Source organism: Megalopta genalis, unplaced genomic scaffold, assembly GCF_051020955.1.
Source record: "Megalopta genalis isolate 19385.01 unplaced genomic scaffold, iyMegGena1_principal scaffold0031, whole genome shotgun sequence".
Taxonomy (NCBI): domain Eukaryota; kingdom Metazoa; phylum Arthropoda; class Insecta; order Hymenoptera; family Halictidae; genus Megalopta; species Megalopta genalis.
The window spans coordinates 801144-865776 of NW_027476100.1; positions in this window are offsets into that span (position 1 = coordinate 801144).

The following is a 64633-nucleotide window of genomic DNA, read 5'->3' on the forward strand; positions in this document are numbered from 1 at the left end:
TCTTGGTGTTCTTGTTGTTCTTGTTGTTCTTGTTGTTCTTGTGGTTCTCGTTGTTCTCGTTGTTCTCGTTGTTCTCGTTGTTCTCGTTGTTCTCGTTGTTCTCGTTGTTCTCGTTGTTCTTGTTGTTCTTGTTGTTCTTGTTGTTCTTGTTGTTCTTGTTGTCCTTGTTGTTCTTGTTGTTCTTGTTGTTCTTGTTGTTCTTGTTGTTCTTGTTGTTCTTGTTGTTCTTGTTGATCTTGTTGTTCTTGTTGTTCTTGTTGTTAATGTTGTTCTTGTTGTTCTTCTTGTTGTTGTTCTAGTTGTCCTTGTTGTTGTTGTTCTGGTTGTTCTTGTTGTTCTTGTTGTTCTTGTTGTTCCTGTTGTTCTTGTTGTTCTTGTTCTTGTTGTTCTTGTTGTTCTTGCTGGTCATGTTGTTCTTGATGTTCTTGTTGTTGTTGTTGTTGTTGTTGTCCTTGTTGTTCTTGTTGTTCTTGTTGTTCTTGTTGTTCTTGTTGTTCTTGTTGTTCTTGTTGTTCTTGTTGTTCTTGTTGTTCTTGTTGTTCTTGTTGTTCTTGTTGTTCTTGTTGTTCTTGTTGTTCTTGTTGTTCTTGTTGTTCTTGTTGTTCTTGTTGTTCTTGTTGTTCTTGTTGTTCTTGTTGTTCTTGTTGTTCTTGTTGTTCTTGTTGTTCTTGTTGTTCTTGTTGTTCTTGTTGTTCTTGTTGTTCTTGTTGTTCTTGTTGTTCTTGTTGTTCTTGTTGTTCTTGTTGTTCTTGTTGTTCTTGTTGTTCTTGTTGTTCTTGTTGTTCTTGTTGTTCTTGTTGTTCTTGTTGTTCTTGTTGTTCTTGTTGTTTTTGTTGTTCTTGTTGTTGTTGTTGTTGTTCTTGTTGTTGTTCTTGTTGTTCTTGTTCTTGTTGTTCTTGTTGTTCCGGTTGTTCTTGTTGTTCTTGTTGTTCTTGTTGCTCTTGTTGTTCTTGTTGTTCTTCTTGTTCTTCTTGTTCTTGTTGTTCTTGTTGTTGTTATTGTTGTTGTTGTTGTTGTTGTTCTTGTTGTTCTTGATGTTCTTGTTGTTCTTGTTGTTCTTGTTGTTCTTGTTGTTCTTGTTGTTCTTGTTGTTCTTGTTGTTCTTGTTGTTCTTGTTGTTCTTGTTGTTTTTGCTGTTCATGTTGTTCTTGTTGTTCTTCTTGTTGTTGTTCTAGTTGTCCTCGTTGTTGTTGTTGTCCTTGTTGTCCTTGTTGTTCTTGTTGTTCTTGTTGTTCTTGTTGATCTTGTTGTTGTTGTTGCTCTTGTTGCTCTTGTTGTTCTTGTTGTTGTTCTTGTTGTTCTTGTTTTTGTTGTGCTTGATGTTGTTGTTCTTGTCGTTGTGGTTCTTGTTGTTCGTGTTGTTGTTGTTGTTCTTGTTGTTCTTGTTGTTGTTGTTCATGTGGTTCTTGTTGTTGTTGCTCTTGCTGTTCTTGTTCTTGTTGTCCTTGTTGTTCTTTCTGTTCTTGTTGTTGTTGTTGTTGTTGTTGTTGTCCTTGCCGTTCTTGTTGTTCTTGTTGTTCTTGTTGTTCTTGTTGTTCTTGTTGCTCTTGTTGCTCTTGTTGATCTTGTTGTTCTTGTTGTTCTTGTTGTTCTTGTTGTTCTTGTTGCTCTTGTTGCTCTTGTTGATCTTGTTGTTCTTGTTGTTCTTGTCGTTCTTGTTGCTCTTGTTGCTTTTGTTGCTCTTGTTGCTGTTGTTGTTCTTGTTGTTCATGTTGTTGTTGTTCTTGTTGTTCTTGTTGTTCTTGTTGTTGCTCTCGCTGTTCTTGTTGCTCTTGTTGTTGTTATTGTTGTTGTTGTCCTTGTTGTTCTTGTTGTTCTTGTTGTTCTTGTTGTTCTTGTTGTTCTTGTTGTTCTTGTTGCTCTTGTTGTTCTTGTTGCTCTTGTTGTTCTTGTTGTTCTTGTTGTTCTTGTTGTTCTTGTTGTTCTTGTTTTTCTTGTTGTTCATGTTGCTGTTGTTCTTGTTGATCTTGACGTACTTGTTCTTGTTGTTCTTGTTGATCTTGTTGTACTTGTTCTTGTTGATCTTGTTGTTGTTCTTGTTGTTCTTGTTGTTTTTGCTGTTCATGTTGTTCTTGTTGTTCTTGTTGTTCTTGTTGTTCTTGTTGTTCTTGTTGTTCTTGTTGTTTTTGCTGTTCATGTTGTTCTTGTTGTTCTTGTTGTTCTTGTTGTTCTTGTTGTTCTTCTTGTTGTTGTTCTAGTTGTCCTTGTTGTTGTTGTTGTCCTTGTTGTTCTTGTTGTTGTTGTCCTTGTTGTTCTTGTTGTGCTTGTTGTTCTTGTTGCTCTTGTTGTTCTTGTTGCTCTTGTTGTTCTTGTTGTTGTTGTTCTTGTTGTTCTTGTTTTTGTTGTTCTTGTTGTTGTTGTTCTTGTCGTTGTGGTTCTTGTTGTTCCAGTTGTTGTTGTTGTTCTTGTTGTTCTTGTTGTTGTTGTTCATGTGGTTCTTGTTGTTGTTGCTCTTGCTGTTCTCGTTCTTGTTGTCCTTGTTGTTCTTTCTGTTCTTGTTGTTCTTGTTGCTCTTGTTGGTCTTGTTGCTCTTGTTGTTCTCGTTGTTCTTGTTGTTCTTGTTGTTCTTGTTGTTCTTGTTGTTCTTGTTGTTCTTGTTGTTCTTGTTGTTCTTGTTGTTCTTGTTGTTCTTGTTGTTCTTGTTGTTCTTGTTGTTCTTGTTGTTCTTGTTGTTCTTGTTGTTCTTGTTGTTCTTGTTGTTCTTGTTGCTCTTGTTGGTCTTGTTGCTCTTGTTGTTCTTGTTGTTCTTGTTGTTCTTGTTGTTCTTGTTATTCTTTTTGTCCTTGTTGTTCTTGCTGTTGTTGTTCCCGTTGTTCTTGTTGTTGTTGTTGTTGTTCTTGTTCTTGCTGTTCATGTTGTTGTGGTTCTGGTAGATGATGTTGTTCTTGTTCTTGTTGTTCTTGTTGCTCTTGTTGTTCTTGTTGTTCTTGTTGTTCTTGCTGTTGTTGTTCCTGTTGTTGTTGTTGTTGTTGTTCTTGCTGTTCTTGTTGCTCTTGTTGTTCTTGTTGTTCTTGTTGTTCTTGTTGTTCTTGTCGTTCCTGTTGTTGTTGTTGTTCTTGTTGTTCTTGTTGTTGTTGTTGTTCTCGTTTTTGTTGTTCTTCTTGTTGTTGTTGTTCTTGCTGTTCTTGTTCTTGTTGCTCTTGTTGTTCTTGATGTTCTTGTTGTTGTTGTTGTTGCTGTTGTTGTTGTTGTTGTTGTCCGTGTTGTTCTTGTTGTTCTTGTTGCTCTTGTTGTTCTTGTTGTTCTTGTTGTTCTTGTTGTTCTTGTTGTTCTTGTTGTTCTTGTTGTTCTTGTTGCTCTTGTTGTTCTTGTTGTTCTTGTTGTTCTTGTTGTTCTTGTTGTTCTTGTTGTTCTTGTTGTTCTTGTTGCTCTTGTTGTTCTTGTTGTTCTTGTTGTTCTTGGTGTTCTTGTTGTTCTTGTTGTTCTAGTTGTTGTTGTTGTTGTTGTTGTTCTCGTTGTTCTCGTTGTTCTCGTTGTTCTTGTTGTTCTTTTTGTTCTTGTTGTTCTTGTTGTTCTTGTTGTTCTTGTTGTTCTTGTTGTTCTTGTTGTTCTTGTTGTTCTTGTTGTTCTTGTTGTTCTTGTTGTTCTTGCTGTTCTTGTTCTTGTTGATCTTGCTGTTCTTGTTTTTCTTGTTGCTCTTGTTGCTCTTGTTGCTCTTGTTGCTCTTGTTGCTCTTGTTGCTGTTGTTGTTCTTGTTGTTCTGATTATTGATGTTCTTGTTGTTCATGTTGTTGTTGTTCTTGTTGTTCTTGTTGTTCTTGTTGTTCTTGTTGTTCTTGTTGTTCTTGTTGTTCTTGTTGTTCTTGTTGTTCTTGTTGTTCTTGTTGTTCTTGTTGTTCTTGTTGTTCTTGTTGTTCTTGGTGTTCTTGTTGTTCTTGTTGTTCTAGTTGTTGTTGTTGTTGTTGTTCTCGTTGTTCTCGTTGTTCTCGTTGTTCTTGTTGTTCTTTTTGTTCTTGTTGTTCTTGTTGTCCTTGTTGTTGTTGTTGCTGTTGTTGTTCTTGTTGTTCATGTTGTTGTTGTTCTGGTTGATGTTGTTGTTCTTGTTCTTGTTTTTCTTGTTTTTCTTGTTGTTCTTGTTGTTCTCGTTGTTCTCGTTGTTCTTGTTGTTCTTGTTGTTCTTGTTGTTCTTGTTGTTCTTGTTGTTCTTGTTGTTCTTGTTGTTCTTGTTGTTCTTGTTGTTCTTGTTGTTCTTGTTGTTCTTGTTGTTCTTGTTGTTCTTGTTGTTCTTGTTGTTCTTGTTGTTCTTGTTGTTCTTGTTGTTCTTGTTGTTCTTGTTGTTCTTGTTGTTCTTGTTGTTCTTGTTGTTCATGTTGTTCTTGTTGTTCTTCTAGTTGTTGTTCTAGTGGTCCTTGTTGTTGTTGTTCTGGTTGTTCTTGTTGTTCTTGTTGTTCTTGTTGTTCTTGTTGTTCTTGTTGTTCTTGTTGTTCTTGCTGTTCATGCTGTCTTGTTGTCCTTGTTGTTCTAGTTGTTCTTGCTGTTCTTGTTGTTCTTGTTGTTCTTGTTGTTGTTTTTCTAGTTGTTCTTGTTGTTGTTGTTCTGGTTGTTCTTGTTGTTCTTGCTGTTCCGGTTGTTCATGTTGTTGTTCTTCTTGTTGTTGTTGTTCTTATTTTTGTTGTTGTTTTTGTTGTTTTTCTTGCCGTTCTTGTTCTTGTTGTTCTTGTTGTTCTTGTTGTTCTTGTTGTTCTTGTTGTTCTTGTTGTTCTTGTTGCTCTTGTTGCTCTTGTTGATCTTGTTGTTCATGTTGCTCTTGTCGTTCTTGTTGCTCTTGTTGCTTTTGTTGCTCTTGTTGCTGTTGTTGTTCTTGTTGTTCTGGTTGTTGATGTTCTTGTTGTTCATGTTGTTGTTGATCTTGTTCTTGTTGTTCTTGTTGTTCTTGGTGTTCTTGTTGTTCTTGTTGTTCTTGTTGTTCTAGTTGTTGTTGTTGTTGTTCTTGTTGGTGTTCTTGTTGTTCTTCTTGTTGTTCTTGTTGTTCTTGTTCTCCTTCTTGTTGTTCTTGTTGTTCTTGTTGATCTTGTTGTTCTTGTTGTTCTTGGTGTTCTTGTTGTTCTTGTTGTTCTAGTTGTTGTTGTTGTTGTTCTTGTTGTTCTTGTTGTTCTTGTTGCTCTTGTTGCTCTTGTTGCTCTTGTTGCTCTTGTTGCTCTTGTTGCTCTTGTTGCTGTTGTTGCTGTTGTTGTTCTGGTTGTTGATGTTCTTGTTGTTTATGTTGTTGTTGTTCTTTTTGTTGTTGTTGTTGTTGTTGTTCTTGGTCTCGTTGTTCTCGTTGTTCTTGTTGTTCTTCTTGTTGTTGTTGTTCTTGTTGTTCTTGTTGTTCTTGTTGTTCTTGTTGTTCTTGTTGTTCTTGTTGTTCTTGTTGTTCTTGTTGTTCTTGTTGTTTTTGTTGTTAATGTTGCTCTTGTTGTTCTTGTTGTTGTTGTTCTTGTTGTTCTTGCTGGTCATGTTGTTCTTGTTGTTCTTGTTGTTGTTGTTGTTGTTGTTGTCCTTGTTGTTCTTGTTGTTCTTGTTGTTCTTGTTGTTCTTGTTGTTCTTGTTGTTCTTGTTGTTCCGGTTGTTCTTGTTGCTCTTGTTGTTCTTGTTGCTCTTGTTGTTCTTGTTGTTCTTCTTGTTCTTGTTGTTCTTGTTGTTGTTATTGTTGTTGTTGTTCTTGTTGTTCTTGTTGTTCTTGTTGTTCTCGTTGTTCTTGTTGTTCTTGTTGTTCTTGTTGTTCTTGCTGTTGTTCTTGTTGTTGTTGTCCTTGTTGTTCTTGTTGTTGTTGTCCTTGTTGTTCTTGTTGATCTTGTTGTTCCTGTTGCTCTTGTTGCTCTTGTTGTTCTTGTTGTTGATCTTGTTGTTCTTGTTTTTGTTGTTCTTGATGTTGTTGTTCTTGTCGTTGTGGTTCTTGTTGTTCCTGTTGTTGTTGTTGTTCTTGTTGTTGTTGTTCATGTGGTTCTTGTTGTTGTTGCTCTTGCTGTTCTTGTTCTTGTTGTCCTTGTTGTTCTTTCTGTTCTTCTTCTTGTTGTTGTTGTTGTTGTTGTCCTTGCCGTTCTTCTTGTTCTTGTTGTTCTTGTTGTTCTTGTTGCTCTTGTTGCTCTTGTTGGTCTTGTTGTTCTTTTTGTTCTTGTCGTTCTTGTTGCTCTTGTTGCTTTTGTTGCTCTTGTTGCTGTTGTTGTTCTTGTTGCTCATGTTGTTGTTGTTCTTGTTGTTCTTGTTGTTCTTGTTGTTGCTCTTGCTGTTCTTGTTGTTCTTGTTGTTGTTATTGTTGTTGTTGTCCTTGTTGTTCTTGTTGTTCTTGTTGTTCTTGCTGTTCTTGTTGTTCTTGTTGTTCATGTTGTTATTGTTGTTCTTGTTGTTCTTGTTGTTCTTGTTGTTCTTGTTGTTCTTGTTGTTCTTGTTGTTCTTGTTGCTCTTGTTGTTCTTGTTGTTCTTGTTTTTCTTGTTGTTCATGTTGCTGTTGTTCTTGTTGATCTTGTTGTACTTGTTCTTGTTGTTCTTGTTGATCTTGTTGTACTTGTTCTTGTTGATCTTGTTGTACTTGTTCTTGTTGTTCTTGTTGATCTTGTTGTACTTGTTCTTGTTGATCTTGTTGTTGTTCTTGTTGTTCTTGTTGTTCTTGTTGTTCTTGTTGTTCTTGTTGTTCTTGTTGTTCTTGTTGTTGTTCTTGTTGTTCTTGTTGTTCTTGTTCTTGTTGTTCTTGTTGTTCCGGTTGTTCTTGTTGCTCTTGTTGTTCTTGTTGCTCTTGTTGTTCTTGTTGTTCTTCTTGTTCTTCTTGTTCTTCTTGTTCTTCTTGTTCTTGTTGTTCTTATTGTTGTTGTTGTTGTTCTTGTTGTTCTTGTTGTTCTTGTTGTTCTCGTTGTTCTTGTTGTTCTTGTTGTTCTTGTTGTTCTTGTTGTTGTTGTCCTTGTTGTTCTTGTTGTTCTTGTTGTTCTTGTTGTTCTTGTTGTTCTTGTTGTTCTTGTTGTTGTTCTTGTTGTTCTTGTTCTTATTGTTCTTGTTGTTCTTGTTGTTCTTGTTGTTCTTGTTGTTCTTGTTGTTCTTGTTGTTCTTGTTGTTCTTGTTGTTCTTGTTGTTCTTGTTGTTCTTGTTGTTCTTGTTGTTCTTGTTGTTCTTGTTGTTCTTGTTGTTCTTGTTGTTCTTGTTGTTCTTGTTGTTCTTGTTTTTGTTGTTCTTGTTGTTGTTGTTGTTCTTCCTGTTCTTGTTCTTGTTGTTCTTGTTGTTCTTGTTGTTCTTGTTGTTCTTGTTGTTCTTGTTGTTCTTGTTGTTCTTGTTGTTCTTGTTGTTCTTGTTGTTCTTGTTGTTCTTGTTGTTCTTGTTGTTCTTGTTGTTCTTGTTGTTCTTGTTGTTCTTGTTGTTCTTGTTGTTCTTGTTGTTGCTGTTGTTGTTCTTGCTGTTCTTGTTCTTGTTGTTCTTGTGGTTCTTGTTGTTCTTGTTGTTCTTGTTGATCTTGTTGTTCTCGTTGTTCTTGTTGCTCTTGTTGCTCTTGTTGCTCTTGTTGCTCTTGTTGCTCTTGTTGCTCTTGTTGCTCTTCTTGCTCTTGTTGCTCTTGTTGCTCTTGTTGCTGTTGTTGTTCTGGTTGTTGATGTTCTTGTTGTTCATGTTGTTGTTGTTCTTTTTGTTGTTGTTGTTGTTGTTGTTGTTCTTGGTCTTGTTGTTCTTGTTGTTCTTGATGTTCTTGTTGTTCTTGTTGTTCTTGGTGTTCTTGCTGTTCTTGTTGTTCTAGTTGTTGTTGTTGTTGTTGTTCTCGTTGTTCTCGTTGTTCTCGTTGTTCTCGTTGTTCTTGTTGTTCTTTTTGTTCTTGTTGTTCTTGTTGTCCTTGTTGTTGTTGTTGCTGTTGTTGTTCTTGTTGTTCATGTTGTTGTTGTTCTGGTTGATGTTGTTGTTGTTGTTCTTGCTGTTCTTGTTGTTGTTGTTCTTGCTGTTCTTGTTCTTGTTGCTCTTGTTGTTCTTGTTGTTCTTGTTGTTCTTGTTGTTGTTGTTGTTGTTGTTCTTGCTGTTCTTGTTCTTGTTGTTCTTGTGGTTCTTGTTGTTCTTGTTGTTCTTGTTGATCTTGTTGTTCTTGTTGTTCTTGTTGCTCTTGTTGCTCTTGTTGCTCTTGTTGCTCTTGTTGCTCTTGTTGCTCTTGTTGCTCTTGTTGCTGTTGTTGTTCTGGTTGTTGATGTTCTTGTTGATCATGTTGTTGTTGTTCTTTTTGTTCTTGTTGTTGTTGTTGTTCTTGGTTTTGTTGTTCTTGTTGTTCTTGATGTTCTTGTTGTTCTTGTTGTTCTTGGTGTTCTTGCTGTTCTTGTTGTTCTAGTTGCTGTTGTTGTTGTTGTTCTCGATGTTCTCGTTGTTCTCGTTGTTCTCGTTGTTCTTGTTGTTCTTTTTGTTCTTGTTGTTCTTGTTGTCCTTGTTGTTGTTGTTGCTGTTGTTGTTCTTGTTGTTCATGTTGTTGTTGTTCTGGTTGATGATGTCGTTGTTGTTCTTGCTGTTCTTGTTGTTGTTGTTCTTGCTGTTCTTGTTCTTGTTGCTCTTGTTGTTCTTGATGTTCTTGTTGTTCTTGTTGTTCTTGCTGTTCTTTCTGTTCATGTTGTTCTTGTTGTTGTTGTTCTTGTTGTCGTTCGTGTTGTTCTTGCTGTTGTTCTTGTTGTTGTTGTCCTTGTTGTTCTTGTTGTTGTTGTTGTTCTTGTTGTTCTTGTTGTTCTTGTTGTTCTTGTTGTTGTTGTTGTTCTTGTTGTTGTTCGTGTTGTTCTTGTTGTTGTTCTTGTTTTTGTTGTTCTTGTTGTTGTTGTTGTTCTTCCTGTTCTTGCTCTTGTTGTTCTTGTTGTTCGTGTTGTTCTTGTTGTTCTTGTTGTTCTTGCTGTTCTTTCTGTTCATGTTGTTCTTGTTGTTCTTGTTGTTGTTGTTGTTGTTGTCCTTGTTGTTCTTGTTGTTCTTGTTGTTCTTGTTGTTCTTGTTGTTCTTGTTGTTCTTGTTGTTCTTGTTGTTCTTGTTGTTCTTGTTGTTCTTGTTGTTCTTGTTGTTCTTGTTGTTCTTGTTGTTCTTGCTGTTCTTGCTGTTCATGTTGTTCTTGTTGTTCTTGTTGTTGTTGTTGTTGTTGTCCTTGTTGTTCTTGTTGTTCTTGTTGTTCTTGTTGTTCTTGTTGTTCTTGTTGTTCTTGTTGTTCTTGTTGTTCTTGTTGTTCTTGTTGTTCTTGTTGTTCTTGTTGTTCTTGTTGTTCTTGTTGTTCTTGTTGTTCTTGTTGTTCTTGTTGTTCTTGTTGTTGTTCTTGCTGTTCTTGTTCTTGTTGTTCTTGTGGTTCTTGTTGTTCTTGTTGTTCTTGTTGATCTTGTTGTTCTTGTTGTTCTTGTTGCTCTTGTTGCTCTTGTTGCTCTTGTTGCTCTTGTTGCTCTTGTTGCTCTTGTTGCTCTTGTTGCTGTTGTTGCTGTTGTTGTTCTGGTTGTTGATGTTCATGTTGTTCATGTTGTTGTTGTTCTTTTTGTTCTTGTTGTTGTTCTTCTTGGTCTTGTTGTTCTTGTTGTTCTTGATGTTCTTGTTGTTCTTGTTGTTCTTGGTGTTCTTGTTGTTCTTGTTGTTCTTGTTGTTCTTGCTGTTCTTGCTGTTCATGTTGTTGTGGTTCTGGTAGATGATGTTGTTCTTGTTCTTGTTGTTCTTGTTGCTCTTGTTGTTCTTGTTGTTCTTGTTGTTCTTGCTGTTGTTGTTCCTGTTGTTCTTGTTGTTGTTGTTGTTGTTGTTGTTCTTGCTGTTCTTGTTGCTCTTGTTGTTCTTGTTGCTCTTGTTGTTCTTGTTGTTCTTGTCGTTCCTGTTGTTGTTGTTGTTCTTGTTGTTCTTGTTGTTGTTGTTGTTCTTGTTTTTGTTGTTCTTCTTCTTGTTGTTGTTGTTCTTGCTGTTCTTGTTCTTGTTGCTCTTGTTGTTCTTGATGTTCTTGTTGTTGTTGTTGTTGCTGTTGTTGTTGTTGTTGTTGTCCTTGTTGTTCTTGTTGTTCTTGTTGCTCTTGTTGTTCTTGTTGTTCTTGTTGTTCTTGTTGTTCTTGTTGTTCTTGTTGTTCTTGTTGTTCTTGTTGTTCTTGTTGTTCTTGTTGTTCTTGTTGTTCTTGTTGTTCTTGTTTTTCTTGTTGTTCTTGTTGTTCTTGTTGTTCTTGCTGTTCTTGTTCTTGTTGTTCTTGTTGTTCTTGTTGTTCTTGTTGTTCTTGTTGTTCTTGCTGTTCTTGCTGTTCATGTTGTTCTTGTTGTTCTTGTTGTTGTTGTTGTTGTTGTTGTCCTTGTTGTTCATGTTGTTGTTGTTCTGGTTGATGATGTTGTTGTTGTTCTTGCTGTTCTTGTTGTTGTTGTTCTTGCTGTTCTTGTTCTTGTTGCTCTTGTTGTTCTTGTTGTTCTTGTTGTTCTTGTTGTTCTTGCTGTTCTTTCTGTTCATGTTGTTCTTGTTGTCGTTCGTGTTGTTCTTGCTGTTGTTCTTGTTGTTGTTGTCCTTGTTGTTCTTGTTGTTGTTGTCCTTGTTGTTCTTGTTGATCTTGTTGTTCTTGTTGCTCTTGTTGCTCTTGTTGTTCTTGTTGTTGATCTTGTTGTTCTTGTTTTTGTTGTTCTTGATGTTGTTGTTCTTGTCGTTGTGGTTCTTGTTGTTCCTGTTGTTGTTGTTGTTCTTGTTGTTCTTGTTGTTGTTGTTCATGTGGTTCTTGTTGTTGTTGCTCTTGCTGTTCTTGTTCTTGTTGTCCTTGTTGTTCTTTCTGTTCTTCTTGTTGTTGTTGTTGTTGTTGTTGTTGTTGTCCTTGCCGTTCTTCTTGTTCTTGTTGTTCTTGTTGTTCTTGTTGTTCTTGTTGTTCTTGTTGTTCTTGTTGTTCTTGTTGTTCTTGTTGTTCTTGTTGTTCTTGCTGTTCTTGTTGTTCTTGTTGTTCTTGTTGTTCTTGTTGTTCTTGTTGTTCTTGTTGTTCTTGTTGTTCTTGTTGTTCTTGTTGTTCTTGTTGTTCTTGTTGTTCTTGTTGTTGTTGTTGTTCTTGTTGTTGTTCGTGTTGTTCTTGTTGTTGTTCTTGTTTTTGTTGTTCTTGTTGTTGTTGTTGTTCTTCCTGTTCTTGCTCTTGTTGTTCTTGTTGTTCTTGTTGTTCTTGTTGTTCTTGTTGTTCTTTCTGTTCATGTTGTTCTTGTTGTTCTTGTTGTTGTTGTTGTTGTTGTCCTTGTTGTTCTTGTTGTTCTTGTTGTTCTTGTTGTTCTTGTTGTTCTTGTTGTTCTTGTTGTACTTGTTGTTCTTGTTGTTCTTGTTGTTCTTGTTGTTCTTGTTGTTCTTGTTGTTCTTGTTGTTCTTGTTGTTCTTGTTGTTCTTGCTGTTCTTGCTGTTCATGTTGTTCTTGTTGTTCTTGTTGTTGTTGTTGTTGTTGTCCTTGTTGTTCTTGTTGTTCTTGTTGTTCTTGTTGTTCTTGTTGTTCTTGTTGTTCTTGTTGTTCTTGTTGTTCTTGTTGTTCTTGTTGTTCTTGTTGTTCTTGTTGTTCTTGTTGTTCTTGTTGTTCTTGTTGTTCTTGTTGTTCTTGTTGTTCTTGTTGTTCTTGTTGTTCTTGTTGTTCTTGTTGTTGTTCTTGCTGTTCTTGTTCTTGTTGTTCTTGTGGTTCTTGTTGTTCTTGTTGTTCTTGTTGATCTTGTTGTTCTTGTTGTTCTTGTTGCTCTTGTTGCTCTTGTTGCTCTTGTTGCTCTTGTTGCTCTTGTTGCTCTTGTTGCTCTTGTTGCTGTTGTTGTTCTGGTTGTTGATGTTCATGTTGTTCATGTTATTGTTATTCTTTTTGTTCTTGTTGTTGTTGTTGTTCTTGGTCTTGTTGTTCTTGTTGTTCTTGATGTTCTTGTTGTTCTTGTTGTTCTTGTTGTTCTTGTTGTTCTTGTTGTTCTTGTTGTTCTTGCTGTTCTTGCTGTTCATGTTGTTGTTGTTGTTGTTGTCCTTGTTGTTCTTGTTGTTCTTGTTGTTCTTGTTGTTCTTGTTGTTCTTGTTGTTCTTGCTGTTCTTGTTCTTGTTGTTCTTGTTGTTCTTGTTGTTCTTGTTGTTCTTGCTGTTCTTGCTGTTCATGTTGTTCTTGTTGTTCTTGTTGTTGTTGTTGTTGTTGTCCTTGTTGTTCTTGTTGTTCTTGTTGTTCTTGTTGTTCTTGTTGTTCTTGTTGTTCTTGTTGCTCTTGTTGCTCTTGTTGCTCTTGTTGCTCTTGTTGCTCTTGTTGCTCTTGTTGCTGTTGTTGCTGTTGTTGTTCTGGTTGTTGATGTTCTTGTTGTTTATGTTGTTGTTGTTCTTTTTGTTGTTGTTGTTGTTGTTGTTCTTGGTCTCGTTGTTCTCGTTGTTCTTGTTGTTCTTCTTGTTGTTGTTGTTCTTGTTGTTCTTGTTGTTCTTGTTGTTCTTGTTGTTCTTGTTGTTCTTGTTGTTCTTGTTGTTCTTGTTGTTCTTGTTGTTCTTGTTGTTCTTGTTGTTCTTGTTGTTCTTGTTGTTCTTGTTGTTCTTGTTGTTATTGTTGCTCTTGTTGCTCTTGTTGTTCTTGTTGTTCTTCTTGTTCTTGTTATTCTTTTTGTCCTTGTTGTTCTTGCTGTTGTTGTTCCCGTTGTTCTTGTTGTTGTTGTTGTTGTTCTTGTTCTTGTTGTTCATGTTGTTGTGGTTCTGGTAGATGTTGTTGTTCTTGTGATTGTTGTTCTTGTTGCTCATGTTTTTCTTGTTGTTCTTGTTGTTCTTGCTGTTGTTGTTCCTGTTGTTCTTGTTGTTGTTGTTGTTGTTGTTGTTGTTCTTGCTGTTCTTGTTGTTGTTGTTCTTGCTGTTCTTGTTCTTGTTGCTCTTGTTGTTCTTGTTGTTCTTGTTGTTCTTGTTGTTCTTGTTGTTCTTGTTGTTCTTGTTGTTCTTGTTGTTCTTGTTGTTGTTGTTGTTCTTGTTGTTCTTGTTGTTCTTGTTGTTCTTGTTGTTCTTGTTGTTCTTGTTGTTGTTGTTGTTCTTGTTGTTGTTCGTGTTGTTCTTGTTGTTGTTCTTGTTTTTGTTGTTCTTGTTGTTGTTGTTGTTCTTCCTGTTCTTGTTCTTGTTGTTCTTGTTGTTCTTGTTGTTCTTGTTGTTCTTGTTGTTCTTGTTGTTCTTGTTGTTCTTGTTGTTCTTGCTGTTCTTTCTGTTCATGTTGTTCTTGTTGTTCTTGTTGTTGTTGTTGTTGTCCTTGTTGTTCTTGGTGTTCTTGTTGTTCTTGTTGTTCTTGTTGTTCTAGTTGTTGTTGTTGTTGTTGTTCTTGTTGTTCTGGTAGTTGATGTTCTTGTTGTTCATGTTGTTGTTGTTCTTGATGTTCTTGTTGTTCTTGTTGATCTTGTTGTTCTTGTTGTTCTTGGTGTTCTTGTTGTTCTTGTTGTTCTAGTTGTTGTTGTTGTTGTTGTTCTTGTTGTTCTTGTTGTTCTTGTTGCTCTTGTTGCTCTTGTTGCTCTTGTTGCTCTTGTTGCTCTTGTTGCTCTTGTTGCTCTTGTTGCTCTTGTTGCTCTTGTTGCTCTTGTTGCTGTTGTTGTCCTGGTTGTTGATGTTCTTGTTGTTCATGTTGTTGTTGTTCTTTTTGTTGTTGTTGTTGTTGTTCTTGGTCTTGTTGATCTTGTTGTTCTTGACGTTCTTGTTGTTCTTGTTGTTCTTGTTGTTCTAGTTGTTGTTGTTGTTGTTGTTGTTGTTGTTGTTCTCGTTGTTCTCGTTGTTCTCGTTGTTCTTGTTGTTCTTTTTGTTCTTGTTGTTCTTGTTGTCCTTGTTGTTGTTGTTGCTGTTGTTGTTCTTGTTGTTCATGTTGTTGTTGTTCTGGTTGATGTTGTTGTTCTTGTTCTTGTTTTTCTTGTTTTTCTTGTTGTTCTTGTTGTTCTTGTTGTTCTTGTTGTTCTTGTTGCTCTTGTTGTTCTTGTTGTTCTTCTTGTTCTTGTTATTCTTTTTGTCCTTGTTGCTCTTGCTGTTGTTGTTCCCGTTGTTCTTGTTGTTGTTGTTCTTGCTGTTCTTGTTGTAGTTGTTGTTTTTGTTGATCTTGTTGTTCTTGTTGTTCTTGTTGTTCTTGTTGTTCTTGTTGTTCTTGATGTTCTTGTTGTTCTTGTTGTTCTTGTTGTTCTTGTTGTTGTTCTCGTTGATCTCGTTGTTCTCGTTGTTCTCGTTGTTCTTGTTGTTCTTTTTGTTCTTGTTGTTCTTGTTGTCCTTGTTGTTGTTGTTGCTGTTGTTGTTCTTGTTGTTCATGTTGTTGTTGTTCTGGTTGATGTTGTTGTTCTTGTTCTTGTTTTCCTTGTTGTTCTTGTTGTTCTTGTTGTTCTTGTTGTTCTTGTTGTTCTTGTTGTTCTTGTTGTTCTTGTTGTTATTGTTGCTCTTGTTGCTCTTGTTGCTCTTGTTGTTCTTGTTGTTCTTCTTGTTCTTGTTATTCTTTTTGTCCTTGTTGTTCTTGCTGTTGTTGTTCCCGTTGTTCTTGTTGTTGTTGTTCTTGTTGTTGTTGTTGTTGTTCTTGTTCTTGTTGTTCATGTTGTTGTGGTTCTGGTAGATGTTGTTGTTCTTGTGATTGTTGTTCTTGTTGCTCATGTTTTTCTTGTTGTTCTTGTTGTTCTTGCTGTTGTTGTTCCTGTTGTTCTTGTTGTTGTTGTTGTTGTTGTTGTTCTTGCTGTTCTTGTTGTTGTTGTTCTTGCTGTTCTTGTTCTTGTTGCTCTTGTTGTTCTTGTTGTTCTTGTTGTTCTTGTTGTTCTTGTTGTTCTTGTTGTTCTTGTTGTTCTTGTTGTTCTTGTTGTTCTTGTTCTTGTTGTTGTTGTCGTTCTTGTTGTTGTTCGTGTTGTTCTTGTTGTTGTTCTTGTTTTTGTTGTTCTTGTTGTTGTTGTTGTTCTTCCTGTTCTTGTTCTTGTTGTTCTTGTTGTTCTTGTTGTTCTTGTTGTTCTTGTTGTTCTTGTTGTTCTTGCTGTTCTTTCTGTTCATGTTGTTCTTGTTGTTCTTGTTGTTGTTGTTGTTGTCCTTGTTGTTCTTGGTGTTCTTGTTGTTCTTGTTGTTCTAGTTGTTGTTGTTGTTGTTGTTCTTGTTGTTCTGGTAGTTGATGTTCTTGTTGTTCATGTTGTTGTTGTTCTTGATGTTCTTGTTGTTCTTGTTGATCTTGTTGTTCTTGTTGTTCTTGGTGTTCTTGTTGTTCTTGTTGTTCTAGTTGTTGTTGTTGTTGTTGTTCTTGTTGTTCTTGTTGTTCTTGTTGCTCTTGTTGCTCTTGTTGCTCTTGTTGCTCTTGTTGCTCTTGTTGCTCTTGTTGCTCTTGTTGCTCTTGTTGTTCTTGTTGTTCTTCTTGTTCTTGTTATTCTTTTTGTCCTTGTTGCTCTTGCTGTTGTTGTTCCCGTTGTTCTTGTTGTTGTTGTTCTTGCTGTTCTTGTTGTAGTTGTTGTTTTTGTTGATCTTGTTGTTCTTGTTGTTCTTGTTGTTCTTGTTGTTCTTGATGTTCTTGTTGCTCTTGTTGTTCTTGTTGTTCTTGTTGTTCTTGTTGTTCTTGTTGTTCTTGTTGTTTTTGTTGATCTTGTTGTTCTTGTTGTTCTTGTTGTTCCGGTTGTTCATGTTGTTGTTCTTGTTGTTGTTGTTCTTCTTATTTTTGTTGTTTTTCTTGCTGTTCTTGTTCTTGTTGTTCTTGTTGTTCTTGTTGTTCTTGTTATTCTTGTTGTTCTTGTTGCTCTTGTTGCTCTTGTTGATCTTGTTGTTCTTGTTGTTCTTGTCGTTCTTGTTGCTCTTGTTGCTTTTGTTGCTCTTATTGCTGTTGTTGTTCTTGTTGTTCTGGTTGTTGATGTTCTTGTTGTTCACGTTGTTGTTGATCTTGTTGTTCTTGGTGTTCTTGTTGTTCTTGTTGTTCTAGTTGTTGTTGTTGTTGTTCTTGTTGGTGTTCTTGTTGTTCTTCTTGTTGTTCTTGTTGTTCTTGTTCTCCTTCTTGTTGTTCTTGTTGTTCTTGTTGATCTTGTTGTTCTTGTTGTTCTTGGTGTTCTTGTTGCTCTTGTTGCTCTTGTTGCTGTTGTTGCTGTTGTTGTTCTGGTTGTTGATGTTCTTGTTGTTTATGTTGTTGTTGTTCTTTTTGTTGTTGTTGTTGTTGTTGTTGTTCTTGGTCTTGTTGTTCTTGTTGTTCTTGATGATCTTGTTGTTCTTGTTGTTCTTGTTGTTCTTGTTGTCCTTGTTGTTCTTGTTGTTCTTGTTGTTCTAGTTGTTGTTGTTGTTGTTGTTGTTGTTGTTCTTGTTGTTGTTCTCGTTGTTCTCGTTGTTCTCGTTGTTCTCGTTGTTCTTGTTGTTCTTTTTGTTCTTGTTGTTCTTGTTGTCCTTGTTGCTGTTGTTGCTGTTGTTGTTCTTGTTGTTCATGTTGTTGTTGTTCTGGTTGATGTTGTTGTTCTTGTTCTTGTTTTTCTTGTTGTTCTTGTTGTTCTTGTTGTTCTTGTTGCTCTTGTTGCTCTTGTTCTTCTTGTTGTTCTTCTTGTTCTTGTTATTCTTTTTGTCCTTGTTGTTCTTGCTGTTCTTTCTGTTCATGTTGTTCTTGTTGTTCTTGTTGTTCTTGTTGTTCTTGCTGTTCTTTCTGTTCATGTTGTTCTTGTTGTTCGTGTTGTTCTTGTTGTTGTTCTTGTTTGTGTTGTTCTTCTTGTTGTTGTTGTTCTTCCTGTTCTTGTTCTTGTTGTTCTTGTTGTTCTTGTTGTTCTTGTTGTTCTTGCTGTTCTTTCTGTTCATGTTGTTCTTGTTGTTCTTGTTGTTGTTGTTGTTGTCCTTGTTGTTCTTGTTGTTCATGTTGTTCTTGTTGTTCTTTTTGTTCTTGTTGTTCTTGTTGTCCTTGTTGTTGTTGTTGCTGTTGTTGTTCTTGTTGTTCATGTTGTTGTTGTTCTGGTTGATGTTGTTGTTCTTGTTCTTGTTTTTCTTGTTGTTCTTGTTGTTCTTGTTGTTCTTGTTGCTCTTGTTGCTCTTGTTCTTCTTGTTGTTCTTCTTGTTCTTGTTATTCTTTTTGTCCTTGTTGTTCTTGCTGTTGTTGTTCACGTTGTTCTTGTTGTTGTTGTTCTTGTTGTTGTTGTTGTTGTTCTTGTTCTTGCTGTTCATGTTGTTGTGGTTCTGGTAGATGTTGTTGTTCTGGTTCTTGTTGTTCTTGATGCTCTTGTTGTTCTTGTTGTGCTTGTTGTTCTTGTTGTTCTTGTTGCTCTTGTTGTTCTTGTTGTTGTTGTTGTTCTTGTTGTTGTTCGTGTTGTTCTTGTTGTTGTTCTTGTTGTTGTTCGTGTTGTTCTTGTTGTTGTTCTTGTTTTTGTTGTTCTTGTTGTTGTTGTTGTTCTTCCTGTTTTTGTTCTTGTTGTTCTTGTTGTTCTTGTTGTTCTTGTTGTTCTTGTTGTTCTTGCTGTTCTTTCTGTTCATGTTGTTCTTGTTGTTCTTGTTGTTGTTGTTGTTGTCCTTGTTGTTCTTGTTGTTCTTGTTGTTCTTGTTGTTCTTGTTGTTCTTGTTGTTCTTGTTGTTCTTGTTGTTCTTGTTGTTGTTGTTGTTCTTGTTGTTGTTGTTGTTGTTCTTGGTCTTGTTGATCTTGTTGTTCTTGTCGTTCTTGTTGTTCTTGTTGTTCTTGGTGTTCTTGTTGTTCTTGTTGTTCTTGTTGTTCTTGTTGTTCTTGTTGTTCTTGTTGTTTTTGTTGATCTTGTTGTTCTTGTTGTTCTTGTTGTTCTTGTTGTTCTTGTTGTTCTTGTTGTTCTTGATGTTCTTGTTGTTCTTGTTGTTCTTCTTGCTGTTCTGGTTGTTCTTCTTGCTGTTCTGGTTGTTCTTGTTGCAGTTCTGGTTGTTCTTGTTGTTCTCGTTGTTCTCGTTGTTCTCGTTGTTCTCGTTGTTCTCGTTGTTCTCGTTGTTCTCGTTGTTCTCGTTGTTCTCGTTGTTCTCGTTGTTCTTGTTGTTCTTGTTGTTCTTGTTGTTCTAGTTGTCCTTGTTGTTGTTGTTCTTGTTGTTCTTGCGGTTCATGTTGTCTTGTTGTCCTTGTTGTTCTAGTTGTTCTTGTTGTTCTTGTTGTTCTTGTTGTTCTTGTTGTTGTTGTTCTAGTTGTTCTTGTTGTTGTTGTTCTGGTTGTTCTTGTTGTTCCGGTTGTTCATGTTGTTGTTCTTGTTGTTGTTGTTGTTCTTATTTTTGTTGTTGTTTTTGTTGTTTTTCTTGCTGTTCTTGTTCTTGTTGTTCTTGTTGTTCTTGTTGTTCTTGTTGCTCTTGTTGCTCTTGTTGCTCTTGTTGCTCTTGTTGATCTTGTCGTTCTTGTTGCTCTTGTTGCTTTTGTTGCTCTTGTTGCTGTTGTTGTTCTTGTTGTTCTGGTTGTTGATGTTCTTGTTGTTCATGTTGTTGTTGATCTTGTTGTTCTTGTTGTTCTTGTTGTTCTTGTTGTTCTTGGTGTTCTTGTTGTTCTTGTTGTTCTAGTTGTTGTTGTTGTTGTTCTTGTTGTTGTTCTTGTTGTTCTTCTTGTTGTTCTTGTTGTTGTTCTTGTTGTTCTTGTTGATCTTGTTGTTCTTGTTGTTCTTGGTGTTCTTGTTGTTCTTGTTGTTCTAGTTGTTGTTGTTGTTGTTGTTCTTGTTCTTGTTGTTCATGTTGTTCTTGTTGCTCTTGTTGCTCTTGTTGCTCTTGTTGCTCTTGTTGCTCTTGTTGCTGTTGTTGCTGTTGTTGTTCTGGTTGTCGATGTTCTTGTTGTTTATGTTGTTGTTGTTCTTTTTGTTCTTGTTGTTGTTGTTGTTGTTGTTCTTGGACTTGTTGTTCTTGTTGTTCTTGATGTTCTTGTTGTTCTTGTTGTTCTTGTTGTTCTTGTTGTTCTTGTTGTTCTTGGCGTTCTTGTTGTTCTTGTTGTTCTAGTTGTTGTTGTTGTTGTTGTTGTTGTTGTTCTTGTTGTTGTTCTCGTTGTTCTCGTTGTTCTTGTTGTTCTTTTTGTTCTTGTTGTTCTTGTTGTCCTTGTTGTTGTTGTTGCTGTTGTTGTTCTTGTTGTTCATGTTGTTGTTGTTCTGGTTGATGTTGTTGTTCTTGTTCTTGCTTTCCTTGTTGTTGTTGTTGTTCTTGTTGTTCTTGTTGTTCTTGTTGCTCTTGTTCTTCTTGTTGTTCTTCTTGTTCTTGTTATTCTTTTTGTCCTTGTTGTTCTTGCTGTTGTTGTTCACGTTGTTCTTGTTGTTGTTGTTCTTGTTGTTGTTGTTGTTGTTCTTGTTCTTGCTGTTCATGTTGTTGTGGTTCTGGTAGATGTGGTTGTTCTTGTTCTTGTTGTTCTTGTTGCTCTTGTTGTCCTTGTTGCTGTTGTTGCTGTTGTTGTTCTTGTTGTTCATGTTGTTGTTGTTCTGGTTGATGTTGTTGTTCTTGCTCTTGTTGCTCTTGTTGTTCTTGTTGTTCTTGTTGTTCTTGTTGCTCTTGTTGCACTTGTTCTTCTTGTTGTTCTTCTTGTTCTTGTTATTCTTTCTGTCCTTGTTGTTCTTGCTGTTGTTGTTCACGTTGCTCTTGTTGTTGTTGTTCTTGTTGTTGTTGTTGTTCTTGTTCTTGCTGTTCATGTTGTTGTGGTTCTGGTAGATGTTGTTGTTCTTGTTCTTGTTGTTCTTGTTGTTCTTGTTATTATTGTTGTTCTCGTTGTTCTCGTTGTTCTCGTTGTTCTCGTTGTTCTCGTTGTTCTCGTTGTTCTCGTTGTTCTCGTTGTTCTCGTTGTTCTCGTTGTTCTCGTTGTTCTTGTTGTTCTTGTTGTTCTTGTTGTTCTTGTTGTTCTTGTTGTTCTTGTTGTTCTTGTTGTTCTTGTTGTTATTGTTGCTCTTGTTGCTCTTGTTGTTCTTGTTGTTCTTGTTGTTCTTGTTGTTCTTGTTGTTCTTGTTGTTCTTGTTGTTCTTGTTGTTCTTGTTGTTCTTGTTGTTCTTGTTGTTCTTGTTGTTCATGTTGTTCTTGTTGTTCTTCTTGTTGTTGTTCTAGTTGTCCTTGTTGTTGTTGTTCTGGTTGTTCTTGTTGTTCTTGTTGTTCTTGTTGTTCCGGTGGTTCTTGTTGTTCTTGTTGTTCTTGCTGTTCATGTTGTCTTGTTGTCCTTGTTGTTCTAGTTGTTCTTGTTGTTCTTGTTGTTCTTGTTGTTGTTGTTCTAGTTGTTCTTGTTGTTGTTGTTCTGGTTGTTCTTGTTGTTCTTGTTGTTCCGGTTGTTCATGTTGTTGTTCTTGTTGTTGTTGTTGTTCTTATTTTTGTTGTTGTTTTTGTTGTTTTTCTTGCTGTTCTTGTTCTTGTTGTTCTTGTTGTTCTTGCTGGTCATGTTGTTTTTGTTGTTCTTGTTGTTGTTGTTGTTGTTGTCCTTGTTGTTCTTGTTGTTCTTGTTGTTCTTGTTGTTCTTGTTGTTCTTGTTGTTCTTGTTGTTCTTGTTGTTCTTGTTGTTCTTGTTGTTCTTGTTGTCCTTGTTGTTCTTGTTGTTCTTGTTGTTCTTGTTGTTCTTCTTGTTGTTGTTCTAGTTGTCCTTGTTGTTGTTGTTGTCCTTGTTGTTCTTGTTGTTGTCGTCCTTGTTGTTCTTGTTGTGCTTATTGTTCTTGTTGCTCTTGTTGTTCTTGTTGCTCTTGTTGTTCTTGTTGTTGTTCTTGTTGTTCTTGTTTTTGTTGTTCTTGTTGTTGTTGTTCTTGTCGTTGTGGTTCTTGTTGTTCCTGTTGTTGTTGTTGTTCTTGTTGTTCTTGTTGTTGTTGTTCATGTGGTTCTTGTTGTTGTTGCTCTTGCTGTTCTCGTTCTTGTTGTTCTTGTTGTTCTTTCTGTTCTTGTTGTTCCTGTTGTTCTCGTTGTTCTTGTTCTTGTTGTTCTTGCTGTTCATGTTGTCTTGTTGTCCTTGTTGTTCTAGTTGTTCTTGTTGTTCTTGTTGTTGTTGTGCTAGTTGTTCTTGTTGTTGTTGTTCTGGTTGTTCTTGTTGTTCTTGTTGTTCCGGTTGTTCATGTTGTTGTTCTTGTTGTTGTTGTTGTTCTTATTTTTGTTGTCGTTGTTGTTGTTTTTCTTGCTGTTCTTGTTCTTGTTGTTCTTGTTGTTCTTGCTGGTCATGTTGTTCTTGTTGTTCTTGTTGTTGTTGTTGTTGTTGTTGTTGTTGTTGTCCTTGTTGTCCTTGTTGTTCTTGTTGTTCTTGTTGTTCTTGTTGTTCTTGTTGTTCTTGTTGTTCTTGTTGTTCTTGTTGTTCTTGTTGTTCTTGTTGTTCTTGTTGTTCTTGTTGTTCTTGTTGTTCTTGTTGTTCTTCTTGTTGTTGTTCTAGTTGTCCTTGTTGTTGTTGTTCAGGTTGTTCTTGTTGTTCTTGTTCTTGTTGTTCTTGCTGTTCATGTTGTCTTGTTGTCCTTGTTGTTCTAGTTGTTCTTGTTGTTCTTGTTGTTGTTGTGGTAGTTGTTCTTGTTGTTGTTGTTCTGGTTGTTCTTGTTGTTCTTGTTGTTCCGGTTGTTCATGTTGTTGTTCTTGTTGTTGTTGTTGTTCTTATTTTTGTTGTCGTTGTTGTTGTTTTTCTTGCTGTTCTTGTTCTTGTTGTTCTTGTTGTTCTTGCTGGTCATGTTGTTCTTGTTGTTCTTGTTGTTGTTGTTGTTGTTGTTGTTGTTGTCCTTGTTGTCCTTGTTGTTCTTGTTGTTCTTGTTGTTCTTGTTGATCTTGTTGTTGTTGTTGCTCTTGTTGCTCTTGTTGTTCTTGTTGCTCTTGTTGTTCTTGTTGTTGTTCTTGTTGTTCTTGTTTTTGTTGTGCTTGATGTTGTTGTTCTTGTCGTTGTGGTTCTTGTTGTTCCTGTTGTTGCTGTTGTTCTTGTTGTTCTTGTTGTTGTTGTTCATGTGGTTCTTGTTGTTGTTGCTCTTGCTGTTCTTGTTGTTCTTGTTGTTCTTGTTGTTCTTGTTGCTCTTGTTGTTCTTGTTGTTCTTGTTGTTCTTGTTGTTCTTGTTGTTCTTGTTGTTCTTGTTGTTCTTGTTGTTCTTGTTGTTCTTGTTGTTCTTGTTGTTCTTGTTGTTCTTGTTGTTCTTGTTGTTCTTGTTGTTCTTGTTGTTCTTGTTGTTCATGTTGTTCTTGTTGTTCTTCTTGTTGTTGTTCTAGTGGTCCTTGTTGTTGTTGTTCTGGTTGTTCTTGTTGTTCTTGTTGTTCTTGTTGTTCTTGTTGTTCTTGCTGTTCATGTTGTCTTGTTGTCCTTGTTGTTCTAGTTGTTCTTGCTGTTCTTGTTGTTCTTGCTGTTCATGTTGTTGTTGTTCTAGTTGTTCTTGTTGTTGTTGTTCTGGTTGTTCTTGTTGTTCTTGTTGTTCCGGTTGATCATGTTGTTGTTCTTGTTGTTGTTGTTGTTCTTATTTTTGTTGTTGTTTTTGTTGTATTTCTTGCTGTTCTTGTTCTTGTTGTTCTTGTTGTTCTTGTTGTTCTTGTTGTTCTTGTTGTTCTTGTTGCTCTTGTTGCTCTTGTTGATCTTGTTGTTCTTGTTGCTCTTGTCGTTCTTGTTGCTCTTGTTGCTTTTGTTGCTCTTGTTGCTGTTGTTGTTCTTGTTGTTCTGGTTGTTGATGTTCTTGTTGTTCATGTTGTTGTTGATCTTGTTGTTCTTGTTGTTCTTGTTGTTCTTGATGTTCTTGTTGTTCTTGTTGTTCTAGTTGTTGTTGTTGTTGTTCTTGTTGGTGTTCTTGTTGTTCTTCTTGTTGTTCTTGTTGTTCTTGTTCTCCTTCTTGTTGTTCTTGTTGTTCTTGTTGATCTTGTTGTTCTTGTTGTTCTTGTTGTTCTTGTTGTTCTTGTTGTTCTTGTTATTGTTGTTGTTCTTGTTGTTGTTCGTGTTGTTGTTGTTGTTGTTCTTGTTGTTGTTCGTGTTGTTCTTGTTGTAGCTCTTGTTTTTGTTGTTCTTCTTGTTGTTGTTGTTCTTCCTGTTCTTGTTCCTGTTGTTCTTGTTGTTCTTGTTGTTCTTGTTGTTCTTGCTGTTCTTTCTGTTCATGTTGTTCTTGTTGTTCTTTCTGTTCATGTTGTTCTTGTTGTTCTTGTTGTTGTTGTTGTTGTTGTTGTTGTTGTTGTTGTCCTTGTTGTTCTTGTTGTTCTTGTTGTTCTTGTTGTTCTTGTTGTTGTTGTTGTTCTTGTTGTTGTTGTTGTTGTTGTTCTTGGTCTTGTTGATCTTGTTGTTCTTGACGTTCTTGTTGTTCTTGTTGTTCTTGGTGTTCTTGTTGTTCTTGTTGTTCTTGTTGTTCTTGTTGTTCTTGTTGTTTTTGTTGATCTTGTTGTTCTTGTTGTTCTTGTTGTTCTTGTTGTTCTTGTTGTTCTTGTTGTTCTTCTTGCTGTTCTGGTTGTTCTTCTTGCTGTTCTGGTTGTTCTTGTTGCTGTTCTGGTTGTTCTTGTTGTTCTCGTTGTTCTCGTTGTTCTCGTTGTTCTCGTTGTTCTCGTTGTTCTCGTTGTTCTCGTTGTTCTCGTTGTTCTCGTTGTTCTCGTTGTTCTCGTTGTTCTCGTTGTTCTTGTTGTTCTTGTTGTTCTTGTAGTTCTAGTTGTCCTTGTTGTTGTTGTTCTTGTTGTTCTTGCTGTTCATGTTGTCTTGTTGTCCTTGTTGTTCTAGTTGTTCTTGTTGTTCTTGTTGTTCTTGTTGTTCTTGTTGTTGTTGTTCTAGTTGTTCTTGTTGTTGTTGTGGTTGTTCTTGTTGTTCCGGTTGTTCATGTTGTTGTTCTTGTTGTTGTTGTTGTTGTTCTTATTTTTGTTGTTGTTTTTGTTGTTTTTCTTGCTGTTCTTGTTCTTGTTGTTCTTGTTGTTCTTGTTGTTCTTGTTGTTCTTGTTGCTCTTGTTGCTCTTGTTGATCTTGTTGTTCTTGTTGTTCTTGTCGTTCTTGTTGCTCTTGTTGCATTTGTTGCTCTTGTTGCTGTTGTTGTTCTTGTTGTTCTGGTTGTTGATGTTCTTGTTGTTCATGTTGTTGTTGATCTTGTTGTTCTTGTTGTTCTAGTTGTCCTTGTTGTTGTTGTTGTCCTTGTTGTTCTTGTTGTTGTTGTCCTTGTTGTTCTTGGTGTGCTTGTTGTTCTTGTTGCTCTTGTTGTTCTTGTTGCTATTGTTGTTCTTGTTGTTGTTCTTGTTGTTCTTGTTTTTGTTGTTCTTGTTGTTGTTGTTCTTGTCGTTGTGGTTCTTGTTGTTCCTGTTGTTGTTGTTGTTCTTGTTGTTCTTGTTGTTGTTGTTCATGTGGTTCTTGTTGTCGTTGCTCTTGCTGTTCTCGTTCTTGTTGTCCTTGTTGTTCTTTCTGTTCTTGTTGTTCTTGTTGTTGTTGTTGTTCTTGCTGTTCTTGTTGTAGTTGTTGTTTTTGTTGTTCTTGTTGTTGTTGTTGATCCTGTTGTTGTTCTTGTTGTTGTTGTTGTTCTTGCTGTTCTTGTTGTAGTTGTAGTTGTTGTCCTTGTTATTGTTGTAGTTCTTGTTGTTCTTGTTGTTCTTGTTGTTCTTGTTGTTCTTGTTGTTCTTGTTGTTCTTGTTGATCTTGTTGTTCTTGTTGCTCTTGTTGCTCTTGTTGTTCTTGTTGCTCTTGTTGTTCTTGGTGTTCTTGTTGTTCTTGTTGTTCTTGTTGTTCTTGTGGTTCTCGTTGTTCTCGTTGTTCTCGTTGTTCTCGTTGTTCTCGTTGTTCTCGTTGTTCTCGTTGTTCTCGTTGTTCTTGTTGTTCTTGTTGTTCTTGTTGTTCTTGTTGTTCTTGTTGTCCTTGTTGTTCTTGTTGTTCTTGTTGTTCTTGTTGTTCTTGTTGTTCTTGTTGTTCTTGTTGTTCTTGTTGATCTTGTTGTTCTTGTTGTTCTTGTTGTTAATGTTGTTCTTGTTGTTCTTCTTGTTGTTGTTCTAGTTGTCCTTGTTGTTGTTGTTCTGGTTGTTCTTGTTGTTCTTGTTGTTCTTGTTGTTCCTGTTGTTCTTGTTGTTCTTGTTCTTGTTGTTCTTGTTGTTCTTGCTGGTCATGTTGTTCTTGATGTTCTTGTTGTTGTTGTTGTTGTTGTTGTCCTTGTTGTTCTTGTTGTTCTTGTTGTTCTTGTTGTTCTTGTTGTTCTTGTTGTTCTTGTTGTTCTTGTTGTTCTTGTTGTTCTTGTTGTTCTTGTTGTTCTTGTTGTTCTTGTTGTTCTTGTTGTTCTTGTTGTTCTTGTTGTTCTTGTTGTTCTTGTTGTTCTTGTTGTTCTTGTTGTTCTTGTTGTTCTTGTTGTTCTTGTTGTTCTTGTTGTTCTTGTTGTTCTTGTTGTTCTTGTTGTTCTTGTTGTTCTTGTTGTTCTTGTTGTTCTTGTTGTTCTTGTTGTTCTTGTTGTTCTTGTTGTTCTTGTTGTTCTTGTTGTTCTTGTTGTTCTTGTTGTTCTTGTTGTTCTTGTTGTTCTTGTTGTTTTTGTTGTTCTTGTTGTTGTTGTTGTTGTTCTTGTTGTTGTTCTTGTTGTTCTTGTTCTTGTTGTTCTTGTTGTACCGGTTGTTCTTGTTGTTCTTGTTGTTCTTGTTGCTCTTGTTGTTCTTGTTGTTCTTCTTGTTCTTCTTGTTCTTGTTGTTCTTGTTGTTGTTATTGTTGTTGTTGTTGTTGTTGTTCTTGTTGTTCTTGATGTTCTTGTTGTTCTTGTTGTTCTTGTTGTTCTTGTTGTTCTTGTTGTTCTTGTTGTTCTTGTTGTTCTTGTTGTTCTTGTTGTTCTTGTTGTTTTTGCTGTTCATGTTGTTCTTGTTGTTCTTCTTGTTGTTGTTCTAGTTGTCCTCGTTGTTGTTGTTGTCCTTGTTGTCCTTGTTGTTCTTGTTGTTCTTGTTGTTCTTGTTGATCTTGTTGTTGTTGTTGCTCTTGTTGCTCTTGTTGTTCTTGTTGTTGTTCTTGTTGTTCTTGTTTTTGTTGTGCTTGATGTTGTTGTTCTTGTCGTTGTGGTTCTTGTTGTTCGTGTTGTTGTTGTTGTTCTTGTTGTTCTTGTTGTTGTTGTTCATGTGGTTCTTGTTGTTGTTGCTCTTGCTGTTCTTGTTCTTGTTGTCCTTGTTGTTCTTTCTGTTCTTGTTGTTGTTGTTGTTGTTGTTGTTGTCCTTGCCGTTCTTGTTGTTCTTGTTGTTCTTGTTGTTCTTGTTGTTCTTGTTGCTCTTGTTGCTCTTGTTGATCTTGTTGTTCTTGTTGTTCTTGTTGTTCTTGTTGTTCTTGTTGCTCTTGTTGCTCTTGTTGATCTTGTTGTTCTTGTTGTTCTTGTCGTTCTTGTTGCTCTTGTTGCTTTTGTTGCTCTTGTTGCTGTTGTTGTTCTTGTTGTTCATGTTGTTGTTGTTCTTGTTGTTCTTGTTGTTCTTGTTGTTGCTCTCGCTGTTCTTGTTGCTCTTGTTGTTGTTATTGTTGTTGTTGTCCTTGTTGTTCTTGTTGTTCTTGTTGTTCTTGTTGTTCTTGTTGTTCTTGTTGTTCTTGTTGCTCTTGTTGTTCTTGTTGCTCTTGTTGTTCTTGTTGTTCTTGTTGTTCTTGTTGTTCTTGTTGTTCTTGTTGTTCTTGTTGTTCTTGTTTTTCTTGTTGTTCATGTTGCTGTTGTTCTTGTTGATCTTGACGTACTTGTTCTTGTTGTTCTTGTTGATCTTGTTGTACTTGTTCTTGTTGATCTTGTTGTTGTTCTTGTTGTTCTTGTTGTTTTTGCTGTTCATGTTGTTCTTGTTGTTCTTGTTGTTCTTGTTGTTCTTGTTGTTCTTGTTGTTCTTGTTGTTTTTGCTGTTCATGTTGTTCTTGTTGTTCTTGTTGTTCTTGTTGTTCTTGTTGTTCTTCTTGTTGTTGTTCTAGTTGTCCTTGTTGTTGTTGTTGTCCTTGTTGTTCTTGTTGTTGTTGTCCTTGTTGTTCTTGTTGTGCTTGTTGTTCTTGTTGCTCTTGTTGTTCTTGTTGCTCTTGTTGTTCTTGTTGTTGTTGTTCTTGTTGTTCTTGTTTTTGTTGTTCTTGTTGTTGTTGTTCTTGTCGTTGTGGTTCTTGTTGTTCCAGTTGTTGTTGTTGTTCTTGTTGTTCTTGTTGTTGTTGTTCATGTGGTTCTTGTTGTTGTTGCTCTTGCTGTTCTCGTTCTTGTTGTCCTTGTTGTTCTTTCTGTTCTTGTTGTTCTTGTTGTTGTTGTTGTTCTTGCTGTTCTTGTTGTAGTTGTTGTTTTTGCTGTTCTTGTTGTTGTTGTTGATCCTGTTGTTGTTCTTGTTGTTGTTGTTGTTCTTGCTGTTCTTGTTGTAGTTGTAGTTGTTGTCCTTGTTATTGTTGTAGTTCTTGTTGTTCTTGTTGTTCTTGTTGTTCTTGTTGTTCTTGTTGTTCTTGTTGATCTTGTTGTTCTTGTTGCTCTTGTTGCTCTTGTTGTTCTTGTTGCTCTTGTTGTTCTTGTTGTTCTTGTTGTTCCTGTTGTTCTTGTTGTTCTCGTTGTTCTCGTTGTTCTCGTTGTTCTCGTTGTTCTCGTTGTACTCGTTGTTCTCGTTGTTCTCGTTGTTCTTGTTGTTCTTGTTGTTCTTGTTGTTCTTGTTGTTCTTGTTGTTCTTGTTGTTCTTGTTGTTCTTGTTGTTCTTGTTGTTCTTGTTGTTCTTGTTGTTCTTGTTGTTCTTGTTGTTCTTGTTGATCTTGTTGTTCTTGTTGTTCTTGTTGTTAATATTGTTCTTGTTGTTCTTCTTGTTGTTGTTCTAGTTGTCCTTGTTGTTGTTGTTCTGGATGTTCTTGTTGTTCTTGTTCTTGTTGTTCTTGCTGTTCATGTTGTCTTGTTGTCCTTGTTGTTCTAGTTGTTCTTGTTGTTCTTGTTGTTGTTGTGCTAGTTGTTCTTGTTGTTGTTGTTCTGGTTGTTCTTGTTGTTCTTGTTGTTCCGGTTGTTCATGTTGTTGTTCTTGTTGTTGTTGTTGTTCTTATTTTTGTTGTCGTTGTTGTTGTTTTTCTTGCTGTTCTTGTTCTTGTTGTTCTTGTTGTTCTTGCTGGTCATGATGTTCTTGTTGTTCTTGTTGTTGTTGTTGTTGTTGTCCTTGTTGTTCTTGTTGTTCTTGTTGTTCTTGTTGGTCTTGTTGTTCTTGTTGTTCTCGTTGTTCTCGTTGTTCTCGTTGTTCTCGTTGTTCTCGTTGTTCTCGTTGTTCTCGTTGTTCTTGTTGTTCTTGTTGTTCTTGTTGTTCTGGTTGTTCTTGTTGTTCTTGTTGTTCTTGTTGTTCTTGTTGTTCTTGTTGTTCTTGTTGTTCTTGTTGTTCTCGTTGTTCTCGTTGTTCTTGTTGTTCTTGTTGTTCTTGTTGTTCTTGTTGTTCTTGTTGTTCTTGTTGTTCTTGTTGTTCTTGTTGTTCTTGTTGTTCTTGTTGTTCTTGTTGTTCTTGTTGTTCTTGTTGTTCTTGTTGTTCTTGTTGTTCTTGTTGTTCTTGTTGCTCTTGTTGGTCTTGTTGCTCTTGTTGTTCTTGTTGTTCTTGTTGTTCTTGTTGTTCTTGTTATTCTTTTTGTCCTTGTTGTTCTTGCTGTTGTTGTTCCCGTTGTTCTTGTTGTTGTTGTTGTTGTTCTTGTTCTTGCTGTTCATGTTGTTGTGGTTCTGGTAGATGATGTTGTTCTTGTTCTTGTTGTTCTTGTTGCTCTTGTTGTTCTTGTTGTTCTTGTTGTTCTTGCTGTTGTTCCTGTTGTTGTTGTTGTTGTTGTTCTTGCTGTTCTTGTTGCTCTTGTTGTTCTTGTTGTTCTTGTTGTTCTTGTTGTTCTTGTCGTTCCTGTTGTTGTTGTTGTTCTTGTTGTTCTTGTTGTTGTTGTTGTTCTCGTTTTTGTTGTTCTTCTTGTTGTTGTTGTTCTTGCTGTTCTTGTTCTTGTTGCTCTTGTTGTTCTTGATGTTCTTGTTGTTGTTGTTGTTGCTGTTGTTGTTGTTGTTGTTGTCCGTGTTGTTCTTGTTGTTCTTGTTGCTCTTGTTGTTCTTGTTGTTCTTGTTGTTCTTGTTGTTCTTGTTGTTCTTGTTGTTCTTGTTGTTCTTGTTGCTCTTGTTGTTCTTGTTGTTCTTGTTGTTCTTGTTGTTCTTGTTGTTCTTGTTGTTCTTGTTGTTCTTGTTGCTCTTGTTGTTCTTGTTGTTCTTGTTGTTCTTGGTGTTCTTGTTGTTCTTGTTGTTCTAGTTGTTGTTGTTGTCGTTGTTGTTCTCGTTGTTCTCGTTGTTCTCGTTGTTCTTGTTGTTCTTTTTGTTCTTGTTGTTCTTGTTGTTCTTGTTGTTCTTGTTGTTCTTGTTGTTCTTGTTGTTCTTGTTGTTCTTGTTGTTCTTGTTGTTCTTGTTGTTCCGGTTGTTCTTGTTGCTCTTGTTGTTCTTGTTGCTCTTGTTGTTCTTGTTGTTCTTCTTGTTCTTGTTGTTCTTGTTGTTGTTATTGTTGTTGTTGTTCTTGTTGTTCTTGTTGTTCTTGTTGTTCTCGTTGTTCTTGTTGTTCTTGTTGTTCTTGTTGTTCTTGTTGTTCTTGCTGTTGTTCTTGTTGTTGTTGTCCTTGTTGTTCTTGTTGTTGTTGTCCTTGTTGTTCTTGTTGATCTTGTTGTTCCTGTTGCTCTTGTTGCTCTTGTTGTTCTTGTTGTTGATCTTGTTGTTCTTGTTTTTGTTGTTCTTGATGTTGTTGTTCTTGTCGTTGTGGTTCTTGTTGTTCCTGTTGTTGTTGTTGTTCTTGTTGTTGTTGTTCATGTGGTTCTTGTTGTTGTTGCTCTTGCTGTTCTTGTTCTTGTTGTCCTTGTTGTTCTTTCTGTTCTTCTTGTTGTTGTTGTTGTTGTTGTTGTCCTTGCCGTTCTTCTTGTTCTTGTTGTTCTTGTTGTTCTTGTTGCTCTTGTTGCTCTTGTTGGTCTTGTTGTTCTTTTTGTTCTTGTCGTTCTTGTTGCTCTTGTTGCTTTTGTTGCTCTTGTTGCTGTTGTTGTTCTTGTTGCTCATGTTGTTGTTGTTCTTGTTGTTCTTGTTGTTCTTGTTGTTGCTCTTGCTGTTCTTGTTGTTCTTGTTGTTGTTATTGTTGTTGTTGTCCTTGTTGTTCTTGTTGTTCTTGTTGTTCTTGCTGTTCTTGTTGTTCTTGTTGTTCATGTTGTTCTTGTTGTTCTTGTTGTTCTTGTTGTTCTTGTTGTTCTTGTTGTTCTTGTTGTTCTTGTTGTTCTTGTTGCTCTTGTTGTTCTTGTTGTTCTTGTTTTTCTTGTTGTTCATGTTGCTGTTGTTCTTGTTGATCTTGTTGAACTTGTTCTTGTTGTTCTTGTTGATCTTGTTGTACTTGTTCTTGTTGATCTTGTTGTACTTGTTCTTGTTGTTCTTGTTGATCTTGTTGTACTTGTTCTTGTTGATCTTGTTGTTGTTCTTGTTGTTCTTGTTGTTCTTGTTGTTCTTGTTGTTCTTGTTGTTCTTGTTGTTCTTGTTGTTGTTCTTGTTGTTCTTGTTGTTCTTGTTCTTGTTGTTCTTGTTGTTCCGGTTGTTCTTGTTGCTCTTGTTGTTCTTGTTGCTCTTGTTGTTCTTGTTGTTCTTCTTGTTCTTCTTGTTCTTCTTGTTCTTCTTGTTCTTGTTGTTCTTATTGTTGTTGTTGTTGTTCTTGTTGTTCTTGTTGTTCTTGTTGTTCTCGTTGTTCTTGTTGTTCTTGTTGTTCTTGTTGTTCTTGTTGTTGTTGTCCTTGTTGTTCTTGTTGTTCTTGTTGTTCTTGTTGTTCTTGTTGTTCTTGTTGTTCTTGTTGTTCTTGTTGTTGTTCTTGTTGTTCTTGTTCTTGTTGTTCTTGTTGTTCTTGTTGTTCTTGTTGTTCTTGTTGTTCTTGTTGTTCTTGTTGTTCTTGTTGTTCTTGTTGTTCTTGTTGTTCTTGTTGTTCTTGTTGTTCTTGTTGTTCTTGTTGTTCTTGTTGTTCTTGTTGTTCTTGTTGTTCTTGTTGTTCTTGTTGTTCTTGTTGTTCTTGTTGTTCTTGTTTTTGTTGTTCTTGTTGTTGTTGTTGTTCTTCCTGTTCTTGTTCTTGTTGTTCTTGTTGTTCTTGTTGTTCTTGTTGTTCTTGTTGTTCTTGTTGTTCTTGTTGTTCTTGTTGTTCTTGTTGTTCTTGTTGTTCTTGTTGTTCTTGTTGTTCTTGTTGTTCTTGTTGTTGTTGTTGTTGTTCTTGCTGTTCTTGTTCTTGTTGTTCTTGTGGTTCTTGTTGTTCTTGTTGTTCTTGTTGATCTTGTTGTTCTCGTTGTTCTTGTTGCTCTTGTTGCTCTTGTTGCTCTTGTTGCTCTTGTTGCTCTTGTTGCTCTTGTTGCTCTTCTTGCTCTTGTTGCTCTTGTTGCTCTTGTTGCTGTTGTTGTTCTGGTTGTTGATGTTCTTGTTGTTCATGTTGTTGTTGTTCTTTTTGTTGTTGTTGTTGTTGTTGTTGTTCTTGGTCTTGTTGTTCTTGTTGTTCTTGATGTTCTTGTTGTTCTTGTTGTTCTTGGTGTTCTTGCTGTTCTTGTTGTTCTAGTTGTTGTTGTTGTTGTTGTTGTTCTCGTTGTTCTCGTTGTTCTCGTTGTTCTCGTTGTTCTTGTTGTTCTTTTTGTTCTTGTTGTTCTTGTTGTCCTTGTTGTTGTTGTTGCTGTTGTTGTTCTTGTTGTTCATGTTGTTGTTGTTCTGGTTGATGTTGTTGTTGTTGTTCTTGCTGTTCTTGTTGTTGTTGTTCTTGCTGTTCTTGTTCTTGTTGCTCTTGTTGTTCTTGTTGTTCTTGTTGTTCTTGTTGTTGTTGTTGTTGTTGTTCTTGCTGTTCTTGTTCTTGTTGTTCTTGTGGTTCTTGTTGTTCTTGTTGTTCTTGTTGATCTTGTTGTTCTTGTTGTTCTTGTTGCTCTTGTTGCTCTTGTTGCTCTTGTTGCTCTTGTTGCTCTTGTTGCTCTTGTTGCTCTTGTTGCTCTTGTTGCTCTTGTTGCTGTTGTTGTTCTGGTTGTTGATGTTCTTGTTGATCATGTTGTTGTTGTTCTTTTTGTTCTTGTTGTTGTTGTTGTTCTTGGTTTTGTTGTTCTTGTTGTTCTTGATGTTCTTGTTGTTCTTGTTGTTCTTGGTGTTCTTGCTGTTCTTGTTGTTCTAGTTGCTGTTGTTGTTGTTGTTCTCGATGTTCTCGTTGTTCTCGTTGTTCTCGTTGTTCTTGTTGTTCTTTTTGTTCTTGTTGTTCTTGTTGTCCTTGTTGTTGTTGTTGCTGTTGTTGTTCTTGTTGTTCATGTTGTTGTTGTTCTGGTTGATGATGTTGTTGTTGTTCTTGCTGTTCTTGTTGTTGTTGTTCTTGCTGTTCTTGTTCTTGTTGCTCTTGTTGTTCTTGATGTTCTTGTTGTTCTTGTTGTTCTTGCTGTTCTTTCTGTTCATGTTGTTCTTGTTGTTGTTGTTCTTGTTGTCGTTCGTGTTGTTCTTGCTGTTGTTCTTGTTGTTGTTGTCCTTGTTGTTCTTGTTGTTGTTGTTGTTCTTGTTGTTCTTGTTGTTCTTGTTGTTCTTGTTGTTGTTGTTGTTCTTGTTGTTGTTCGTGTTGTTCTTGTTGTTGTTCTTGTTTTTGTTGTTCTTGTTGTTGTTGTTGTTCTTCCTGTTCTTGCTCTTGTTGTTCTTGTTGTTCGTGTTGTTCTTGTTGTTCTTGTTGTTCTTGCTGTTCTTTCTGTTCATGTTGTTGTTGTTGTTGTCCTTGTTGTTCTTGTTGTTCTTGTTGTTCTTGTTGTTCTTGTTGTTCTTGTTGTTCTTGTTGTTCTTGTTGTTCTTGTTGTTCTTGTTGTTCTTGTTGTTCTTGTTGTTCTTGTTGTTCTTGTTGTTCTTGTTGTTCTTGCTGTTCTTGCTGTTCATGTTGTTCTTGTTGTTCTTGTTGTTGTTGTTGTTGTTGTCCTTGTTGTTCTTGTTGTTCTTGTTGTTCTTGTTGTTCTTGTTGTTCTTGTTGTTCTTGTTGTTCTTGTTGTTCTTGTTGTTCTTGTTGTTCTTGTTGTTCTTGTTGTTCTTGTTGTTCTTGTTGTTCTTGTTGTTCTTGTTGTTCTTGTTGTTCTTGTTGTTCTTGTTGTTCTTGTTGTTGTTCTTGCTGTTCTTGTTCTTGTTGTTCTTGTGGTTCTTGTTGTTCTTGTTGTTCTTGTTGATCTTGTTGTTCTTGTTGTTCTTGTTGCTCTTGTTGCTCTTGTTGCTCTTGTTGCTCTTGTTGCTCTTGTTGCTCTTGTTGCTCTTGTTGCTGTTGTTGCTGTTGTTGTTCTGGTTGTTGATGTTCATGTTGTTCATGTTGTTGTTGTTCTTTTTGTTCTTGTTGTTGTTCTTCTTGGTCTTGTTGTTCTTGTTGTTCTTGATGTTCTTGTTGTTCTTGTTGTTCTTGGTGTTCTTGTTGTTCTTGTTGTTCTTGTTGTTCTTGCTGTTCTTGCTGTTCATGTTGTTCTTGTTGTTCTTCTTGTTGTTGTTGTTGTTGTCCTTGTTGTTCTTCTTGTTCTTGTTGTTCTTGTTGTTCTTGTTGATCTTGTTGTTCTTGTTGTTCTTGTCGTTCTTGTTGCTCTTGTTGCTTTTGTTGCTCTTGTTGCTGTTGTTGTTCTTGTTGTTCTGGTTGTTGATGTTCTTGTTGTTCATGTTGTTGTTGATCTTGTTGTTCTTGTTGTTCTTGTTGTTCTTGTTGTTGTTGTTCTGGTTGATGTTGTTGTTCTTGTTCTTGTTTTTCTTGTTGTTCTTGTTGTTCTTGTTGTTCTTGTTGTTATTGTTGCTCTTGTTGCTCTTGTTGTTCTTGTTGTTCTTGTTGTTCTTGTTATTCTTTTTGTCCTTGTTGTTCTTGCTGTTGTTGTTCCCGTTGTTCTTGTTGTTGTTGTTGTTGTTCTTGTTCTTGCTGTTCATGTTGTTGTGGTTCTGGTAGATGATGTTGTTCTTGTTCTTGTTGTTCTTGTTGCTCTTGTTGTTCTTGTTGTTCTTGTTGTTCTTGCTGTTGTTGTTCCTGTTGTTCTTGTTGTTGTTGTTGTTGTTGTTGTTCTTGCTGTTCTTGTTGCTCTTGTTGTTCTTGTTGCTCTTGTTGTTCTTGTTGTTCTTGTCGTTCCTGTTGTTGTTGTTGTTCTTGTTGTTCTTGTTGTTGTTGTTGTTCTTGTTTTTGTTGTTCTTCTTCTTGTTGTTGTTGTTCTTGCTGTTCTTGTTCTTGTTGCTCTTGTTGTTCTTGATGTTCTTGTTGTTGTTGTTGTTGCTGTTGTTGTTGTTGTTGTTGTCCTTGTTGTTCTTGTTGTTCTTGTTGCTCTTGTTGTTCTTGTTGTTCTTGTTGTTCTTGTTGTTCTTGTTGTTCTTGTTGTTCTTGTTGTTCTTGTTGTTCTTGTTGTTCTTGTTGTTCTTGTTGTTCTTGTTGTTCTTGTTGTTCTTGTTTTTCTTGTTGTTCTTGTTGTTCTTGTTGTTCTTGCTGTTCTTGTTCTTGTTGTTCTTGTTGTTCTTGTTGTTCTTGTTGTTCTTGTTGTTCTTGCTGTTCTTGCTGTTCATGTTGTTCTTGTTGTTCTTGTTGTTGTTGTTGTTGTTGTTGTCCTTGTTGTTCATGTTGTTGTTGTTCTGGTTGATGATGTTGTTGTTGTTCTTGCTGTTCTTGTTGTTGTTGTTCTTGCTGTTCTTGTTCTTGTTGCTCTTGTTGTTCTTGTTGTTCTTGTTGTTCTTGTTGTTCTTGCTGTTCTTTCTGTTCATGTTGTTCTTGTTGTCGTTCGTGTTGTTCTTGCTGTTGTTCTTGTTGTTGTTGTCCTTGTTGTTCTTGTTGTTGTTGTCCTTGTTGTTCTTGTTGATCTTGTTGTTCTTGTTGCTCTTGTTGCTCTTGTTGTTCTTGTTGTTGATCTTGTTGTTCTTGTTTTTGTTGTTCTTGATGTTGTTGTTCTTGTCGTTGTGGTTCTTGTTGTTCCTGTTGTTGTTGTTGTTCTTGTTGTTCTTGTTGTTGTTGTTCATGTGGTTCTTGTTGTTGTTGCTCTTGCTGTTCTTGTTCTTGTTGTCCTTGTTGTTCTTTCTGTTCTTCTTGTTGTTGTTGTTGTTGTTGTTGTTGTTGTCCTTGCCGTTCTTCTTGTTCTTGTTGTTCTTGTTGTTCTTGTTGTTCTTGTTGTTCTTGTTGTTCTTGTTGTTCTTGTTGTTCTTGTTGTTCTTGTTGCTCTTGCTGTTCTTGTTGTTCTTGTTGTTCTTGTTGTTCTTGTTGTTCTTGTTGTTCTTGTTGTTCTTGTTGTTCTTGTTGTTCTTGTTGTTCTTGTTGTTCTTGTTGTTCTTGTTGTTGTTGTTGTTCTTGTTGTTGTTCGTGTTGTTCTTGTTGTTGTTCTTGTTTTTGTTGTTCTTGTTGTTGTTGTTGTTCTTCCTGTTCTTGCTCTTGTTGTTCTTGTTGTTCTTGTTGTTCTTGTTGTTCTTGTTGTTCTTGCTGTTCTTTCTGTTCATGTTGTTCTTGTTGTTCTTGTTGTTGTTGTTGTTGTTGTCCTTGTTGTTCTTGTTGTTCTTGTTGTTCTTGTTGTTCTTGTTGTTCTTGTTGTTCTTGTTGTACTTGTTGTTCTTGTTGTTCTTGTTGTTCTTGTTGTTCTTGTTGTTCTTGTTGTTCTTGTTGTTCTTGTTGTTCTTGTTGTTCTTGCTGTTCTTGCTGTTCATGTTGTTCTTGTTGTTCTTGTTGTTGTTGTTGTTGTTGTCCTTGTTGTTCTTGTTGTTCTTGTTGTTCTTGTTGTTCTTGTTGTTCTTGTTGTTCTTGTTGTTCTTGTTGTTCTTGTTGTTCTTGTTGTTCTTGTTGTTCTTGTTGTTCTTGTTGTTCTTGTTGTTCTTGTTGTTCTTGTTGTTCTTGTTGTTCTTGTTGTTCTTGTTGTTCTTGTTGTTCTTGTTGTTCTTGTTGTTCTTGTTGTTCTTGTTGTTGTTCTTGCTGTTCTTGTTCTTGTTGTTCTTGTGGTTCTTGTTGTTCTTGTTGTTCTTGTTGATCTTGTTGTTCTTGTTGTTCTTGTTGCTCTTGTTGCTCTTGTTGCTCTTGTTGCTCTTGTTGCTCTTGTTGCTCTTGTTGCTCTTGTTGCTGTTGTTGTTCTGGTTGTTGATGTTCATGTTGTTCATGTTATTGTTATTCTTTTTGTTCTTGTTGTTGTTGTTGTTCTTGGTCTTGTTGTTCTTGTTGTTCTTGATGTTCTTGTTGTTCTTGTTGTTCTTGTTGTTCTTGTTGTTCTTGTTGTTCTTGTTGTTCTTGCTGTTCTTGCTGTTCATGTTGTTCTTGTTGTTCTTGTTGTTGTTGTTGTTGTTGTCCTTGTTGTTCTTGTTGTTCTTGTTGTTCTTGTTGTTCTTGTTGTTCTTGTTGTTCTTGCTGTTCTTGTTCTTGTTGTTCTTGTTGTTCTTGTTGTTCTTGTTGTTCTTGCTGTTCTTGCTGTTCATGTTGTTCTTGTTGTTCTTGTTGTTGTTGTTGTTGTTGTCCTTGTTGTTCTTGTTGTTCTTGTTGTTCTTGTTGTTCTTGTTGTTCTTGTTGTTCTTGTTGCTCTTGTTGCTCTTGTTGCTCTTGTTGCTCTTGTTGCTCTTGTTGCTCTTGTTGCTGTTGTTGCTGTTGTTGTTCTGGTTGTTGATGTTCTTGTTGTTTATGTTGTTGTTGTTCTTTTTGTTGTTGTTGTTGTTGTTGTTCTTGGTCTCGTTGTTCTCGTTGTTCTTGTTGTTCTTCTTGTTGTTGTTGTTCTTGTTGTTCTTGTTGTTCTTGTTGTTCTTGTTGTTCTTGTTGTTCTTGTTGTTCTTGTTGTTCTTGTTGTTCTTGTTGTTCTTGTTGTTCTTGTTGTTAATGTTGCTCTTGTTGTTCTTGTTGTTGTTGTTCTTGTTGTTCTTGCTGGTCATGTTGTTCTTGTTGTTCTTGTTGTTGTTGTTGTTGTTGTTGTCCTTGTTGTTCTTGTTGTTCTTGTTGTTCTTGTTGTTCTTGTTGTTCTTGTTGTTCTTGTTGTTCCGGTTGTTCTTGTTGCTCTTGTTGTTCTTGTTGCTCTTGTTGTTCTTGTTGTTCTTCTTGTTCTTGTTGTTCTTGTTGTTGTTATTGTTGTTGTTGTTCTTGTTGTTCTTGTTGTTCTTGTTGTTCTCGTTGTTCTTGTTGTTCTTGTTGTTCTTGTTGTTCTTGTTGTTCTTGCTGTTGTTCTTGTTGTTGTTGTCCTTGTTGTTCTTGTTGTTGTTGTCCTTGTTGTTCTTGTTGATCTTGTTGTTCCTGTTGCTCTTGTTGCTCTTGTTGTTCTTGTTGTTGATCTTGTTGTTCTTGTTTTTGTTGTTCTTGATGTTGTTGTTCTTGTCGTTGTGGTTCTTGTTGTTCCTGTTGTTGTTGTTGTTCTTGTTGTTGTTGTTCATGTGGTCCTTGTTGTTGTTGCTCTTGCTGTTCTTGTTCTTGTTGTCCTTGTTGTTCTTTCTGTTCTTGTTGTTGTTGTTGTTGTTGTTGTTGTCCTTGCCGTTCTTCTTGTTCTTGTTGTTCTTGTTGTTCTTGTTGCTCTTGTTGTTCTTGTTGTTCTTGTTGATCTTGTTGTTCTTGTTGTTCTTGTCGTTCTTGTTGCTCTTGTTGCTTTTGTTGCTCTTGTTGCTGTTGTTGTTCTTGTTGTTCTGGTTGTTGATGTTCTTGTTGTTCATGTTGTTGTTGATCTTGTTGTTCTTGTTGTTCTTGTTGTTCTTGTTGTTGTTGTTCTGGTTGATGTTGTTGTTCTTGTTCTTGTTTTTCTTGTTGTTCTTGTTGTTCTTGTTGTTCTTGTTGTTATTGTTGCTCTTGTTGCTCTTGTTGTTCTTGTTGTTCTTGTTGTTCTTGTTATTCTTTTTGTCCTTGTTGTTCTTGCTGTTGTTGTTCCCGTTGTTCTTGTTGTTGTTGTTGTTGTTCTTGTTCTTGCTGTTCATGTTGTTGTGGTTCTGGTAGATGATGTTGTTCTTGTTCTTGTTGTTCTTGTTGCTCTTGTTGTTCTTGTTGTTCTTGTTGTTCTTGCTGTTGTTGTTCCTGTTGTTCTTGTTGTTGTTGTTGTTGTTGTTGTTCTTGCTGTTCTTGTTGCTCTTGTTGTTCTTGTTGCTCTTGTTGTTCTTGTTGTTCTTGTCGTTCCTGTTGTTGTTGTTGTTCTTGTTGTTCTTGTTGTTGTTGTTGTTCTTGTTTTTGTTGTTCTTCTTCTTGTTGTTGTTGTTCTTGCTGTTCTTGTTCTTGTTGCTCTTGTTGTTCTTGATGTTCTTGTTGTTGTTGTTGTTGCTGTTGTTGTTGTTGTTGTTGTCCTTGTTGTTCTTGTTGTTCTTGTTGCTCTTGTTGTTCTTGTTGTTCTTGTTGTTCTTGTTGTTCTTGTTGTTCTTGTTGTTCTTGTTGTTCTTGTTGTTCTTGTTGTTCTTGTTGTTCTTGTTGTTCTTGTTGTTCTTGTTGTTCTTGTTGTTCTTGTTGTTCTTGTTGTTCTTGTTGTTCTTGTTGTTCTTGTTGTTGTTCTTGCTGTTCTTGTTCTTGTTGTTCTTGTGGTTCTTGTTGTTCTTGTTGTTCTTGTTGATCTTGTTGTTCTTGTTGTTCTTGTTGCTCTTGTTGCTCTTGTTGCTCTTGTTGCTCTTGTTGCTCTTGTTGCTCTTGTTGCTCTTGTTGCTGTTGTTGTTCTGGTTGTTGATGTTCATGTTGTTCATGTTATTGTTATTCTTTTTGTTCTTGTTGTTGTTGTTGTTCTTGGTCTTGTTGTTCTTGTTGTTCTTGATGTTCTTGTTGTTCTTGTTGTTCTTGTTGTTCTTGTTGTTCTTGTTGTTCTTGTTGTTCTTGCTGTTCTTGCTGTTCATGTTGTTCTTGTTGTTCTTGTTGTTGTTGTTGTTGTTGTCCTTGTTGTTCTTGTTGTTCTTGTTGTTCTTGTTGTTCTTGTTGTTCTTGTTGTTCTTGCTGTTCTTGTTCTTGTTGTTCTTGTTGTTCTTGTTGTTCTTGTTGTTCTTGCTGTTCTTGCTGTTCATGTTGTTCTTGTTGTTCTTGTTGTTGTTGTTGTTGTTGTCCTTGTTGTTCTTGTTGTTCTTGTTGTTCTTGTTGTTCTTGTTGTTCTTGTTGTTCTTGTTGCTCTTGTTGCTCTTGTTGCTCTTGTTGCTCTTGTTGCTCTTGTTGCTCTTGTTGCTGTTGTTGCTGTTGTTGGTCTGGTTGTTGATGTTCTTGTTGTTTATGTTGTTGTTGTTCTTTTTGTTGTTGTTGTTGTTGTTGTTCTTGGTCTCGTTGTTCTCGTTGTTCTTGTTGTTCTTCTTGTTGTTGTTGTTCTTGTTGTTCTTGTTGTTCTTGTTGTTCTTGTTGTTCTTGTTGTTCTTGTTGTTCTTGTTGTTCTTGTTGTTCTTGTTGTTAATGTTGCTCTTGTTGTTCTTGTTGTTGTTGTTCTTGTTGTTCTTGCTGGTCATGTTGTTCTTGTTGTTCTTGTTGTTGTTGTTGTTGTTGTTGTCCTTGTTGTTCTTGTTGTTCTTGTTGTTCTTGTTGTTCTTGTTGTTCTTGTTGTTCTTGTTGTTCCGGTTGTTCTTGTTGCTCTTGTTGTTCTTGTTGCTCTTGTTGTTCTTGTTGTTCTTCTTGTTCTTGTTGTTCTTGTTGTTGTTATTGTTGTTGTTGTTCTTGTTGTTCTTGTTGTTCTTGTTGTTCTCGTTGTTCTTGTTGTTCTTGTTGTTCTTGTTGTTCTTGTTGTTCTTGCTGTTGTTCTTGTTGTTGTTGTCCTTGTTGTTCTTGTTGTTGTTGTCCTTGTTGTTCTTGTTGATCTTGTTGTTCCTGTTGCTCTTGTTGCTCTTGTTGTTCTTGTTGTTGATCTTGTTGTTCTTGTTTTTGTTGTTCTTGATGTTGTTGTTCTTGTCGTTGTGGTTCTTGTTGTTCCTGTTGTTGTTGTTGTTCTTGTTGTTGTTGTTCATGTGGTCCTTGTTGTTGTTGCTCTTGCTGTTCTTGTTCTTGTTGTCCTTGTTGTTCTTTCTGTTCTTCTTGTTGTTGTTGTTGTTGTTGTTGTCCTTGCCGTTCTTCTTGTTCTTGTTGTTCTTGTTGTTCTTGTTGCTCTTGTTGTTCTTGTTGTTCTTGTTGATCTTGTTGTTCTTGTTGTTCTTGTCGTTCTTGTTGCTCTTGTTGCTTTTGTTGCTCTTGTTGCTGTTGTTGTTCTTGTTGTTCTGGTTGTTGATGTTCTTGTTGTTCATGTTGTTGTTGATCTTGTTGTTCTTGTTGTTCTTGTTGTTCTTGTTGTTGTTGTTCTGGTTGATGTTGTTGTTCTTGTTCTTGTTTTTCTTGTTGTTCTTGTTGTTCTTGTTGTTCTTGTTGTTATTGTTGCTCTTGTTGCTCTTGTTGTTCTTGTTGTTCTTGTTGTTCTTGTTATTCTTTTTGTCCTTGTTGTTCTTGCTGTTGTTGTTCCCGTTGTTCTTGTTGTTGTTGTTGTTGTTCTTGTTCTTGCTGTTCATGTTGTTGTGGTTCTGGTAGATGATGTTGTTCTTGTTCTTGTTGTTCTTGTTGCTCTTGTTGTTCTTGTTGTTCTTGTTGTTCTTGCTGTTGTTGTTCCTGTTGTTCTTGTTGTTGTTGTTGTTGTTGTTGTTCTTGCTGTTCTTGTTGCTCTTGTTGTTCTTGTTGCTCTTGTTGTTCTTGTTGTTCTTGTCGTTCCTGTTGTTGTTGTTCTTGTTGTTCTTGTTGTTGTTGTTGTTCTTGTTTTTGTTGTTCTTCTTCTTGTTGTTGTTGTTCTTGCTGTTCTTGTTCTTGTTGCTCTTGTTGTTCTTGATGTTCTTGTTGTTGTTGTTGTTGCTGTTGTTGTTGTTGTTGTTGTCCTTGTTGTTCTTGTTGTTCTTGTTGCTCTTGTTGTTCTTGTTGTTCTTGTTGTTCTTGTTGTTCTTGTTGTTCTTGTTGTTCTTGTTGTTCTTGTTGTTCTTGTTGTTCTTGTTGTTCTTGTTGTTCTTGTTGTTCTTGTTTTTCTTGTTGTTCTTGTTGTTCTTGTTGTTCTTGCTGTTCTTGTTCTTGTTGTTCTTGTTGTTCTTGTTGTTCTTGTTGTTCTTGTTGTTCTTGTTGTTCTTGCTGTTCTTGCTGTTCATGTTGTTCTTGTTGTTCTTGTTGTTGTTGTTGTTGTTGTTGTCCTTGTTGTTCATGTTGTTGTTGTTCTGGTTGATGATGTTGTTGTTGTTCTTGCTGTTCTTGTTGTTGTTGTTCTTGCTGTTCTTGTTCTTGTTGCTCTTGTTGTTCTTGTTGTTCTTGTTGTTCTTGTTGTTCTTGCTGTTCTTTCTGTTCATGTTGTTCTTGTTGTCGTTCGTGTTGTTCTTGCTGTTGTTCTTGTTGTTGTTGTCCTTGTTGTTCTTGTTGTTGTTGTCCTTGTTGTTCTTGTTGATCTTGTTGTTCTTGTTGCTCTTGTTGCTCTTGTTGTTCTTGTTGTTGATCTTGTTGTTCTTGTTTTTGTTGTTCTTGATGTTGTTGTTCTTGTCGTTGTGGTTCTTGTTGTTCCTGTTGTTGTTGTTGTTCTTGTTGTTCTTGTTGTTGTTGTTCATGTGGTTCTTGTTGTTGTTGCTCTTGCTGTTCTTGTTCTTGTTGTCCTTGTTGTTCTTTCTGTTCTTCTTGTTGTTGTTGTTGTTGTTGTTGTTGTTGTCCTTGCCGTTCTTCTTGTTCTTGTTGTTCTTGTTGTTCTTGTTGTTCTTGTTGTTCTTGTTGTTCTTGTTGTTCTTGTTGTTCTTGTTGTTCTTGTTGTTCTTGCTGTTCTTGTTGTTCTTGTTGTTCTTGTTGTTCTTGTTGTTCTTGTTGTTCTTGTTGTTCTTGTTGTTCTTGTTGTTCTTGTTGTTCTTGTTGTTCTTGTTGTTCTTGTTGTTGTTGTTGTTCTTGTTGTTGTTCGTGTTGTTCTTGTTGTTGTTCTTGTTTTTGTTGTTCTTGTTGTTGTTGTTGTTCTTCCTGTTCTTGCTCTTGTTGTTCTTGTTGTTCTTGTTGTTCTTGTTGTTCTTGTTGTTCTTGCTGTTCTTTCTGTTCATGTTGTTCTTGTTGTTCTTGTTGTTGTTGTTGTTGTTGTCCTTGTTGTTCTTGTTGTTCTTGTTGTTCTTGTTGTTCTTGTTGTTCTTGTTGTACTTGTTGTTCTTGTTGTTCTTGTTGTTCTTGTTGTTCTTGTTGTTCTTGTTGTTCTTGTTGTTCTTGTTGTTCTTGTTGTTCTTGCTGTTCTTGCTGTTCATGTTGTTCTTGTTGTTCTTGTTGTTGTTGTTGTTGTTGTCCTTGTTGTTCTTGTTGTTCTTGTTGTTCTTGTTGTTCTTGTTGTTCTTGTTGTTCTTGTTGTTCTTGTTGTTCTTGTTGTTCTTGTTGTTCTTGTTGTTCTTGTTGTTCTTGTTGTTCTTGTTGTTCTTGTTGTTGTTCTTGCTGTTCTTGTTCTTGTTGTTCTTGTGGTTCTTGTTGTTCTTGTTGTTCTTGTTGATCTTGTTGTTCTTGTTGTTCTTGTTGCTCTTGTTGCTCTTGTTGCTCTTGTTGCTCTTGTTGCTCTTGTTGCTCTTGTTGCTCTTGTTGCTGTTGTTGTTCTGGTTGTTGATGTTCATGTTGTTCATGTTATTGTTGTTCTTTTTGTTCTTGTTGTTGTTGTTGTTCTTGGTCTTGTTGTTCTTGTTGTTCTTGATGTTCTTGTTGTTCTTGTTGTTCTTGGTGTTCTTGTTGTTCTTGTTGTTCTTGTTGTTCTTGCTGTTCTTGCTGTTCATGTTGTTCTTGTTGTTCTTGTTGTTGTTGTTGTTGTCCTTGTTGTTCTTGTTGTTCTTGTTGTTCTTGTTGTTCTTGTTGTTCTTGTTGATCTTGTTGTTCTTGTTGCTCTTGTCGTTCTTGTTGCTCTTGTTGCTTTTGTTGCTCTTGTTGCTGTTGTTGTTCTTGTTGTTCTGGTTGTTGATGTTCTTGTTGTTCATGTTGTTGTTGATCTTGTTGTTCTTGTTGTTCTTGTTGTTCTTGTTGTTGTTGTTCTGGTTGATGTTGTTGTTCTTGTTCTTGTTTTTCTTGTTGTTCTTGTTGTTCTTGTTGTTCTTGTTGTTATTGTTGCTCTTGTTGCTCTTGTTGTTCTTGTTGTTCTTGTTGTTCTTGTTATTCTTTTTGTCCTTGTTGTTCTTGCTGTTGTTGTTCCCGTTGTTCTTGTTGTTGTTGTTGTTGTTCTTGTTCTTGCTGTTCATGTTGTTGTGGTTCTGGTAGATGATGTTGTTCTTGTTCTTGTTGTTCTTGTTGCTCTTGTTGTTCTTGTTGTTCTTGTTGTTCTTGCTGTTGTTGTTCCTGTTGTTCTTGTTGTTGTTGTTGTTGTTGTTGTTGTTCTTGCTGTTCTTGTTGCTCTTGTTGTTCTTGTTGCTCTTGTTGTTCTTGTTGTTCTTGTCGTTCCTGTTGTTGTTGTTGTTCTTGTTGTTCTTGTTGTTGTTGTTGTTCTTGTTTTTGTTGTTCTTCTTATTGTTGTTGTTGTTCTTGCTGTTCTTGTTCTTGTTGCTCTTGTTGTTCTTGATGTTCTTGTTGTTGTTGTTGTTGCTGTTGTTGTTGTTGTTGTTGTCCTTGTTGTTCTTGTTGTTCTTGTTGCTCTTGTTGTTCTTGTTGTTCTTGTTGTTCTTGTTGTTCTTGTTGTTCTTGTTGTTCTTGTTGTTCTTGTTGTTCTTGTTGTTCTTGTTGTTCTTGTTGTTCTTGTTGTTCTTGTTGTTCTTGCTGTTCTTGTTCTTGTTGTTCTTGTTGTTCTTGTTGTTCTTGTTGTTCTTTTGATCTTGCTGTTCTTGTTGATGGTGTTGTTCTTGTTGTTGATGTTGTTCTTGTTTTTGTTGTCCTTGTTGTTGTTTTTGTTCTTGCTGTTCTGGTTGTTGATGTTCTTGTTGTTCATGTTGATGTTGTTCTTGTTGTTCTTGATGTTCTTGTTGTTCTTGTTGTCGTTGTTGTTCTTGTTGTTCTTGTTGCTCTTGTTGCTCTTGTTGCTCTTGTTGCTCTTGTTGCTCTTGTTGCTCTTGTTGCTGTTGTTGTTCTTGTTGTTCTGGTTGTTGATGTTCTTGTTGTTCGTGTTGTTCTTGTTGTTCTTGTTGTTCTTGCTGTTCTTGCTGTTCATGTTGTTCTTGTTGTTCTTGTTGTTGTTGTTGTTGTTGTCCTTGTTGTTCTTGTTGCTCTTGTTGCTCTTGTTGCTGTTGTTGTTCTGGTTGATGATGTTCTTGTTGTTCATGTTGTTGTTGTTCTTTTTGTTCTTGTTGTTGTTGTTGTTGTTGTTGTTGTTCTTGGTCTTGTTGTTCTTGTTGTTCTTGATGTTCTTGTTGTTCTTGTTGTTCTTGGTGTCCTTGCTGTTCTTGTTGTTCTAGTTGTTGTTGTTGCTGTTGTTCTCGTTGTTCTCGTTGTTCTCGTTGTTCTCGTTGTTCTTGTAGTTCTTTTTGTTCTTGTTGCTCTTGTTGTCCTTGTTGTTGTTGTTGCTGTTGTTGTTCTTGTTGTTCATGTTGTTGTTGTTCTGGTTGATGTTGTTGTTCTTGTTCTTGTTTTTCTTGTTGTTCATGTTGTTCTTGTTGTTCTTGTTGTTATTGTTGCTCTTGTTGCTCTTGTTGTTCTTGTTGTTCTTGTTGTTCTTGTTATTCTTTTTGTCCTTGTTGTTCTTGCTGTTGTTGTTCCCGTTGTTCTTGTTGTTGTTGTTCTTGTTCTTGCTGTTCATGTTGTTGTGGTTCTGGTAGATGATGTTGTTCTTGTTCTTGTTGTTCTTGTTGCTCTTGTTGTTCTTGTTGTTCTTGTTGTTCTTGCTGTTGTTGTTCCTGTTGTTCTTGTTGTTGTTGTTGTTGTTGTTCTTGCTGTTCTTGTTGCTCTTGTTGTTCTTGTTGTTCTTGTTGTTCTTGTTGTTCTTGTCGTTCCTGTTGTTGTTGTTGTTCTTGTTGTTCTTGTTGTTGTTGTTGTTCTTGTTTTTGTTGTTCTTCTTGTTGTTATTGTTGTTCTTGCTGTTCTTGTTCTTGTTGCTCTTGTTGTTCTTGATGTTCTTGTTGTTGTTGTTGTTGCTGTTGTTGTTGTTGTTGTTGTCCTTGTTGTTCTTGTTGTTCTTGTTGCTCTTGTTGTTCTTGTTGTTCTTGTTGTTCTTGTTGTTCTTGTTGTTCTTGTTGTTCTTGTTGTTCTTGTTGTTCTTGTTGTTCTTGTTGTTCTTGCTGTTCTTGTTCTTGTTGTTCTTGTTGTTCTTGTTGTTCTTGTTGTTCTTGTTGTTCGTGTTGTTCTTGTTGTTGATGTTGTTCTTGTTTTTGTTGTCCTTGTTGTTGTTTTTGTTCTTGCTGTTCTGGTTGTTGATGTTCTTGTTGTTCATGTTGTTGTTGTTCTTGTTGTTCTTGATGTTCTTGTTGTTCTTGTTGTCGTTGTTGTTCTTGTTGTTCTTGTTGCTCTTGTTGCTCTTGTTGCTCTTGTTGCTCTTGTTGCTCTTGTTGCTCTTGTTGCTCTTGTTGCTGTTGTTGTTCTTGTTGTTCTGGTTGTTGATGTTCTTGTTGTTCTTGTTGTTCTTGTTGTTCTTGTTGTTCTTGTTGTTCTTGCTGTTCTTGCTGTTCATGTTGTTCTTGTTGTTCTTGTCGTTGTTGTTGTTGTTGTTGTCCTTGTTGTTCTTGTTGTTCATGTTGTTGTTGTTCTTTTTGTTCTTGTTGTTGTTGTTGTTGTTGTTGTTCTTGGTCTTGTTGTTGTTGTTCTTGCTGTTCTTGTTGTTCTTGTTGTTCTTGGTGTCCTTGCTGTTCTTGTTGTTCTAGTTGTTGTTGTTGCTGTTGTTCTCGTTGTTCTCGTTGTTCTCGTTGTTCTTGTAGTTCTTTTTGTTCTTGTTGCTCTTGTTGTCCTTGTTGTTGTTGTTGCTGTTGTTGTTCTTGTTGTTCATGTTGTTGTTGTTCTGGTTGATGTTGTTGTTCTTGTTCTTGTTTTTCTTGTTGTTCTTGTTGTTCTTGTTGTTCTTGTTGTTATTGTTGCTCTTGTTGCTCTTGTTGTTCTTGTTGTTCTTGTTGTTCTTGTTATTCTTTTTGTCCTTGTTGTTCTTGCTGTTGTTGTTCCCGTTGTTGTTGTTGTTGTTGTTGTTGTTCTTGTTCTTGCTGTTCATGTTGTTGTGGTTCTGGTAGATGATGTTGTTCTTGTTCTTGTTGTTCTTGTTGCTCTTGTTGTTCTTGTTGTTCTTGTTGTTCTTGCTGTTGTTGTTCCTGTTGTTCTTGTTGTTGTTGTTGTTGTTGTTCTTGCTGTTCTTGTTGCTCTTGTTGTTCTTGTTGTTCTTGTTGTTCTTGTTGTTCTTGTCGTTCCTGTTGTTGTTGTTGTTCTTGTTGTTCTTGTTGCTGTTGTTGTTCTTGTTTTTGTTGTTCTTCTTGTTGTTGTTGTTGTTGTTCTTGCTGTTCTTGTTCTTGTTGCTCTTGTTGTTCTTGATGTTCTTGTTGTTGTTGTTGTTGCTGTTGTTGTTGTTGTTGTTGTCCTTGTTGTTCTTGTTGTTCTTGTTGCTCTTGTTGTTCTTGTTGTTCTTGTTGTTCTTGTTGTTCTTGTTGTTCTTGTTGTTCTTGTTGTTCTTGTTGTTCTTGTTGTTCTTGTTGTTCTTGCTGTTCTTGTTCTTGTTGTTCTTGTTGTTCTTGTTGTTCTTGTTGTTCTTGTTGTTCGTGTTGTTCTTGTTGTTGATGTTGTTCTTGTTTTTGTTGTCCTTGTTGTTGTTTTTGTTCTTGCTGTTCTGGTTGTTGATGTTCTTGTTGTTCATGTTGTTGTTGTTCTTGTTGTTCTTGATGTTCTTGTTGTTCTTGTTGTCGTTGTTGTTCTTGTTGTTCTTGTTGCTCTTGTTGCTCTTGTTGCTCTTGTTGCTCTTGTTGCTCTTGTTGCTCTTGTTGCTGTTGTTGTTCTTGTTGTTCTGGTTGTTGATGTTCTTGTTGTTCTTGTTGTTCTTGTTGTTCTTGTTGTTCTTGCTGTTCTTGCTGTTCATGTTGTTCTTGTTGTTCTTGTCGTTGTTGTTGTTGTTGTTGTCCTTGTTGTTCTTGTTGTTCTTGTTGTTCTTGTTGTTCTTGTTGTTCTTGTTGTTCTTGTTGTTCTTGTTGTTCTTGTTGTTCTTGTTGTTCTTGTTGTTGTTGTTGTTGTTCTTGCTGTTCTTGTTCACGTTGTTCTTGTGGTTCTTGTTGTTCTTGTTGTCCTTGTTGATCTTGTTGTTCTTGTTGTTCTTGTTGCTCTTGTTGCTCTTGTTGCTCTTGTTGCTCTTGTTGCTCTTGTTGCTCTTGTTGCTCTTGTTGCTCTTGTTGCTGTTTTTGTTCTGGTTGTTGATGTTCTTGTTGTTCATGTTGTTGTTGTTCTTTTTGTTCTTGTTGTTGTTGTTGTTGTTGTTCTTGGTCTTGTTGTTCTTGTTGTTCTTGATGTTCTTGTTGTTCTTGTTGTTCTTGGTGTTCTTGCTGTTCTTGTTGTTCTAGTTGTTGTTGTTGTTGTTCTCGTTGTTCTCGTTGTTCTCGTTGTTCTCGTTGTTCTCGTTGTTCTTGTTGTTCTTGTTGATCTTGTTGTTCTTGTTGTTCTTGTTGCTCTTGTTGCTCTTGTTGCTCTTGTTGCTCTTGTTGCTCTTGTTGCTCTTGTTGCTCTTGTTGCTGTTGTTGTTCTGGTTGTTGATGTTCTTGTTGATCATGTTGTTGTTGTTCTTGCTGTTCTTGTTGCTCTTGTTGTTCTTGTTGTTCTTGTTGTTCTTGTCGTTCCTGTTGTTGTTGTTGTTCTTGTTGTTCTTGTTGTTGTTGTTGTTCTCGTTTTTGTTCTTCTTCTTGTTGTTGTTGTTGTTCTTGCTGTTCCTGTTCTTGTTGCTCTTGTTGTTCTTGATGTTCTTGTTGTTGTTGTTGTTGCTGTTGTTGTTGTTGTTGTCCTTGTTGTTCTTGTTGTTCTTGTTGCTCTTGTTGTTCTTGTTGTTCTTGTTGTTCTTGTTGTTCTTGTTGTTGTTCGTGTTGTTCTTGTTGTTGTTCTTGTTTTTGTTGTTCTTGTTGTTGTTGTTGTTCTTCCTGTTCTTGTTCTTGTTGTTCTTGTTGTTCTTGTTGTTCTTGTTGTTCTTGTTGTTCTTGCTGTTCTTTCTGTTCATGTTGTTCTTGTTGTTCTTGTTGTTCTTGTTGTTGTCCTTGTTGCTCTTGTTGTTCTTGTTGTTCTTGTTGTTCTTGTTGTTCTTGTTGTTCTTGTTGTTCTTGTTGTTCTTGTTGTTCTTGTTGTTCTTGTTGTTCATGTTGTTCTTGTTGTTCATCTTGTTGTTGTTCTAGTGGTCCTTGTTGTTGTTGTTCTGGTTGTTCTTGTTGTTCTTGTTGTTCTTGTTGTTCTTGTTGTTCTTGTTGTTCTTGCTGTTCATGTTGTCTTGTTGTCCTTGTTGTTCTAGTTGTTCTTGCTGTTCTTGTTGTTCTTGTTGTTCTTGTTGTTGTTGTTCTAGTTGTTCTTGTTGTTGTTGTTCTTGGTGTTCTTGTTGTTCTTGTTGTTCTAGTTGTTGTTGTTGTTGTTGTTCTTGTTGTTCTGGTAGTTGATGTTCTTGTTGTTCATGTTGTTGTTGTTCTTTTTGTTGTTGTTGTTGTTGTTCTTGGTCTTGTTGATCTTGTTGTTCTTGACGTTCTTGTTGTTCTTGTTGTTCTTGTTGTTCTAGTTGTTGTTGTTGTTGTTGTTGTTGTTGTTCTCGTTGTTCTCGTTGTTCTCGTTGTTCTTGTTGTTCTTTTTGTTCTTGTTGTTCTTGTTGTCCTTGTTGTTGTTGTTGCTGTTGTTGTTCTTGTTGTTCATATTGTTGTTGTTCTGGTTGATGTTGTTGTTCTTGTTCTTGTTTTTCTTGTTTTTCTTGTTGTTCTTGTTGTTCTTGTTGTTCTTGTTGTTCTTGTTGCTCTTGTTGTTCTTGTTGTTCTTCTTGTTCTTGTTATTCTTTTTGTCCTTGTTGCTCTTGCTGTTGTTGTTCCCGTTGTTCTTGTTGTTGTTGTTCTTGCTGTTCTTGTTGTAGTTGTTGTTTTTGTCGATCTTGTTGTTCTTGTTGTTCTTGTTGTTCTTGTTGTTCTTGTTGTTCTTGATGTTCTTGTTGTTCTTGTTGTTCTTGTTGTTCTTGTTGTTGTTCTCGTTGATCTCGTTGTTCTCGTTGTTCTCGTTGTTCTTGTTGTTCTTTTTGTTCTTGTTGTTCTTGTTGTCCTTGTTGTTGTTGTTGCTGTTGTTGTTCTTGTTGTTCATGTTGTTGTTGTTCTGGTTGATGTTGTTGTTCTTGTTCTTGTTTTCCTTGTTGTTCTTGTTGTTCTTGTTGTTCTTGTTGTTCTTGTTGTTCTTGTTGTTCTTGTTGTTCTTGTTGTTATTGTTGCTCTTGTTGCTCTTGTTGTTCTTGTTGTCCTTCTTGTTCTTGTTATTCTTTTTGTCCTTGTTGTTCTTGCTGTTGTTGTTCCCGTTGTTCTTGTTGTTGTTGTTCTTGTTGTTGTTGTTGTTGTTCTTGTTCTTGTTGTTCATGTTGTTGTGGTTCTGGTAGATGTTGTTGTTCTTGTGATTGTTGTTCTTGTTGCTCATGTTTTTCTTGTTGTTCTTGTTGTTCTTGCTGTTGTTGTTCCTGTTGTTCTTGTTGTTGTTGTTGTTCTTGTTGTTCTTGCTGTTCTTGTTGTTGTTGTTCTTGCTGTTCTTGTTCTTGTTGCTCTTGTTGTTCTTGTTGTTCTTGTTGTTCTTGTTGTTCTTGTTGTTCTTGTTGTTCTTGTTGTTCTTGTTGTTCTTGTTGTTCTTGTTGTTCTTGTTGTTCTTGTTGTTCTTGTTGTTCTTGTTGTTCTTGTTGTTCTTGTTGTTCTTGTTGTTGTTCGTGTTGTTCTTGTTGTTGTTCTTGTTTTTGTTGTTCTTGTTGTTGTTCTTGTTTTTGTTGTTCTTGTTGTTGTTGTTGTTCTTCCTGTTCTTGTTCTTGTTGTTCTTGTTGTTCTTGTTGTTCTTGTTGTTCTTGTTGTTCTTGTTGTTCTTGCTGTTCTTTCTGTTCATGTTGTTCTTGTTGTTCTTGTTGTTGTTGTTGTTGTCCTTGTTGTTCTTGGTGTTCTTGTTGTTCTTGTTGTTCTAGTTGTTGTTGTTGTTGTTGTTCTTGTTGTTCTGGTAGTTGATGTTCTTGTTGTTCATGTTGTTGTTGTTCTTGATGTTCTTGTTGTTCTTGTTGATCTTGTTGTTCTTGTTGTTCTTGGTGTTCTTGTTGTTCTTGTTGTTCTAGTTGTTGTTGTTGTTGTTGTTCTTGTTGTTCTTGTTGTTCTTGTTGCTCTTGTTGCTCTTGTTGCTCTTGTTGCTCTTGTTGCTCTTGTTGCTCTTGTTGTTCTTGTTGTTCTTCTTGTTCTTGTTATTCTTTTTGTCCTTGTTGCTCTTGCTGTTGTTGTTCCCGTTGTTCTTGTTGTTGTTGTTCTTGCTGTTCTTGTTGTAGTTGTTGTTTTTGTTGATCTTGTTGTTCTTGTTGTTCTTGTTGTTCTTGTTGTTCTTGATGTTCTTGTTGTTCTTGTTGTTCTTGTTGTTCTTGTTGCTCTTGTTGTTCTTGTTGTTTTTGTTGATCTTGTTGTTCTTGTTGTTCTTGTTGTTCTTGTTGTTCTTCTTGCTGTTCTGGTTGTTCTTCTTGCTGTTCTGGTTGTTCTTGTTGTTCTCGTTGTTCTCGTTGTTCTCGTTGTTCTCGTTGTTCTCGTTGTTCTCGTTGTTCTTGTTGTTCTTGTTGTTCTTGTTGTTCTTGTTGTTCTTGTTGTTCTTGTTGTTCTTGTTCTTGTTTTTCTTGTTGTTCTTGTTGTTCTTGTTGTTCTTGTTGTTATTGTTGCTCTTGTTGCTCTTGTTGTTCTTGTTGTTCTTGTTGTTCTTGTTATTCTTTTTGTCCTTGTTGTTCTTGCTGTTGTTGTTCCCGTTGTTCTTGTTGTTGTTGTTGTTGTTCTTGTTCTTGCTGTTCATGTTGTTGTGGTTCTGGTAGATGATGTTGTTCTTGTTCTTGTTGTTCTTGTTGCTCTTGTTGTTCTTGTTGTTCTTGTTGTTCTTGCTGTTGTTGTTCCTGTTGTTCTTGTTGTTGTTGTTGTTGTTGTTGTTCTTGCTGTTCTTGTTGCTCTTGTTGTTCTTGTTGCTCTTGTTGTTCTTGTTGTTCTTGTCGTTCCTGTTGTTGTTGTTGTTCTTGTTGTTCTTGTTGTTGTTGTTGTCCTTGTTTTTGTTGTTCTTCTTGTTGTTGTTGTTGTTCTTGCTGTTCTTGTTCTTGTTGCTCTTGTTGTTCTTGATGTTCTTGTTGTTGTTGTTGTTGCTGTTGTTGTTGTTGTTGTTGTCCTTGTTGTTCTTGTTGTTCTTGTTGCTCTTGTTGTTCTTGTTGTTCTTGTTGTTCTTGTTGTTCTTGTTGTTCTTGTTGTTCTTGTTGTTCTTGTTGTTCTTGTTGTTCTTGTTGTTCTTGTTGTTCTTGTTGTTCTTGTTGTTCTTGTTGTTCTTGTTTTTCTTGTTGTTCTTGTTGTTCTTGTTGTTCTTGCTGTTCTTGTTCTTGTTGTTCTTGTTGTTCTTGTTGTTCTTGTTGTTCTTGTTGATCTTGCTGTTCTTGTTGATGGTGTTGTTCTTGTTGTTGATGTTGTTCTTGTTTTTGTTGTCCTTGTTGTTGTTTTTGTTCTTGCTGTTCTGTTTGTTGATGTTCTTGTTGTTCATGTTGTTGTTGTTCTTGTTGTTCTTGATGTTCTTGTTGTTCTTGTTGTCGTTGTTGTTCTTGTTGTTCTTGTTGCTCTTGTTGCTCTTGTTGCTCTTGTTGCTCTTGTTGCTCTTGTTGCTCTTGTTGCTGTTGTTGTTCTTGTTGTTCTGGTTGTTGATGTTCTTGTTGTTCGTGTTGTTCTTGTTGTTCTTGTTGTTCTTGCTGTTCTTGCTGTTCATGTTGTTCTTGTTGTTCTTGTTGTTGTTGTTGTTGTTGTCCTTGTTGTTCATGTTGTTGTTGTTCTGGTTGATGATGTTGTTGTTGTTCTTGCTGTTCTTGTTCTTGTTGCTCTTGTTGTTCTTGTTGTTCTTGTTGTTCTTGTTGTTCTTGCTGTTCTTTCTGTTCATGTTGTTCTTGTTGTTGTTGTTCTTGTTGTCGTTCGTGCTGTTCTTGCTGTTGTTCTTGTTGTTGTTGTCCTTGTTGTTCTTGTTGTTGTTGTCCTTGTTGTTCTTGTTGATCTTGTTGTTCTTGTTGTTCTTGTTGTTGATCTTGTTGTTCTTGTTTTTGTTGTTCTTGATGTTGTTGTTCTTGTCGTTGTGGTTCTTGTTGTTCCTGTTGTTGTTGTTGTTCTTGTTGTTCTTGTTGTTGTTGTTCATGTGGTTCTTGTTGTTGTTGCTCTTGCTGTTCTTGTCCTTGTTGTCCTTGTTGTTCTTTCTGTTCTTCTTGTTGTTGTTGTTGTTGTTGTTGTTGTTGTCCTTGCCGTTCTTCTTGTTCTTGTTGTTCTTGTTGTTCTTGTTGTTCTTGTTGTTCTTGTTGTTCTTGTTGTTCTTGTTGTTCTTGTTGTTCTTGTTGTTCTTGTTGTTCTTGCTGTTCTTGTTGTTCTTGTTGTTCTTGTTGTTCTTGTTGTTCTTGTTGTTCTTGTTGTTCTTGTTGTTCTTGTTGTTCTTGTTGTTCTTGTTGTTCTTGTTGTTCTTGTTGTTCTTGTTGTTCATGTTGTTGTTGTTCTTTTTGTTCTTGTTGTTGTTGTTGTTGTTGTTCTTGGTCTTGTTGTTGTTGTTCTTGCTGTTCTTGTTGTTCTTGTTGTTCTTGGTGTCCTTGCTGTTCTTGTTGTTCTAGTTGTTGTTGTTGCTGTTGTTCTCGTTGTTCTCGTTGTTCTCGTTGTTCTCGTTGTTCTTGTAGTTCTTTTTGTTCTTGTTGCTCTTGTTGTCCTTGTTGTTGTTGTTGCTGTTGTTGTTCTTGTTGTTCATGTTGTTGTTGTTCTGGTTGATGTTGTTGTTCTTGTTCTTGTTTTTCTTGTTGTTCTTGTTGTTCTTGTTGTTCTTGTTGTTATTGTTGCTCTTGTTGCTCTTGTTGTTCTTGTTGTTCTTGTTGTTCTTGTTATTCTTTTTGTCCTTGTTGTTCTTGCTGTTGTTGTTCCCGTTGTTCTTGTTGTTGTTGTTGTTGTTCTTGTTCTTGCTGTTCATGTTGTTGTGGTTCTGGTAGATGATGTTGTTCTTGTTCTTGTTGCTCTTGTTGTTCTTGATGTTCTTGTTGTTGTTGTTGTTGCTGTTGTTGTTGTTGTTGTTGTCCTTGTTGTTCTTGTTGTTCTTGTTGTTCTTGTTGTTCTTGTTGTTCTTGTTGTTCTTGTTGTTCTTGTTGTTCTTGTTGTTCTTGTTGTTCTTGCTGTTCTTGTTCTTGTTGTTCTTGTTGTTCTTGTTGTTCTTGTTGTTCTTGTTGTTCGTGTTGTTCTTGTTGTTGATGTTGTTCTTGTTTTTGTTGTCCTTGTTGTTGTTTTTGTTCTTGCTGTTCTGGTTGTTGATGTTCTTGTCGTTCATGTTGTTGTTGTTCTTGTTGTTCTTGATGTTCTTGTTGTTCTTGTTGTCGTTGTTGTTCTTGTTGTTCTTGTTGCTCTTGTTGCTCTTGTTGCTCTTGTTGCTCTTGTTGCTCTTGTTGCTCTTGTTGCTGTTGTTGTTCTTGTTGTTCTGGTTGTTGATGTTCTTGTTGTTCTTGTTGTTCTTGTTGTTCTTGTTGTTCTTGCTGTTCTTGCTGTTCATGTTGTTCTTGTTGTTCTTGTCGTTGTTGTTGTTGTTGTTGTCCTTGTTGTTCTTGTTGTTCTTGTTGTTCTTGTTGTTCTTGTTGTTCTTGTTGTTCTTGTTGTTCTTGTTGTTCTTGTTGTTCTTGTTGTTCTTGTTGTTCTTGTTGTTCTTGTTGTTCTTGTTGTTCTTGTTGTTGTTGTTGTTGTTCTTGCTGTTCTTGTTCACGTTGTTCTTGTGGTTCTTGTTGTTCTTGTTGTCCTTGTTGATCTTGTTGTTCTTGTTGTTCTTGTTGCTCTTGTTGCTCTTGTTGCTCTTGTTGCTGTTTTTGTTCTGGTTGTTGATGTTCTTGTTGTTCATGTTGTTGTTGTTCTTTTTGTTCTTGTTGTTGTTGTTGTTGTTGTTCTTGGTCTTGTTGTTCTTGTTGTTCTTGATGTTCTTGTTGTTCTTGTTGTTCTTGGTGTTCTTGCTGTTCTTGTTGTTCTAGTTGTTGTTGTTGTTGTTGTTCTCGTTGTTCTCGTTGTTCTCGTTGTTCTCGTTGTTCTTGTTGTTCTTGTTGATCTTGTTGTTCTTGTTGTTCTTGTTGCTCTTGTTGCTCTTGTTGCTCTTGTTGCTCTTGTTGCTCTTGTTGCTCTTGTTGCTCTTGTTACTGTTGTTGTTCTGGTTGTTGATGTTCTTGTTGATCATGTTGTTGTTGTTCTTGCTGTTCTTGTTGCTCTTGTTGTTCTTGTTGTTCTTGTTGTTCTTGTTGTTCTTGTCGTTCCTGTTGTTGTTGTTGTTCTTGTTGTTCTTGTTGTTGTTGTTGTTCTCGTTTTTGTTGTTCTTCTTGTTGTTGTTGTTGTTCTTGCTGTTCCTGTTCTTGTTGCTCTTGTTGTTCTTGATGTTCTTGTTGTTGTTGTTGTTGCTGTTGTTGTTGTTGTTGTCCTTGTTGTTCTTGTTGTTCTTGTTGCTCTTGTTGTTCTTGTTGTTCTTGTTGTTCTTGTTGTTCTTGTTGTTGTTCGTGTTGTTCTTGTTGTTGTTCTTGTTTTTGTTGTTCTTGTTGTTGTTGTTGTTCTTCCTGTTCTTGTTCTTGTTGTTCTTGTTGTTCTTGTTGTTCTTGTTGTTCTTGTTGTTCTTGTTGTTCTTGCTGTTCTTTCTGTTCATGTTGTTCTTGTTGTTCTTGTTGTTCTTGTTGTTGTCCTTGTTGTTCTTGTTGTTCTTGTTGTTCTTGTTGTTCTTGTTGTTCTTGTTGTTCTTGTTGTTCTTGTTGTTCTTGTTGTTCTTGTTGTTCTTGTTGTTCTTGCTGTTCTTGTTCTTGTTGCTCTTGTTGTTCTTGTTGTTCTAGTTGTTGTTGTTGTTGTTGTTCTCGTTGTTCTCGTTGTTCTCGTTGTTCTCGTTGTTCTTGTTGTTCTTGTTGATCTTGTTGTTCTTGTTGTTCTTGTTGCTCTTGTTGCTCTTGTTGCTCTTGTTGCTCTTGTTGCTCTTGTTACTCTTGTTGCTCTTGTTGCTCTTGTTGCTCTTGTTGCTGTTGTTGTTTTTGTTGTTCTGATTGTTGATGTTCTTGTTGTTCATGTTGTTGTTGTTCTTGTTGTTCTTGTTGTTCTTGTTGTTCTTGTTGTTCTGGTTGTTGATGTTCTTGTTGTTCATGTTGTTGTTGTTCTTGTTGTTCTTGATGTTCTTGTTGTTCTTGTTGTCGTTGTTGTTCTTGTTGTTCTTGTTGCTCTTGTTGCTCTTGTTGCTCTTGTTGCTCTTGTTGCTCTTGTTGCTCTTGTTGCTCTTGTTGCTCTTGTTGCTGTTGTTGTTCTTGTTGTTCTGGTTGTTGATGTTCTTGTTGTTCATGTTGTTGTTGTTCTTTTTGTTCTTGTTGATGTTGTTGTTGTTGTTGTTCTGGTTGTTGATGCTCTTGTTGTTCATGTTGTTGTTGTTCTTGATGTTCTTGTTGTTCTTGTTGTTCTTGTTGTTCTTTTTGTTCTTGTTGTTCTTGTTGTCCTTGTTGTTGTTGTTGCTGTTGTTGTTCTTGTTGTTCATGTTGTTGTTGTTCTGGTTGATGTTGTTGTTCTTGTTCTTGTTTTCCTTGTTGTTCTTGTTGTTCTTGTTGTTCTTGTTGTTCTTGTTGTTCTTGTTGTTCTTGTTGCTCTTGTTGTTCTTGTTGTTATTGTTGCTCTTGTTGCTCTTGTTGTTCTTGTTGTTCTTCTTGTTCTTGTTATTCTTTTTGTCCTTGTTGTTCTTGCTGTTGTTGTTCCCGTTGTTCTTGTTGTTGTTGTTCTTGTTGTTGTTGTTGTTGTTCTTGTTCTTGTTGTTCATGTTGTTGTGGTTCTGGTAGATGTTGTTGTTCTTGTGATTGTTGTTCTTGTTGCCCATGTTTTTCTTGTTGTTCTTGTTGTTCTTGTTGTTCTTGTTGTTCTTGTTGTTCTTGTTGTTCTTGCTGTTCTTTCTGTTCATGTTGTTCTTGTTGTTCTTGTTGTTCTTGTTGTTGTCCTTGTTGTTCTTGTTGTTCTTGTTGCTCTTGTTGTTCTTGTTGTTCTTGTTGTTCTTGTTGTTCTTGTTGTTCTTGTTGTTCTTGTTGTTCTTGTTGTTCTTGTTGTTCTTGTTGTTCTTGTTGTTCTTGTTGTTCTTGTTGCTCTTGTTGTTCTTGTTGTTCTTGTTGTTCTTGTTGTTCTTGTTGTTCTTGTTGTTGTTGTTGTTCTTGTTGTTGTTCGTGTTGTTGTTGTTGTTGTTCTTGTTTTTGTTGTTCTTGTTGTTGTTGTTCTTCCTGTTCTTGTTCTTGTTGTTCTTGTTGTTCTTGTTGTTCTTGTTGTTCTTGTTGTTCTTGTTGTTCTTGTTGTTCTTGTTGTTCTTGTTGTTCTTGTTGTTCTTGTTGTTCTTGTTGTTCTTGTTGTTCTTGCTGTTCTTTCTGTTCATGTTGTTCTTGTTGTTCTTGTTGTTGTTGTTGTTGTCCTTGTTGTTCTTGGTGTTCTTGTTGTTCTTGTTGTTCTAGTTGTTGTTGTTGTTGTTGTTCTTGTTGTTCTGGTAGTTGATGTTCTTGTTGTTCATGTTGTTGTTGTTCTTGATGTTCTTGTTGTTCTTGTTGATCTTGTTGTTCTTGTTGTTCTTGGTGTTCTTGTTGTTCTTGTTGTTCTAGTTGTTGTTGTTGTTGTTGTTGTTGTTCTTGTTGTTCTTGTTGCTCTTGTTGCTCTTGTTGCTCTTGTTGCTCTTGTTGCTCTTGTTGCTCTTGTTGCTCTTGTTGCTCTTGTTGCTCTTGTTGCTCTTGTTGCTCTTGTTGCTCTTGTTGCTCTTGTTGCTCTTGTTGCTGTTGTTGTCCTGGTTGTTGATGTTCTTGTTGTTCATGTTGTTGTTGTTCTTTTTGTTGTTGTTGTTGTTGTTCTTGGTCTTGTTGATCTTGTTGTTCTTGACGTTCTTGTTGTTCTTGTTGTTCTTGTTGTTCTAGTTGTTGTTGTTGTTGTTGTTGTTGTTGTTCTCGTTGTTCTCGTTGTTCTCGTTGTTCTTGTTGTTCTTTTTGTTCTTGTTGTTCTTGTTGTCCTTGTTGTTGTTGTTGCTGTTGTTGTTCTTGTTGTTCATGTTGTTGTTGTTCTGGTTGATGTTGTTGTTCTTGTTCTTGTTTTTCTTGTTTTTCTTGTTGTTCTTGTTGTTCTTGTTGTTCTTGTTGTTCTTGTTGCTCTTGTTGTTCTTGTTGTTCTTCTTGTTCTTGTTATTCTTTTTGTCCTTGTTGCTCTTGCTGTTGTTGTTCCCGTTGTTCTTGTTGTTGTTGTTCTTGCTGTTCTTGTTGTAGTTGTTGTTTTTGTTGATCTTGTTGTTCTTCTTGTTCTTGTTGTTCTTGTTGTTCTTGTTGTTCTTGATGTTCTTGTTGTTCTTGTTGTTCTTGTTGTTCTTGTTGTTGTTCTCGTTGATCTCGTTGTTCTCGTTGTTCTCGTTGTTCTTGTTGTTCTTTTTGTTCTTGTTGTTCTTGTTGTCCTTGTTGTTGTTGTTGCTGTTGTTGTTCTTGTTGTTCATGTTGTTGTTGTTCTGGTTGATGTTGTTGTTCTTGTTCTTGTTTTCCTTGTTGTTCTTGTTGTTCTTGTTGTTCTTGTTGTTCTTGTTATTCTTGTTGTTCTTGTTGTTCTTGTTGTTCTTGTTGTTCTTGTTGTTATTGTTGCTCTTGTTGCTCTTGTTGTTCTTGTTGTCCTTCTTGTTCTTGTTATTCTTTTTGTCCTTGTTGTTCTTGCTGTTGTTGTTCCCGTTGTTCTTGTTGTTGTTGTTCTTGTTGTTGTTGTTGTTGTTCTTGTTGTTCATGTTGTTGTGGTTCTGGTAGATGTTGTTGTTCTTGTGATTGTTGTTCTTGTTGCTCATGTTTTTCTTGTTGTTCTTGTTGTTCTTGCTGTTGTTGTTCCTGTTGTTCTTGTTGTTGTTGTTGTTCTTGTTGTTCTTGCTGTTCTTGTTGTTGTTGTTCTTGCTGTTCTTGTTCTTGTTGCTCTTGTTGTCCTTGTTGTTCTTGTTGTTCTTGTTGTTCTTGTTGTTCTTGTTGTTCTTGTTGTTCTTGTTGTTCTTGTTGTTCTTGTTGTTCTTGTTGTTGTTGTTGTTCTTGTTGTTGTTCGTGTTGTTCTTGTTGTTGTTCTTGTTTTTGTTGTTCTTGTTGTTGTTCTTGTTTTTGTTGTTCTTGTTGTTGTTGTTGTTCTTCCTGTTCTTGTTCTTGTTGTTCTTGTTGTTCTTGTTGTTCTTGTTGTTCTTGTTGTTCTTGTTGTTCTTGTTGTTCTTGCTGTTCTTTCTGTTCATGTTGTTCTTGTTGTTCTTGTTGTTGTTGTTGTTGTCCTTGTTGTTCTTGGTGTTCTTGTTGTTCTTGTTGTTCTAGTTGTTGTTGTTGTTGTTGTTCTTGTTGTTCTGGTAGTTGATGTTCTTGTTGTTCATGTTGTTGTTGTTCTTGATGTTCTTGTTGTTCTTGTTGATCTTGTTGTTCTTGTTGTTCTTGGTGTTCTTGTTGTTCTTGTTGTTCTAGTTGTTGTTGTTGTTGTTGTTCTTGTTGTTCTTGTTGTTCTTGTTGCTCTTGTTGCTCTTGTTGCTCTTGTTGCTCTTGTTGCTCTTGTTGCTCTTGTTGTTCTTGTTGTTCTTCTTGTTCTTGTTATTCTTTTTGTCCTTGTTGCTCTTGCTGTTGTTGTTCCCGTTGTTCTTGTTGTTGTTGTTCTTGCTGTTCTTGTTGTAGTTGTTGTTTTTGTTGATCTTGTTGTTCTTGTTGTTCTTGTTGTTCTTGTTGTTCTTGTTGTTCTTGATGTTCTTGTTGTTCTTGTTGTTCTTGTTGTTCTTGTTGTTCTTGTTGTTCTTGTTGTTTTTGTTGATCTTGTTGTTCTTGTTGTTCTTGTTGTTCTTGTTGTTCTTCTTGCTGTTCTGGTTGTTCTTCTTGCTGTTCTGGTTGTTCTTGTTGTTCTCGTTGTTCTCGTTGTTCTCGTTGTTCTCGTTGTTCTCGTTGTTCTCGTTGTTCTCGTTGTTCTTGTTGTTCTTGTTGTTCTTGTTGTTCTTGTTGTTCTTGTTGTTCTTGTTGTTCTTCTTGTTCTTGTTGTTCTTGTTGTTCTTGTTGTTCTTGTTGTTCTTGTTGTTCTTGTTGTTCTTGTTGTTCTTGTTGTTCTTGTTGTTCTTGTTGTTCTTGTTGTTCTTGTTGTTCTTGTTGTTCTTGTTGTTCTTGTTGTTCATGTTGTTCTTGTTGTTCATCTTGTTGTTGTTCTAGTGGTCCTTGTTGTTGTTGTTCTGGTTGTTCTTGTTGTTCTTGTTGTTCTTGTTGTTCTTGTTGTTCTTGTTGTTCTTGTTGTTCTTGTTGTTCTTGTTGTTCTTGTTGTTCTTGTTGTTCTTGTTGTTCTTGTTGTTCATGTTGTTCTTGTTGTTCATCTTGTTGTTGTTCTAGTGGTCCTTGTTGTTGTTGTTCTGGTTGTTCTTGTTGTTCTTGTTGTTCTTGTTGTTCTTGTTGTTCTTGCTGTTCATGTTGTCTTGTTGTCCTTGTTGTTCTAGTTGTTCTTGCTGTTCTTGTTGTTCTTGTTGTTCTTGTTGTTGTTGTTCTAGTTGTTCTTGTTGTTGTTGTTCTGGTTGTTCTTGTTGTTCTTGTTGTTCCGGTTGTTCATGTTGTTGTTCTTGCTGTTGTTGTTGTTCTTATTTTTGTTGTTTTTCTTGCTGTTCTTGTTCTTGTTGTTCTTGTTGTTCTTGTTGTTCTTGTTGTTCTTGTTGTTCTTGTTGCTCTTGTTGCTCTTGTTGATCTTGTTGTTCTTGTTGTTCTTGTCGTTCTTGTTGCTCTTGTTGCTTTTGTTGCTCTTGTTGCTGTTGTTGTTCTTGTTGTTCTGGTTGTTGATGTTCTTGTTGTTCACGTTGTTGTTGATCTTGTTGTTCTTGTTGTTCTTGTTGTTCTTGGTGTTCTTGTTGTTCTTGTTGTTCTAGTTGTTGTTGTTGTTGTTCTTGTTGGTGTTCTTGTTGTTCTTCTTGTTGTTCTTGTTGTTCTTGTTCTCCTTCTTGTTGTTCTTGTTGTTCTTGTTGATCTTGTTGTTCTTGTTGTTCTTGGTGTTCTTGTTGCTCTTGTTGCTCTTGTTGCTGTTGTTGCTGTTGTTGTTCTGGTTGTTGATGTTCTTGTTGTTTATGTTGTTGTTGTTCTTTTTGTTGTTGTTGTTGTTGTTGTTGTTCTTGGTCTTGTTGTTCTTGTTGTTCTTGATGATCTTGTTGTTCTTGTTGTTCTTGTTGTTCTTGTTGTCCTTGTTGTTCTTGTTGTTCTAGTTGTTGTTGTTGTTGTTGTTGTTGTTGTTGTTCTTGTTGTTGTTCTCGTTGTTCTCGTTGTTCTCGTTGTTCTCGTTGTTCTCGTTGTTCTTGTTGTTCTTTTTGTTCTTGTTGTTCTTGTTGTCCTTGTTGCTGTTGTTGCTGTTGTTGTTCTTGTTGTTCATGTTGTTGTTGTTCTGGTTGATGTTGTTGTTCTTGTTCTTGTTTTTCTTGTTGTTCTTGTTGTTCTTGTTGTTCTTGTTGCTCTTGTTGCTCTTGTTCTTCTTGTTGTTCTTCTTGTTCTTGTTATTCTTTTTGTCCTTGTTGTTCTTGCTGTTGTTGTTCACGTTGTTCTTGTTGTTGTTGTTCTTGTTGTTGTTGTTGTTGTTCTTCTTGTTCTTGCTGTTCATGTTGTTGTGGTTCTGGTAGATGTTGTTGTTCTGGTTCTTGTTGTTCTTGTTGCTCTTGTTGTTCTTGTTGTGCTTGTTGTTCTTGTTGTTCTTGTTGTTCTTGTTGTTCTTGTTGTTGTTGTTGTTCTTGTTGTTGTTCGTGTTGTTCTTGTTGTTGTTCGTGTTGTTCTTGTTGTTATTCTTGTTTGTGTTGTTCTTCTTGTTGTTGTTGTTCTTCCTGTTCTTGTTCTTGTTGTTCTTGTTGTTCTTGTTGTTCTTGTTGTTCTTGCTGTTCTTTCTGTTCATGTTGTTCTTGTTGTTCTTGTTGTTGTTGTTGTTGTTGTCCTTGTTGTTCTTGTTGTTCATGTTGTTCTTGTTGTTCTTGTTGTTCTTTTTGTTCTTGTTGTTCTTGTTGTCCTTGTTGTTGTTGTTGCTGTTGTTGTTCTTGTTGTTCATGTTGTTGTTGTTCTGGTTGATGTTGTTGTTCTTGTTCTTGTTTTTCTTGTTGTTCTTGTTGTTCTTGTTGTTCTTGTTGCTCTTGTTGCTCTTGTTCTTCTTGTTGTTCTTCTTGTTCTTGTTATTCTTTTTGTCCTTGTTGTTCTTGCTGTTGTTGTTCACGTTGTTCTTGTTGTTGTTGTTCTTGTTGTTGTTGTTGTTGTTCTTGTTCTTGCTGTTCATGTTGTTGTGGTTCTGGTAGATGTTGTTGTTCTGGTTCTTGTTGTTCTTGATGCTCTTGTTGTTCTTGTTGTGCTTGTTGTTCTTGTTGTTCTTGTTGCTCTTGTTGTTCTTGTTGTTGTTGTTGTTCTTGTTGTTGTTCGTGTTGTTCTTGTTGTTGTTCTTGTTGTTGTTCGTGTTGTTCTTGTTGTTGTTCTTGTTTTTGTTGTTCTTCTTGTTGTTGTTGTTCTTCCTGTTGTTGTTCTTCCTGTTCTTGTTCTTGTTGTTCTTGTTGTTCTTGTTGTTCTTGTTGTTCTTGTTGTTCTTGCTGTTCTTTCTGTTCATGTTGATCTTGTTGTTCTTGTTGTTGTTGTTGTTATCCTCGTTGTTCTTGTTGTTCTTGTTGTTCTTGTTGTTCTTGTTGTTCTTGTTGTTCTTGTTGTTGTTGTTGTTCTTGTTGTTGTTCTTGGTCTTGTTGATCTTGTTGTTCTTGACGTTCTTGTTGTTCTTGTTGTTCTTGGTGTTCTTGTTGTTCTTGTTGTTCTTGTTGTTCTTGTTGTTCTTGTTGTTCTTGTTGTTTTTGTTGATCTTGTTGTTCTTGTTGTTCTTGTTGTTCTTGTTGTTCTTGTTGTTCTTGTTGTTCTTGTTGTTCTTGTTGTTCTTCTTGCTGTTCTGGTTGTTCTTCTTGCTGTTCTGGTTGTTCTTGTTGCAGTTCTGGTTGTTCTTGTTGTTCTCGTTGTTCTCGTTGTTCTCGTTGTTCTCGTTGTTCTCGTTGTTCTCGTTGTTCTCGTTGTTCTCGTTGTTCTCGTTGTTCTTGTTGTTCTTGTTGTTCTTGTTGTTCTAGTTGACCTTGTTGTTGTTGTTCTTGTTGTTCTTGCTGTTCATGTTGTCTTGTTGTCCTTGTTGTTCTAGTTGTTCTTGTTGTTCTTGTTGTTCTTGTTGTTCTTGTTGTTGTTGTTCTAGTTGTTCTTGTTGTTGTTGTTCTGGTTGTTCTTGTTGTTCCGGTTGTTCATGTTGTTGTTCTTGTTGTTGTTGTTGTTCTTATTTTTGTTGTTGTTTTTGTTGTTTTTCTTGCTGTTCTTGTTCTTGTTGTTCTTGTTGTTCTTGTTGTTCTTGTTGCTCTTGTTGCTCTTGTTGCTCTTGTTGCTCTTGTTGATCTTGTCGTTCTTGTTGCTCTTGTTGCTTTTGTTGCTCTTGTTGCTGTTGTTGTTCTTGTTGTTCTGGTTGTTGATGTTCTTGTTGTTCATGTTGTTGTTGATCTTGTTGTTCTTGTTGTTCTTGTTGTTCTTGTTGTTCTTGGTGTTCTTGTTGTTCTTGTTGTTCTAGTTGTTGTTGTTGTTGTTCTTGTTGTTGTTCTTGTTGTTCTTCTTGTTGTTCTTGTTGTTGTTCTTGTTGTTCTTGTTGATCTTGTTGTTCTTGTTGTTCTTGGTGTTCTTGTTGTTCTTGTTGTTCTAGTTGTTGTTGTTGTTGTTGTTCTTGTTCTTGTTGTTCTTGTTGTTCTTGTTGCTCTTGTTGCTCTTGTTGCTCTTGTTGCTCTTGTTGCTCTTGTTGCTGTTGTTGCTGTTGTTGTTCTGGTTGTCGATGTTCTTGTTGTTTATGTTGTTGTTGTTCTTTTTGTTCTTGTTGTTGTTGTTGTTGTTGTTCTTGGTCTTGTTGTTCTTGTTGTTCTTGATGTTCTTGTTGTTCTTGTTGTTCTTGTTGTTCTTGTTGTTCTTGTTGTTCTTGTTGTTCTTGTTGTTCTTGGCGTTCTTGTTGTTCTTGTTGTTCTAGTTGTTGTTGTTGTTGTTGTTGTTGTTGTTCTTGTTGTTGTTCTCGTTGTTCTCGTTGTTCTTGTTGTTCTTTTTGTTCTTGTTGTTCTTGTTGTCCTTGTTGTTGTTGTTGCTGTTGTTGTTCTTGTTGTTCATGTTGTTGTTGTTCTGGTTGATGTTGTTGTTCTTGTTCTTGCTTTTCTTGTTGTTGTTGTTGTTGTTGTTGTTCTTGTTGTTCTTGTTGCTCTTGTTCTTCTTGTTGTTCTTCTTGTTCTTGTTATTCTTTTTGTCCTTGTTGTTCTTGCTGTTGTTGTTCACGTTGTTCTTGTTGTTGTTGTTCTTGTTGTTGTTGTTGTTGTTCTTGTTCTTGCTGTTCATGTTGTTGTGGTTCTGGTAGATGTGGTTGTTCTTGTTCTTGTTGTTCTTGTTGCTCTTGTTGTCCTTGTTGCTGTTGTTGCTGTTGTTGTTCTTGTTGTTCATGTTGTTGTTGTTCTGGTTGATGTTGTTGTTCTTGCTCTTGTTGCTCTTGTTGTTCTTGTTGTTCTTGTTGTTCTTGTTGCTCTTGTTGCTCTTGTTCTTCTTGTTGTTCTTCTTGTTCTTGTTATTCTTTCTGTCCTTGTTGTTCTTGCTGTTGTTGTTCACGTTGCTCTTGTTGTTGTTGTTCTTGTTGTTGTTGTTGTTCTTGTTCTTGCTGTTCATGTTGTTGTGGTTCTGGTAGATGTTGTTGTTCTTGTTCTTGTTGTTCTTGTTGTTCTTGTTATCATTGTTGTTCTCGTTGTTCTCGTTGTTCTCGTTGTTCTCGTTGTTCTCGTTGTTCTCGTTGTTCTTGTTGTTCTTGTTGTTCTTGTTGTTCTTGTTGTTCTTGTTGTTCTTGTTGTTCTTGTTGTTCTTGTTGTTCTTGTTGTTATTGTTGCTCTTGTTGCTCTTGTTGTTCTTGTTGTTCTTGTTGTTCTTGTTGTTCTTGTTGTTCTTGTTGTTCTTGTTGTTCTTGTTGTTCTTGTTGTTCATGTTGTTCTTGTTGTTCTTCTTGTTGTTGTTCTAGTTGTCCTTGTTGTTGTTGTTCTGGTTGTTCTTGTTGTTCTTGTTGTTCTTGTTGTTCCGGTTGTTCTTGTTGTTCTTGTTGTTCTTGCTGTTCATGTTGTCTTGTTGTCCTTGTTGTTCTAGTTGTTCTTGTTGTTCTTGTTGTTGTTGTTCTAGTTGTTCTTGTTGTTGTTGTTCTGGTTGTTCTTGTTGTTCTTGTTGTTCCGGTTGTTCATGTTGTTGTTCGTGTTGTTGTTGTTGTTCTTATTTTTGTTGTTGTTTTTGTTGTTTTTCTTGCTGTTCTTGTTCTTGTTGTTCTTGTTGTTCTTGCTGGTCATGTTGTTTTTGTTGCTCTTGTTGTTGTTGTTGTTGTTGTTGTCCTTGTTGTTCTTGTTGTTCTTGTTGTTCTTGTTGTTCTTGTTGTTCTTGTTGTTCTTGTTGTTCTTGTTGTTCTTGTTGTTCTTGTTGTTCTTGTTGTCCTTGTTGTTCTTGTTGTTCTTGTTGTTCTTGTTGTTCTTCTTGTTGTTGTTCTAGTTGTCCTTGTTGTTGTTGTTGTCCTTGTTGTTCTTGTTGTTGTCGTCCTTGTTGTTCTTGTTGGGCTTATTGTTCTTGTTGCTCTTGTTGTTCTTGTTGCTCTTGTTGTTCTTGTTGTTCTTGTTTTTGTTGTTCTTGTTTTTGTTGTTCTTGTTGTTGTTGTTCTTGTCGTTGTGGTTCTTGTTGTTCCTGTTGTTGTTGTTGTTCTTGTTGTTCTTGTTGTTGTTGTTCATGTGGTTCTTGTTGTTGTTGCTCTTGCTGTTCTCGTTCTTGTTGTTCTTGTTGTTCTTTCTGTTCTTGTTGTTCTTGTTGTTGTTGTTGTTCTTGCTGTTCTTGTTGTAGTTGTTGTTTTTGTTGTTCTTGTTGTTGTTGTTGATCCTGTTGTTGTTCTTGTTGTTGTTGTTGTTCTTGCTGTTCTTGTTGTAGTTGTAGTTGTTGTCCTTGTTATTGTTGTAGTTCTTGTTTGTCTTTGTTGTTCTTGTTGTTCTTGTTGCTCTTGTTGTTCTTGTTGTTCTTGTTGTTCTTGTTGTTCTTGTTGTTCTTGTTGTTCTTGTTGTTCTTGTTGTTCTTGTTGTTCTTGTTGTTCTTGTTGTTCTT